The sequence below is a fragment of the Zea mays genome, chromosome 6, assembly GCF_902167145.1.
Source record: "Zea mays cultivar B73 chromosome 6, Zm-B73-REFERENCE-NAM-5.0, whole genome shotgun sequence".
NCBI classification, from domain to species: Eukaryota; Viridiplantae; Streptophyta; class Magnoliopsida; order Poales; family Poaceae; genus Zea; species Zea mays.
In genome coordinates, this window is record NC_050101.1 from 138,023,947 (window position 1) to 138,084,894 (window position 60,948).

Sequence of the window (60,948 nt, forward strand, 5' to 3'; positions counted from 1 at the left end):
CCATTATTTATACGAGTAAAATGAAATAGAAATAAATCAATAATAATGTTTAAAATAATTATGTTATTCTCTCTATTTCATGCATAAATCTTTTCTTGTCTCTTATTATGATTATGAAGGTATGACCTTCATAACCTTCGTCCAAAATTCATTATACCCAAGGGGAAATAATGTTTCGAAGGACGAAGGGCTTTGATATTTAATATTCTATGTTGCCTTGTTCTTAATTCATAGCATTTGAGAACAAGTCTCCAACAGCGGTAGAAAGGAATACTGCTGGCAAAGTCGAAGAAAATCAAAAATTATTAGAGACTCTGAACCAACTTCAGGGTAATTGCTTCAATCTTGCTTGGCGATGTTGTGTTATTGTAACACCTCAGGTGTTAGCTTTAGGGCTTGTTTGGGATCAAAGGTAATGAAGTGGATTGAGGGGGTTAGAATCCCTCACTACTCAAATTTGAATAGTTGAGAGCACCTAGAGGGGGGGTGAATAGGTGATCCTGCAAAATCAAACACTAAATAGCCACAAACTTGATTATATAAAAGTTAATGCGAGTTATTCAAGTTGTTATGAAGCGATCTCTTGCGAACAAAACAATCATAGAAGAGCAACACAAGAGACACGCAGTTTTTATCCCGTGGTTCAGCCAAGTATCACTTGCCTACTTCCACGTTGTGGCGTCCCAATTGGACGAGGGTTGCACTCAACCCCTTTCAAGTGATCCAATGATCAACTTGAATACCATGATCTTTTCTCTTTTGAGTATTCTTCCCGTTTGCGAGGAATCTCCACAAGTTGGAGCCTTTCGCCCTTACAATATAGATCACAAAGAAGGCACAAGAGTAAGGATGGGAGAGCAACACACGTAAGACCCAAATCCGCAGCACACCCACGCACACAAGCCAAGACTTGAGCTCGAAACACAACACAGAGAATTTGCAATTCAAACGGAGCTCAAATCACTAACACAATCGATCAAATGCGTGGAGGCGGAGTCTGGGAGTCTTAGAATGCTTAAAGAAGGCTTGGTTATTTGCTCCATGCGCCTAGGGGGTCCCTTTTATAGCCCTAAGGCAGCTAGGAGCCGTTGGAGACCAACTTGGAAGGCAATTCCTGCCTTCTATCGAGTGGTGCACCGGACAGTCCGATGCACCACCGGACAACTACTGTAGCAGTCCGGTGCGCGATTTCTTTCCTTTCCTGGCGCATCCGACCGTTGAGTCGGCGGTCCCGTTGGCGCACCGGACACTGTCTGGTGCACACCGGACAGTCCGGTGTGCCCAACCGACCGTTGGCTCGGGCCACGTGTCGCCCGCTGATTTCGCTGCCACTCGTTGGCTCGGGCGGCTCTGACTCACCGGACAACCCGGTGAATTATAGCCGCGGCATCTTCGGTGAATTCCTGAGAGCGACGAATTTGTCGCCGAAGATCTCGGACGCGGGTGCTAAAGACTCATCGGACAGTCCAGTGCACCACCGGACAGTCCGGTGAATTTTAGCCATGTCGCCCGACTGATTCCCGAGAGCAGCCAGTTCACCGTTGAGCAGCCTGGGGCACCGTACACTGTCTGGTGCACCATCGGATAGTCCGATGTGCCAGGCTCGAGCTGGTTTTGGCTGTACAGAGCCAACTCTTCTCCATCTCCTTTCTTCTTTTCTTGGCACTGTTTCTAGCACTTAGGTAAACATGTTAGTATTCAAAAAACAATTTACTAAGTCTAGAAACATACCTTGTTCTTTGATTTGCACTTCTCACACATTTAGCACATAAGAACTCAAACAGTATGTGTTGGGCATCTAATCACCAAAACACTTATAGAAATGGCCAAGGCCACATTTCCCTTCCAATCTCCCCCTTTTTGGTGATTTATGCCAACACATTAAAAAGCAACAAAAGAAGTGCAACGTCAATGCAAATGAAGACCAAATTCTTATTACTTAGGATTTAGCATATTTGGATCACTCTTTGCCACCACTTGGTTTGTTTTTGCAAATCAAATTCTTTTCCCTATCTCTAAGTTAAACACGCTTGTTTGTGCAAATAGAGAGACATTCCAAGAGTGAAATTTGTCAAGTGCCAAAAACTCCCCCTTTTGCCGTAATCAAAATTATCCCCCATAAGAGGCCAATTTTTGCAATAAGAGTATTTTGGACAAATCACAAATTCTACTATTTTCAAAATTCTCAAGTGGTTGGCTGATCCATTTGCTTTGGCCTTAATTTCTCCCCCTTTGGCATGAAGCACCAAATCGGGATCATTTTTTGCCCTTTAACCCCATTGCCTCACCAAAACGTCAAATAAGAGCATAAAGGCAACGAGAGCATTAGTATGAACTTGGAATTAAATACACTAATACCGGAGTGCAGTGGAAGTCTTTTCATCGTTCAAGTTCATTTTCCCTTTCAATGGTCCTTCGAGACTACTTCAAGTGTACTCAAGCAAACAAGTTAGTCTCAAAGGAGTCAAGTTGTAGCACATCTCCCCTTAAACATGTGCATCATTTTCATACGGACTTGTGAGGTCCGAGGATGACTTGTACAACTTGAGCACCATAAACAAACAATAATTGATTTAAATGCTCAAAGTAACATGATCAAAGGCATAGAACACATGTATGTTATAGATCAATCCAAGTGACGCGAATCTAAGACATTTAGCTCACCACGCAACCTGCAAAACCTTTTCTCATCTAAAGGCTTAGTGAAGATATCGACTAGCTGGTTCTCGGTGCTAATGTGGTACACATCGATATCCCCCTTTTGCTGGTGGTCTCTCAGGAAGTGATGCGGGATGTCTATGTGCTTAGTGTGGCTGTGTTCAACAAGATTATCCGCCAAACAGATTGTACTCTCATTGTCACATAGGAGTGGGACTTTGCTCAGATTGTAGCCAAAGTCCTGGAGGGTTTGCCTCATCCAAAGCAGTTGCGCGCAACACTGTCATGCGACAACGTACTCGGCCTCAGCGGTGGATAGGGCAATGGATGTTTGTTTCTTGGAACTCCAAGACACCCGGGACCTTCCTAGAAATTGGCACGTCCCTGATGTGCTCTTCCTATCAACCTTGCACCCGACAGAGTCGGAGTCTGAGTATCCAATCAAGTCAAAGGTAGACCCCTTTGGATACCAGATCCCGAAGCAAGGCATAGAAACTAAATACCTAAGAATTTGCTTAACGGCCACGAGGTACCATTCCTTAGGGTCGGATTGAAATCTAGCACACATGCATACACTAAGCATAATGTCCGGTCTACTAGCACAAAGATAAAGTAATGAACCTATCATTGATCGGTATGCCTTTTGATCAACGGGCTTACCTCCTTTGTTGAGGTCGAGATGACCGTCAGTTCCCATCGGTGTCTTCACGGGCTTAGCGTCCTTCATCCCAAACCTCTTGAGAAGATCTTGAGTGTACTTCGTTTGGGCGATGAAGGTGCCATCCTTGAGTTGCTTCACTTGGAATCCAAGGAAGTAGGTCAACTCGCCCATCATTGACATCTCGAACTTTTGCATCATCACCCTGCTAAACTCCTCACAAGACTTTTGGTTAGTAAAACCAAATATTATGTGAAGCGTCCCCAATCCTCTGGGACTCAAATGTGATACAATTACTAGTCCCAGGAGGCTAGTAAACACATTTATACATCAGATGATTACAGAACTGCTTAAACGAGACAAACCTATAAAGGTGGCGATCAACTTTAAGAGTTGGTCCACAACTCGGGACATATCATCAGAGTGGGGCTGAAGCAGCCCGATATACGCAGCAAAGCAAATCAGCGGTCCAACAGCCACAGGCAAGGTTGGGAACAGTCGTAACTCTTACCCGATCTCCTTTTTCTGAAAAACAACAAATAAGCAAGGGTGAGTACAAACATACTCAGCAGCCCACCTTCAGCCGCGGAATGGGGAAATCAGATATAATGCATGAAATATGTGGAGCTCAGGATATTTTGCAGAAACAACAATATTTTATGCAGGGTTGTTTTGTAAAACATTTTGTATTTTTCAAAGCGCATCCTCTCCCAAAGGAACGGGAAGTTTTTCAATATAGAGCAAAATCCCTTGGACTAAACCATCTAGGTATCTCAGCAGTTTCCCACTGGTTTTCATTTTCAAAAACAGCTACTGGACTTCCCGTCCACCATAGCTCACGGCTCAACCGTCGGGCCTTTTTAAAAACCACTTTTCTCAAACGCACCTCTTTTTTTGAAAACAAAACACTAATTGCCATACCACACCAGACTCGTCCATTCCTGTGGACACAGACTATTCGAATAGGTTTGAACTCTGCGCAGAGGGGTACACTTTACCCACTAGTCCGGCTCTGCGATCTCATGATCAATGAGATCCGAATCCCTTTCCTTCCTCGCACGTCATAACCTTAACGGTTATACCGAAAGGAGTCAGGCCACCGCCATGTCCAAACCGGACAAAACATTCCCCCTCCTTATCCTCCCGGTGCTCCCCAGCCTTCATAACCCTGGGGTTGGACCGTACGAGTTTAGATTGAGTGACTGCCCACACAGTCTCGAGTGGTTGTACTTATCATGAGTACAGGTAGTGAAATATGACAAACCGATCCTTATATGAGGGGACAATTCTTCTGCTCACACCTAAACCAGCTGAGCCTTCACCTTAGGCCCTCCCCTAAACCAGGGAGTCCCTGATCATCCCTACTCAAAGGTGATAAGGGTGAAAACCCTTCATCATACACATTTTGAAAAGCATTTTCTTTTGAAAAACTCACACCTTTTCTCAAATCATTTGGAACAAATATATCAAGGATTGATTGCGGCAAGCGGCTGGGTGGCCATAATAACTTGTCTCAAAATCATATCATGTATAAAATAACAGGCTGAGGGTTGTGGTTGAAAAATCATAGGTAATTTATGCATCAAAGGGATCCAGTGAGCTTGTCGTGCTTATCCGGCGAAGGGGGAAGGAGAGCTCGTGGAACTAGCTTCTGGCTCCATCGCCTGGCGTAGACTTGCAGATCTGGCCTCCACGAGACGGCACGAACGCTCCGATAACTATGCAACATGAACAAACAAACATACAAACCAGCAAGTATACCAACAAATATTTAGTATAGTGGTCAGAATAGCGATATATGGATGGGTAGAGTCTTGAGTAGAATCTGTGTCATATGGTGTTGTGATATTACTAGTGGTGGAGCGGAGGTACTTACCAGGAGGGTGGACTGGAGGCGAAGCGACACTATGCGTGTAGCCGGCAGAGCGGAGTAACTGAGTGGGTGGGGTGTTTGCCTTGGCTGAGGGTCTTGAGTGTGTGTGGAGAGGGAGAGGGTAGCTAGGTGTATTTATAGCTGAGTGTATGTGGTGTAGCACAGTGAAGTTCACTATTGGTGAGAATAGTGACGAATGAATCGTCTGACTTAGTATGAACAGGAGAGTTATAGGCAGAATATGAGACAAGAGTATTTTGGGAGTTTTCTGGAATATGGACCATGCTTAAGGGATGACATGGTTGGATAGGGAATAGTTTGATAAGAATTTAGAAACGAGAATTATTGGAATCTGAGTTTGGAAGCCTGGTTCGAAGGAATCTCAAAGTTAAGCATGCTCAACTTGGAGAAACCTGGGACGGGTGACCAGATGGGAAGTTCCCACCGGAAGGAAAATCACAGTCACCGGAGTTCGTATGACTGAAATATTGGTCTGGCTAGTCTTAGGTGGACTGGACAGCATGATGGATGAGTAGTTGAAATTTGGGGCGATCGGATGATCGATGAATAGCGACGACGAAAAGATATTATAGATATCATCGATGAATAGTAACGATGAATAGTAATGATGAATAGTAATGTTGAATAGTCTGTATGAACGAACGATGAACGATGAATAGTGATGATGAACGAACGATGAACGATGAATAGGAACTATGAACGAACGGACGAACGATCGAATGATCGGACAAACGAACGATCAGAATTTCGGCAGCATAACGGCAGTACAAAGATTATCTGGAAGAACGATGAATAGGGACTATGAACGAACGATGAACGATGAATAGGAACTATGAACGAACGATCGAATGATCGAACGAACGAACGATCAGAATTTCGGCAGCATAACAACAGGGAAAATATTATTTGGATGAACGAACGGACGAACGATCGAACGATCGGACGAATGAACCATGAACGATCGGACGAACAAACGAACAAACTAAGAATAGGGGGACGAACGATCGAAGAATGACCGAACGATCCTTGTGCTAGTGTGTGCTTGTGTGGAACATGGAGTGGGTGTGTGTGGGGGGAAAGAGAGTTGTCATGAAATGGCTTGGGGTGGGATGAGAGGAGGCCCTTGCCCCTCTATTTATAGCCATGGTGGGGGGATTAGGGGGAGGGATGAGAGGATTAGTGGGAGGATGAGAGGATTAGTGGGAGATTAGCATGTATATGTCTTGTATAAGTGAGAATAGCTTGTAGAGCTCACCGTATGACACTGGAGGCATACATATACATATGAGCATGAGGAAAGTTATGAAGAAAATATTTATAGGGACTTGAAAAATGATTCTGAAGGTATTTCTCAAGAGGAAAATACTTGGAGATATATTGGTGGAATATTTGGGCAATATTTCTGGAAAGAACTTGAAGGGATCACTGGGGAAATATTCGTGGGATATTTGAGGAGGATTTTGGAGAGAATATAGACCACTATAATTTATTTGCTGATATCAACTTGCAAACAAACATTTTGAAATGAAATTTGAAATTCATTTTGAATTTAGAGCAAGTTTGAGAAAATTTCAAGATTTGAATTTTTAGGATGCTACATTATGTCATCGAGTAATGCTCGTCTTGCTTGTTGTGGAACACCCACTTGGTTCCCACAACGTTTGCTTTGGACGCGGCACCAGGCTCCAGACTTCATTCCTTTTGAAGTTGTTGAGCTCTTCCTGCATGGCCAACACCCAGTCTGGATCCTGCAAGGCCTCTTCTACCCTGAAAGGCTCAATAGAAGAGACAAACGAGTAATGCTCACAAAAATTAGCTAATCGTGAGCGAGTAGTTACTCCCTTGCTGATGTCACCCAGAATCTGATCGACGGGGTGATGTCTTTGGATTGTCGCTCGGACTTGAGTTGGAGGGACCTGTGGTGCTTCTTTCTCCATAACATGTTCTTCTTGTGCTCCCCCTTGATCCTGCCCTTCTTCTTGAGGTACCTGTTTATCGTCTTGAGTTGGGGGATGCACCATTGTCGAGGAAGATGGTTGATCTTGTTCCGGTAGTTCCTGTGGTCGCACATCACCTATCGCCATCGTGCGCATTGCGGCCGTCGGAACTTCTTCTTCATCTATATCATCAAGATCAACTTGCTCTCTTGGAGAGCTATTAGTCTCATCAAATACAATGTCGCTAGAGACTTCAACTAATCCCGATGATTTGTTGAAGAGGTATACGCCTTTGTATTTGAGTCATTGAAAGGGAAATGTGCCCTTGGGCCATTTCTATAATGTTTTGGTGATTAAGTGTCCAACACATAGTGAGTAAGTTACTATATGCTAAACAAGCAAGAAGTGCAAATCATATAACAAGGTATGTTTCTAGACTTAGTAATTGGTTTTTGTATACTAATGTATTTGTCTAAGTGTTAGAAACAGAGCAGAGAAGAAAAGAAACAAATTGGAAAAGACTTGGCTGTGTGCAGCCAAACAGCAACTCTGGTCAGGTGCACCAGACATTGTCCGGTGCGCCAGGCTGGTCTCTGGTGAAAAGGCCGCTCTCGGGAAAAGATCAACGACGTATGGCTAAAATTCACCGGACTGTCCGGTGGTGCACCAGACTGTCCTGTGAGCCAACGGCCGCTAGCGCCAACGGTCGGCCGCGCAATCTTCGCGCGACACGTGGTCGCGCCAACGGTCGGTTGGGCACACCGGACTGTCCGGTGTGCACCGGACAGTGTCCGGTGCGCCAACCGATCCCGAGGACCAACGGTCGACTACTGTTCATATGGGAAAAATCGAGCACCGGACATGTACAGTGACTGTCCGGTGGTGCACCGGACTGTCCGGTGCACCACCCGACAGAAGGCAAGATTGGCCTTCCAAGTTGGCCTCCAATGGCTCCTAGCTACCTTGGGGCTATAAAAGGGACCCCTAGGCGCATGGAGGAGTCACCCAAGCATTCACTAAGCATCCTAAGATTCCAAGACTCCAACTTCACGCATTCGATTCTTTGTGATAGTGATTTGAGCTCCATTTGAGTTGTGAACTCCGTGTGTTGTGTTTCGAGCTCAAGTCGTGACTTGTGTGCGTGGTTGTGGTGCTTATTTGAGTCTTGTGTGTGTTGCTCTTCCCAACCTTACTCTTGAGTGTTCTTTGTGATCAATATTGTAAGGGCGAGAGGCTCCAACTTGTGGAGATTCCTCGCAAACGGGAAAAAGACTAAGGAAGAAAGTCGTGGTATTCAAGTTGATCATTGGATCACTTGAAAGGGGTTGAGTGCAACCCTCGTCCATTGGGACGCCACAACGTGGAAGTAGGCAAGTATTACTTGGCCAAACCACGGGATAAAAATCGTGTGTCTCTTGTGACTGCTTTCTTTGTGATTGTCTTGTCCACAAGAACTCGTCTCTCAACCACTTAGCCGTACTAACACTTTAAATTAAGTTTTTGTGGCTATTAGTGTTTGATTTTACAGGATCACCTATTCATCCCCCCCTCTAGGTGCTCTCAATTAGTATCGGAGCCATACTCTTCATCTAAGGGACTAACCGCCCGAAGAGATGGATCCTAAGGGAAAGGGGATGGTGGTCAATGACAAGTAAAAGGAGTCCTTCCTCAATGAGCCTAGAGATGACAAGCCAACCGGCTCAGGCTCGAGTCACAAGAAAAGAGACGGGAAGAAGATGAGGCGCATCAAGAAGATCATCTACTACGATAGTGATGCCTCGTCTTCTTCACCACACGACGACGACGACTCCTCTTCAAAAAAGAAAACGGTTAATCAAAACTATTCATTTGATTATTCTCGTATTCCATTTAATTTGAATGCTCATTTGCTATCAATTCCACTTGGGAAACCTCCACACTTTGATGGAGAAGACTACTCTTTCTAGAGTCATAAAATGCGTAGCCATTTATTTTCTCTTCATCCTAGTATCTGGGAGATTGTTGAAAACGGAATGCATTTTGATAATACTAACAATCCCGTTTTCATAAATGAGCAAATTCATAAGAATGCCCAAGCTACTATTGTGCTGATATCATCTCTTTGCAGGGATGAGTACAATAAGATGAGTGGCTTGGACAATGCCAAGCAAATCTGGGACACCCTCAAGATATCTCATGAGGGAAACGACGCCACCATGATCACCAAAATGGAGTTGGTGGAAGGCGAGCTAGGAAGATTAGCGATGATCAGGGGAGAGGAGCCAACACAAACCTGCAACAAGCTCAAGACCCTCATCAACAAGATCCGAATCTATGGAAGCACAAGATGGACAGACCATGACGTCGTCTGACTCATGCTAAGGTCATTTACTGTAATTGACCCCCATCTTGTAAATCTTATTCGTGAAAATCCTAGGTACACCAAAATGACGCCCGAGGAGATCCTTGGAAAGTTTGTGAGCGGGCGTATGATGGTGAAGGAGGCACGATACGTGGATGACGCTTTGAACGGTCCACTACCCATCTACGAGCCTCAACTTGTTGCTCTTAAGGCAACCAGTAGCAGGGAAGCGATTTCTAGCAAGGTGGCACAAGTGGAGGTTGCTGGCCTCAACGAAGATGAGATGGCGCTTATCATCAAGCGCTTCAAGACTGCACTTAAAGGACGAAAGGAGTACCCCAACAAGAACAAAATAAGGGGAAAGCGCTCCTGCTTCAAATGCGGTAAGACTGGTCATTTTATTGCTCAATGTCCCGATAATGAAAATGACCAGGGACAAGAAAGACATGAGAAGAGGGAGAAGAAGAAGAAGGTCTACAACAAGGCGAGGTGCATCTTGGAAAGGAATGGGACTCGGATTGCTCTTCTTCCGACTCTGACGATGAAGGACTCGCTGCCTCAGCCTTCAACAAATCCTCACTCTTCCCCAACGAACGCCATACATGTCTTATGGCCAAGGAGAAAAAGGTACGTGTTCGGGACACACCCAAGTACACTTCATCTAGTGATGAAGAATCCTCCGATGATGAAGTAGATTACTCTAGTTTATTCAAAGGTTTAGATAGAGCCAAAGTAGAGAAAATCAATGAATTAATTGATGCTCTAAATGAAAAGGATAGATTGCTAGAGAAGCAAGAAGATATTTTGTATGAAGAGCATGACAAATTTATTAGTGTTCAAAAATCTCTTGCTCTAGAAATTAAGAGAAATGAAATGCTATCCTCTGGGTTGTCTGCTTGCCATGAATCTGTCTCTAGTTTAAAGAACTTAAATGATGATTTAAATGCTAAACTAGAGGAAGCTAGTAAAACAAGTTCATGTGTAGAGCATGTAAGCATTTGTAATAGATGTAAAGACCTTGATGTTGATGCATGTGATGAACACATTATTTCTATTGCTAAATTAACTGATGAGGTGGCAAGTCTTAATGCTCAACTTAAGACTTGCAAAATTGATTCTGATAAATTAAAATTTGCTAGGCATGCCTACACAATTGGTAGACACCCCTCGATTAAGGATGGACTTGGTTTTCGAAGGGAAAGCAAGAACTTAACAAGCCAAAAGGCTCCCGTTCTCAACAAGGAGAAAGGGAAGGCCCCTATGGCTAGTAGTTCTCAAAAGTATCATGCCTACATTTATGATAGAAAATTTTCTAGGAATGTTTATAATGATAGAGGCTATGATCATGCTATGATTGCTTCGAGTTCTACTTATGATTGTGGTAGAAATAAGCCTAGGCGCAACCATGTTGTATTTCATGCGCCTAGAAGAAATCATGTTGTGTCTCATGTTTCTAGAAAAGTGTGCAAAGAACCTTCAACTATTTATCATGCTTGCAATACTTCATTTGTACTTTCATGTAAAAATGCAAAAGTAGTTGCTAGAAAGTTGGGATCCAAATGCAAGGAAGACAAAACTTGTATTTGGGTTCCAAAAGAAATTGTGACTAACCTTGTAGGACCCAACAAGAGTTGGGTACCTAAAACCCAAGCTTAATTCCTTGCAGGTTTATGCATCCGGGGGCTCTAGCTGGATAATCGACAGCGGATGCACAAACCACATGACGGGGGAGAAGAAGATGTTCACCTCCTACGTCAAGAACAAGGATTCCCAGGATACGATCATCTTTGGAGATGAGAACCAAGGCAAGGTCAAAGGCTTGGGCAAGATAGCCATCACCAACGAGCACTCCATTTCCAATGTATTTCTAGTAGGGTTGCTTGGTTACAACCTTCTGTCTATAAGTCAATTGTGTCACATGGGTTACAATTGTCTTTTTACAAATGTTGATGTATCTGTCTTTAGAAGGAGTGATGGTTCATTAGACTTTAAGGGTGTATTAGACGGCAAACTCTACTTAGTTGATTTTTCGAAAGAGGAGGCCGATCTAGATGCATGCTTAATAGCTAAGACTAGTATGGGCTGGCTGTGGCATCACCGTCTAGCACATGTTGGGATGAAGAACCTTCATAAACTTCTAAAGGGAGAACATGTGTTAGGACTAACCAATGTTTGTTTCAAGAAAGATAGGCCTTGTGCAGCATGTCAAGCAGGGAAACAGGTGGGAAGCACTCATCACAGCAAGAATGTGATGACAACATCAAGACCTCTGGAGCTTCTTCACATGGACCTCTTCGGACCCATTGCCTACCTTAGCATCGGGGAAGTAAGTATGGTCTAGTAATTGTTGATGATTTTTCCCGATTCACTTGGGTGTTCTTTTTACAGGATAAATCAGAAACCCAAGGGACCCTAAAGCGCTTTCTAAGGAGGGCTCAAAACGAATTTGAGCTAAAGGTGAAAAGATAAGGAGCGACAACGAGTCCGAGTTCAAGAATCTACAAGTTGAGGAGTATCTTGAGGAGAAAGGCGTCAAGCACGAGTTCTCCGCTCCCTACACTCCACAGCAAAATGGTGTGGTAGAGAGGAAGAACAGGACGCTCATCGACATGGCGAGGATGATGCTTGGAGAGTTCAAGACGCCCGAGCAGTTTTGATCGGAAGCTGTGAACACAGCTTGCCACGCCATTAACCGGCTCTACCTACATCGCCTTCTCAAGAAGACCTCGTCTGAACTCCTTACCGGTAACAAACCCAACGTTTCTTACTTTCGTGTATTTGGGAGCAAATGTTACATTCTGGTGAAGAAAGGTAGACATTCTAAATTTGCTCCCAAAGCTGTAGAAGGGTTTTTACTAGGGTATGACTCAAATACAAAGGCATATAAAGTCTTCAACAAATCATCGGGTCTGGTTGAAGTCTCTAGCGATGTTGTATTTGATGAGACTAATGGCTCTCCAAGAGAGCAAGTTGATCTTGATGACATAGATGAAGATGATGTTCCAACGGCCACAATGCACACGATGGCAATTGGAGATGTGCGACCACAGGAACAACAAGAGCAAGATCAGCCTTCTTCCTCGACACTGGTGCATCCACCAACTCAATATGATGGACAGGTACCTCAAGAAGAGGAGTGTGATCAAGGGGGAGCATAAGAAGAACATGTTATGGAGGAAGAAGCACCACGGGTCCCTCCAACTCAAGTCCGGGTGACGATCCAAAGAAATCACTCCGTGGATCAAATTCTAGGTGATATCAACTAGAGAGTAACAACTCGCTCACGTTTAGCCAATTTTTGTGAGCATTACTCGTTTGTCTCTTCTATTGAGCCGTTCAGGGTAGAAGAAGCCTTGCAGGATCCGGACTGGGTGTTGGCCATGCAGGAAGAGCTCAACAACTTCAAGAGAAATGAAGTTTGGAGCCTGGTGCCACGTCCGAAGCAAAACGTTGTGGGAACCAAGTGGGTGTTCCGCAACAAGCAAGACGAGCATGGAGTGGTGATAAGAAATAAGGCTCGACTTGTGGCAAAAGGTTATGCCCAAGTCATAGGTTTGGATTTCGAGGAGACTTTTGCTCCTGTGGCTAGGCTAGAGTCAATTCGAATTTTATTAGCCTATGCCGCTCACCACTCTTTTAGGCTATTCCAAATGGATGTGAAGAGCGCTTTCCTCAATGAGCCAATAAAGGAGGAGGTATACGTGGAACAAACCCCTGGCTTTGAGGATGACAGGTACCCCGACCATGTGTTCAAGCTCTCTAAGGCGCTCTATGGACTTAAGCAAGCCCCAAGAGCATGATATGAATGCCTTAGAGATTTCTTAATTGCTAATGCTTTCAAGGTTGGGAAAGCCGATCCCACTCATTTCACTAAGACTTGTGACGGTGATCTTTTTGTGTGCCAAATTTATGTCGATGACATAATATTTGGTTCTACTAACCAAAAGTCTTATGAGGAGTTTAGCAAGGTGATGACTCAAAAGTTTCAGATGTCGATGATGGGTGAGTTGAACTACTTCCTTGGGTTCCAAGTGAAGCAACTCAAGGATGGCACCTTCCTCTCCCAAACGAAGTACACACAAGACCTTCTCAAGCGGTTTGGGATGAAGGACGCCAAGCCCGCGAAGACACCGATGGGAACCGACGGGCATGTCGACCTCAACAAAGGAGGTAAGTCCGTTGATCAAAAGGCTTACCGGTCTATGATAGGTTCCTTACTTTATTTGTGCGCTAGTAGACCGGACATTATGCTAAGTGTATGCATGTGTGCTAGATATCAATCCGACCCAAGGGAGTGTCACCTTGTGGTCGTTAAGCGAATTCTTAGATATTTAGTTTCTACGTCTTGCTTCGGGATCTGGTATCCAAAGGGGTCTACCTTTGACTTAATTGGATACTTAGACTCCGATTATGCTGGATGCAAGGTTGATAGGAAGAGTACATCAAGGATGTGCCAATTCCTAGGAAGGTCCCTGGTGTCGTGGAGTTCAAAAAAACAAACATTTGTTGCCCTATCCACCGCTGAGGCCAAGTATGTTGTCGCAGGACAGTGTTGCCCGCAACTACTTTGGATGAGGCAAACCCTCCGGGACTTTGGCTACAATCTGAGCAAAGTCCCACTCCTATGTGGCAATGAGAGTGCAATCCGCATGGCGGATAATCCTGTTGAACACAGCCGCACTAAGCACATAGACATCCGACATCACTTTCTAAGGGACCACCAGCAAAAGGGAGATATCAAAGTGTACCATGTTAGCACCGAGAACCAGCTAGCCGATATCTTTACCAAGTCGTTGGATGAGAAAACCTTTTGCAGGTTGTGTAGTGAGCTAAATGTTTTAGATTCACGTAACTTGGATTGATCTATAGCATACATGTGCTTTATGCCTTTGATCATGTTACTTCATGCATTCATATGATTTATTGCTTATTTATGGTGCTCAAGTTGTACAAGCCTCCCCGGACCTCACAAGTCAATATGCAAATGTGCACATATTTAGGGGGAGCTGTGCTACAACTTGATCCTTTTGAGACTAACCTGTTTTGTTGAGTATACTTGATGTAGTCTCAAAAGTGCATTGAAAGGGAAAGGTGAACTTGGACAATGCAAAGACTTCCACTGCACTCCGGTATTAGTGTACTCACCTCCAAGTTCATACTTATGCTCGCATTGCCTTTTTGCTCTTAATTGACATTTTTGGTGAGGCAACGGGGTTCAAGGGCCAATAATGATTCCGTTCTGGTGCTTAATGCCAAAGGGGGAGAAATTAAGGCCAAAGCAAATGGATCGGCTACCACTTGTGAATTTCAAAAATAATAGAGTTAGAACTTTTGATTTGTCTAAAATGCTCTTATTGCAAAACTTGGTCTCTTGTGGGGGAGAATTTTGATTATGGGAAAAAGGGGGAGTTTTTGGCACTTGATCAATTTTACTCTTGGAATAACTCTCTATGTGCCCAAACAAGTGTGTTTGACTTAGAGATAGGAAAATGAATTTGATTTGCAAAAACAAACCAAGTGGTGGCAAAGAGCGATCCAAATATGCCAAATTATAGTCAAAAACAATTTGGTCTTCAATTGCATTGATGTTTCACTTCTTTTGGTTGCTTTTGGTTGTGTTGGCATAAATCACCAAAAAGGGGGGGAGATTGAAAGGGAAATGTGCCCTTGGGCCATTTCTATAATGTTTTGGTGATTAAGTGTCCAACACATAGTGAGTAAGTTACTATATGCTAAACAAGCAAGAAGTGCAAATCATATAACAAGGTATGTTTCTAGACTTAGTAATTGGTTTTTGTATACTAATGTATTTGTCTAAGTGTTAGAAACAGAGCAGAGAAGAAAAGAAACAAATTGGAAAAGACTTGATTGTGTGCAGCCAAACAACAACTCTGGTCAGGTGCACCGGACTGTCCGGTGGTGCACCGGACAGAGTCCGGTGTGCCAGGCTGGTCTCTGGTGAAAAGGCCGCTCTCGGGAAAAGATCAGCGGCATACGACTAAAATTCATCGGACTGTTCGGTGAGCCAACGGCCGCCAGCGCCAACGGTCGGCTGCGCAATCTTCGCGCGACATGTGGTCGCGCCAACGGTCGGTTGGGCACACCGGACTGTCTGGTGCGCCAACCGATCCCGAGGACCAACGGTCGGCTGCTCTTCATATGGAAAGAAATCGAGCACCGGACATGAACAGTGACTGTCAGGTGGTGCACCGGACTGTCCGGTGCACCACCCGACAGAAGGCAAGATTGGCCTTCTAAGTTGGCCTCCAACAGCTCCTAGCTGCCTTGGGGCTATAAAAGGGACCCTAGGCGCATGGAGGAGTCACCCAAGCATTCACTAAGCATCCTAAGATTCTAAGACTCCAACTTCACGCATTCGATTCTTTGTGATAGTGATTTGAGCTCCATTTGAGTTGTGAACTCCGTGCGTTGTGTTTCGAGCTCAAGTCGTGACTTGTGTGCGTGGTTGTGCTGCTTATTTGAGTCTTGTGTGCGTTGCTCTTTCCAACCTTACTCTTGAGTGTTCTTTGTGATCAATATTGTAAGGGCGAGAGGCTCCAACTTGTGGAGATTCCTTGCAAACGGGAAAAAGACTAAGGAAGAAAGTCGTGGTATTCAAGTTGATCATTGGATCACTTGAAAGGGGTTGAGTGCAACCCTCGTCCATTGGGACGCCACAACATGAAAGTACGCAAGTATTACTTGGCCGAACCACGGGATAAAAATCGCGTGTCTCTTGTGATTGCTTTCTCTGTGATTGTCTTGTCCACAAGAACTCGTCTCTCAACCACTTAGTCGTACTAACACTTTAAATTAAGTTTTTGTGGCTATTAGTGTTTGATTTTACAGGATCACCTATTCACCCCCCTCCCTCTAGGTGCTCTCAGTCATATCCTAGTAAAAACCCTTCTACTGCTTTGGGAGCAAATTTCGAATGTCTACCTTTCTTCACCAGAATGTAGCATTTGCTCCCAAATACACGAAAATAAGACACATTGGGTTTGTTACCAGTAAGGAGTTCGTAGGAGGTCTTCTTGAGGAGACGGTGCAGATAGAGCCAATTTATGGCATGGCACGCTGTGTTCACAGCTTCCGACCAAAACCGCTCAGGCGTCTTGAACTCTCCAAGCATCATTCTCGCCATGTCGATTAGCGTCCTGTTCTTCCTCTCTATCACATCATTTTGCTATGGTGTGTAGGGAGCGGAGAACTCGTGCTTGATGCCTTCCTCCTCAAGAAACTCTTCAACTTGTAGATTTTTGAACTCGGACCCATTGTCGCTTCTTATCTTCTTCACTTTTAGCTCAAATTCATTTTGAGCTCTCCTTAAGAAGCGCTTTAGAATCCTTTGGGTTTCTGACTTATCCTGTAAAAAGAATATCCAAGTGAAGCGGGAAAAATCATCAACAATTACAAGACCATACTTACTTCCCCCCATGCTGAAGTAGGCAACGGGTCCAAAGAGATCCATGTGAAGAAGCTCCAGTGGTCTTGATGTCATCATCACATTCTTGCTGTGATGAGTGCTTCCCACCTGTTTACCTGCCTGACATGCTGCACAAGGTCTGCCTTTTTCAAAACAGACATCGGTTAGTCCTAACACGTGATCTCCCTTTAGAAGCTTATGAAGGTTCTTCATCCCAACATATGCTAGACGGCGATGCCACAGCCAGCCCATATTAGTCTTAGCGATTAAGCATGCATCTAGATCGCCGTTCTCTTTCGAAAAATCAACTAATTAGAGCTTGCCGTCTAATACACCCTTAAAAGCTAATGAACCATCACTTCTTCTAAAGACAGATACATCAACATTTGTAAACAAACAATTGTAACCCATGTGACACAATTGACTTACAAACAGAAGGTTGTACCCGAGCGACTCTACTAAAAATACATTTGATGTTGAGTGCTCGTTAGTGATGGCTATATTGCCCAAGCCTTTGACCTTGCCTTGGTTCCTATCTCCGAAAATGATCATATCCTGGGAATCCTTGTTCTTGACATAGGAGGTGAACATCTTCTTCTCCCCCGTCATGTGGTTCGTGCACCTGCTATCGATAATCCAGCTTGAGCCCTCGGATGCATAAACCTGCAATGAATTTAAGCTTGGGTTTTAGGTACCCAACTCTTGTTGGGTCCTACAAGGTTAGTCACAACAGTTTTTGGAAACCATATGCAAGTTTTGGCTCCCTTGCATTTGAGTCCCAACTTCCTAGCAACTACTTTTGCATTCTTACATAAAAGTACAAAGGAAGTATTGCAAGTATGGAAAACAGTAGTAGGACCATTGCAAGCTCTCCTAGGCGCATGAGACACAACATGATTACGCCTAGGCCTATTTCTACCATAAGCATAAGTAGAGCTAGAAGCAACCATAGCATGAGAAGTATGATAACCAGGTAAAACAGCATGATCATAGCATCTATCATTAAGAGCATGCCTAGTAAATTTCCTATCATACATATAGGCATGGTTCTTTTGAGAACTATTAGCCATAGGGGCCTTCCCTTTCTCCCTGTTGAGAACGAGAGTCTTTTGGCTTGTTAAGTTCTTGGTTTCCTTTCGAAAACCAAGTCCATCCTTAATTGAGGGGTGTCTACCAACAGTGTAGGCATCCCTAGCAAATTTTAGTTTATCATAATCAACTTTGCAAGTCTTAAGTTGAGCATTAAGACTTGCCAGCTCATTGTTTAATTTAGCAATGGAAGTAAGATGTTCATCACAGGCATCAACATCAAAGTCCTTACATCTATTACAAATGATGACATGCTCTACACATGAACTAGTTTCATTAACTTTCTCTAGCTTAGCATTTAACTCATCATTTTAATTCTTTAAGCTAGATATAGATTCATGACAGGAAGACACTTCAGAAGATAGCAGTTCATTCTTCTTAATTTCTAAAGCAAGAGATTTTTGAACACTAACAAATTTGTCATGTTCCTCATACAAAATGTCCTCTTGCTTTTCTAGAAGTCTATCCTTTTCATTAAGAGCATCAATTAGTTCATTTATTTTGTCTACTTTAGCTCTATCTAGTCATTTAAATAAATCAGTGTAATCTACTTCATCATCAGATGATTCCTCATCACTAGAAGAAGAGTACTTGGGGGTATCTCGAATGCGTACCTTCTTCTCTTTAGTCATAAGGCAAGTCTGTCGTTCGTTGGGGAAGAACGAAGATTTGTTGAAGGCCGAGGCAGCTAGTCCTTCATCGTCGGAGTCGGATGAAGAGCAGTAAGAAACCCATTCCTTTCCTAGGTGCGCCTCGCCCTTCACCTTCCTGTAGTTTTTCTTCTTCTCCCTCTTCTCGTGCTTTTCTTGTCCCTGGTCATTATCATTATCGGGGCATTGAGCTATGAAATGACCAGTCTTACCGTATTTGAAGCAGGAGCGCTTTCCCCTTGTTTTATTCTTATTGGAGTACTACTTGCATCCTTTTAGCGCGGTCTTGAAGCGCTTAATGATAAGCGCCATTTCATCTTCATTGAGCCCAGCAGCCTACACTTGTGCTACCTTGCTTGGTAGCGCCTCCTTGCTGCTAGTTGCTTTGAGAGCAACGGGCTATGGCTCGCAGATGGGCAGTGGACCATTTAGCGCATCGTCCATGTATCGCGCCTCCTTCACCATCATGCGCCCGCTCACAAATTTTCCGAGGATTTCCTCGGGCGTCATCTTGGTGTACCTGGGGTTTTCACGAATAAGGTTCACAAGATGAGGGTCAATTACTGTAAATGACCTGAGCATGAGTCCGACGACGTCATGATCCATCCATATTGTGCTTCCATAGCTTCAGATTTTGTTGACCAGGGTTTTGAGCCTGTTGTAGGTCTGTGTTGGCTCCTCTCCCCTGATCATCGCGAACCTCCCTAGCTCGCTTACCACTAGTTCCATCTTGGTGATCATGGTGGCGTTGTTACCCTCATGTGATATCTTGAGGGTATCCCAGATTTGCTTAGCATTGTCCAAGCCACTCACTTTATTGTACTCATCCCTGCAAAGTGACGCTAACAAGACAGTAGTAGCTTGGGCATTTTTATGAATTTGTTCATTTATAAAAACAGGATTATCCGTACTATCAAAATGCATCCCATTTTCCACAATTTTCCAAATGCTAGGATGGAGAGAAAATAAATGACTACGCATTTTATGGCTCCAAAATGAGTAATCCTCTCCATCAAAGTGTGGGGGATTTCCAAGAGGAATAGAAAGTAAATGGGCATTTGAGTTATACGGAATACGGGAATAATCAAAGGAGTAGTTTTGATTAACCGTCTTTTTCTTGGACGAGGAGTCATCGTCGTCGTCCCTTGGTGAAGAAGATGAGGCATCGCTGTCGTAGTAGATGATCTTCTTGATGCGCCTCTTCTTCTTCTCGTTCCTCTTCTTGTGACTCGAGTCTGAGTCAGTGGGCTTGTCGTCTCTTGGCTCGTCGAAGAGGGACTCCTTCTCCTTGTCGTTGACCACCATTCCCTTACCCTTAGGATCCATCTCTTTGGGCGGTTAGTCCCTTAAATGAAGAGTACGACTATGATACTAATTGAGAGCACCTAGAGGGGGGTGAATAGGTGATCCTGCAAAATCAAACACTAAATAGCCACAAACTTCTTTATATAAAAGTTAATGCAAGTTAATCAAGTTGCTATGAAGCGATCTCTTGCGAACAAAACAATCATAGAAGAGCAACACAAGAGACACACGGTTTTTATCCCATGGTTCGGCCAAGTATCACTTGCCTACTTCCACGTTGTGGAGTCCCAATTGGACGAGGGTTGCACTCAACCCCTTTCAAGTGATCCAATGATCAACTTGAATACCACGGTCTTTTCTCTTTTGAGTATTCTTCCCGTTTGCGAGGAATCTCCACAAGTTGGAGCCTCTCGCCCTTACAATATAGATCACAAAGAAGGCACAGGAGTAAGGATGGGAGAGCAACACACGTAAGACCCAAATCCGCAGCACACCCACACACATAAGCCAAGACTTGAGCTTGAAACACAGCACAGAGAATTTGCAACTCAAACGGAGCTCAAATCACTAACACAATCGATCAAATGCGTGGAGGCGGAGTCTGGGAGTCTTAGAATGCTTAAAGAAGGCTTGGTTATTTGCTCCATGTGCCTAGGGGTCCCTTTTATAGCCCAAGGCAGCTAGGAGTCGTTGGAGACCAACTTGGAAGGCAATTCCTGCCTTCTGTCGAGTGGTGCACTGGACAGTCCGATGCACCACCGGACAGCTATTGTAGCAGTCCGGTGCGCGATTTCTTTCCTTTCCTGGGGCATCCGACCGTTGAGCCGGCGGTCCCGTTGGCGCACCGGACACTGTCCGGTGCACACCGAACAGTCCGGTGTGCCCAACTGACCGTTGGCTCAGGCCACGTGTCGCCCGCTGATTTCGCTGCCGACCATTGGCTCGGGCGGCTCTGACTCACCGAACAGTCCGGTGCACCACCGGACAGCCCGGTGAATTATAGCCACGGCGTCCTCGGTGAATTCCCGAGAGCGACGAGTTCGTCACCGAAGACCTCGGGCGCGGGCGCTGAAGACTCACTGGACAGTCCGGTGCACCACCGTTCAGTTCGGTGAATTTTAGCCACGTCGCCTGGCTGATTCCCGAGAGCAGCCAGTTCACCGTTGAGCAGCCTGGGGCACCGAACACTGTCCGGTGCACCACCAGACAGTCCGGTGTGCCAGGCTCGAGCTGGTTTTGGCTGTACAGAGCCAACTCTTCTCCATCTCCTTTCTTCTTTTCTTAGCACTGTTTCTAGCACTTAGATAAACATGTTAGTATTCAAAAAACAATTTACTAAGTCTAGAAACATACCTTGTTCTTTTATTTGCACTTCTCACACATTTAGCACATAAGAACACAAACAGTATGTGTTGGGCATCTAATCACCAAAACACTTATAGAAATGGCCAAGGCCACATTTCCCTTTCAATAGTGAGGGATTCTAGTCCCCTCAATCCACTCCATTACCCTTTATCCCAAACAAGCCCTTAGGGTTTAACTCAACACACCCTATTAAACCTAGTATCATATGTGTCTTTCTTTGGACAAAAGTCAACCTATTCTTGAATTATAACCCTAACTAAGTGATAAGCACCATAGAAGGTCTACCTTAACCATCTTAGGTTAATCAAAGTAGAGGAAGTTACCAAAACCTATGAACCCCTACTTAAGATCGATAGGTGCATCAAAAACAAATGGATAAGAAAACCATTTGGATCACATTTTCATGATTTGGGCCATTAATAAAGGTTGTAGCTCATTAAATATCTAATAAAAGTTAGTAAGAGTGATACCCAAAAAGGGCTGGCAAAATCTCCAAATATGTCAAAACAAAGTGAGAAACAAAAGAAAAATTAGGATTTTTACCCAATTGAAATTCAGCCCCTCCAATAAACTCCTACACGTTCATATAGTTGTAGAGCTCAAAACCATGTGTCCCAATTGACAAAGTGGCGCAAAAATATCCAAGGCACGCCCTAGAAAATTTTGAACCCAAGACAAGATCATTTGACATGATTTGGCATAGGTTTTATATTGGAATCGACACTGCAAACAGTGCCAACTTGACACTCCAAGATCTTTTGATACTGGCCATATCTACACTCGGGACTCACACAAACCAGGAGGCCTTGGCACAGTGAAGAGACCATACACATGATTCTTGCCAAGATATGCACGCTAGGGCTGCCAAACGGGTGTCTGGACGAGGGCAGATGCAAATGGCCACGTGTTGGACCATGGCTGGCAAAGCCAGTGCGCAGCCAAACCCGTGCCCATAATGTTGTTCAACATTTGTTTTTTCAGGTCTATCTATTGTGCACAAATGTTGTATTTGCCTTCCTGCTGGATTTTATCCTGGGACGTGCTTGTACGTTTTTGGGACTAATATATTGTTGGGGGTCTTCTCCTTCCGAAGGTCCTAAAAAACACAACTAACTATTTGTTTCCAGCACAAGTTATTACAGGAATCTTCGTCTGAAAGATACAAGCTTCTTCCTTATGACGAAGGGACGCAAGATGAATATAGATCCAAAGAGGATAAAAGTAAATGCCGAAGCTATCACGAGATGAACAGCTTTGGCTCGCAATGAAGATGATCGAAAGAGGAAAAACTGCTTAGTCCTTAATAACATGTATTACGATCATGTGTAAATGATGAGGACATAAATGTACTTTTACTTGGGCTGCGTCCCGTGCCTATAAATAGATGAACAGTATCATCGTACTGTGCACGCTGGATTGAATTTACTATCTCGCATCCTCGCCTTCAAGCAAGCCGAATGTATCAATGTAATATTAACATTGTCGATATTCATATAGGTTTTATGGAATACAAGAATAAATGAATTATTAAAATACAGTTATCATATTCATCTCCTCGCATTCCTGTTCATGTATTGAATGATGAAGGTATATCCTTCTTGACCTTCGTCTGATAAGCATTATAGCCATCGGAGATAATGCTTCGGAAGACGAAAATCCGTAACAATTAACAATTGTGTTGATTTGTTCTTGATTCACAACATTTGAGAACAAGTGAACAACATATACCATCTCAATTGCATGTCATATAGTGCTCGGTGTATAGCAAGAATAAAGGCATAACAATTTCCCGGTTTGAGGAATCAAGGCAGTGGGTACCAAACTATAGGCTCTGCCTCCCTCTTCTCCAGTTCTCTTTGGGCCTGTTTGGTTCAGCTTTTTTCTGACCAGCTTTTCTGAAAATCTGGTTGTCGGAAGAATCTGGTTGTGGGGAGAATCTGAGTATCATTACGATTACGTGTGGAGAAAGATAAAGTTGTTCATAGGGCTCAGGATCTAGAAAGGGACGGATTCCTACTATTACAACGACTCAACCGATTATGTGTTTATGTTGATTTTGAATGGTTTTTGCCCCAACGAATTTTATAGAAGATGGCTAAAAAGCTGAGCGTTTGGCAGTCCGCAGCAGCTTTTGGTGGCCAGAAGCTGACAGAAGCCGAAACAAACAGACCCTTTGTATCCTTTAGAACAATATAATAGATTATTATGCCTTTTCTACAATACTTTTTTATCTTTTTTATAAAATTTATATCTTATAACAATTATTTTTAATGTTGATAAGGTTTTCTGTAAAAGTATAGAATGATAATTAGTCTTTCAATGTCTCAGTGTATCTTAATATAATCGTAGCCACGGGGTAGTACACGATGCGCTGCCCGTAGCCGCGTAACGGGCTCAGCCGCTCAGCTGCGGTGAGAAGCGCCAGCGAGAAGAGACCAGGGAACGGGGTGCTGAGGCCCATTGTCTATCGAAGGCCCAAATAGGACAAACCAAGGCCCAAGCTCTACTCAAGGATAGTAGAAAAAACAAAGCAAAGCCCATCGCGACAACGAGCAGAGAGGAAGCGAGAGGCGAGGAGAGAGAAAGTTCTCGAGCTAGACGAGCGCCGTGCGAGGAGAGAAGCGAGATGAGCGGTGAGGCGGCGGCCGTGGGCGGAGGCGAAGGAGAGGCGAATGGCATCCCGCCGAACGTCACCATCTATATCAACAACCTCAACGAGAAGATCAAGCTCGAAGGTCTCCTACTCCCCCGCTCCGCTCCTTCGCTAAACCCTAGGGATTTATGTCGATTTGTCTTTAGTTTTTGCGGCTCCGTCGGGGGATTTGCATCTTAGAATGTCGATGTGGGCGCCGTGCCCTAGTAGTTGGGCAATGGAAATCTCTGGCGTTTTTCCATGGGTTTGGGGTGGGCTGGTGTTAGTCCATGGAATGTACGCGTGAGTATATTGTGCCCGACTAGTCTGTGCATGTGATGGTCATAGAGTGCTTCAGGTAGCGGTTGCTGTTGCTGCCTTTGGGGTGCGGATTGTGTGGGTGTTTTTGTACTATCGAAATTGTGTTAGATATTAAGTGAGGTTGTTTGCTGCTGAAATTTTGGGCCTAGGCAGCTATATCATGCACTCTTGTTGTGGCAATATTCTTTTTTACATATACTTGCTGCAGCAATTGAAAACCTATTCGCACTCATGTTTGTGTTTATGTTCATTCGTAATTTTATCCTATTGTTATAGCTGATAGTAATTTGCTTAAATCTTTGCAGAACTTAAGAAGTCCCTAACAGCCGTTTTTTCCCAGTTTGGGAAAATTCTTGATGTGCTTGCTTTCAAGACTTTGAAGCATAAAGGTCAAGCTTGGGTTGTCTTCGAAGATGTCGCATCAGCTACTGAGGCTCTGAAGAGGATGCAGGGCTTTCCCTTCTATGACAAAACTATGGTGAGTTTTATAGCTCAATACAACTGAGCTGCAATATGTTGCTGTCTTTGGCTCAATGGGCTGGTTTATTGGGTTTTGTGATATACATGTTCAGAAAGAACATCTTTTGTTGTCCTTCCTTTCTGTCATTCTTTTATGGCTCAGGAAACCAGCAAAAGCTTATTGGCATTCGGAAGGTCACCTTTATGTTGTATTTACCCATGCAAATTTTAAGACCTCTAACTAATAAATTAGTTTGTTAGGGTTACATGCTGTAGGTACATTAACACTTATCTTGAGATGATTCTAAACTAAATCAAACTATGCCATGTTGTCAAGCATTCAACTCATTATGGTATGGAAGTGTATTTTTGTCTGTGTAGCTGCATTGCATTTAGGCTCCACGAAACTGTGTCACTGACTCACGTTATATTTTTTTATTGCTTTGCTCCTGAAACCTTTATTGTTTCAATCCAGAGAATTCAATATGCCAAGACCAAATCAGATATTATAGCAAAGGCTGATGGCACCTTTGTACCTCGAGAAAGAAGAAAGAGGACTGATGAAAAATGTAAGATGCTGGCTAAAACACCCTTCTTCTACATTTCTTGTTTAATAACTGATTTAACGATGTATCCTTATGTGCCAATGTTGTAGCTCTTCTAGACTAAATAGCTTGATGTTGACCACTTACTTTTACTTGGAGACATTATAATTTAGGTTAATTTAATCTATTGCATATTAACACTTCAATACTTCCATGTGTACTTTATAATAACTATTGGCATGTCTTTTGAAAGTGGACTAAATGCAAGTCACAAGAATTCTAATGTCCCTTCATGGTTTCTCTTTGTTGCTGGAGAAATGCTATGTCACATAGTGTTACAGTACTTGGAATTAATCAGTAAGTAGGGTATCAACATGTTCTTGTGGTCCACCCATTGAATATGAAGTTCTGTTCAGTATATAATGGTAACTAGCAACGTTCTCAAACTTCGTAACAGGAAACTATTTTGAATGCATATTTTTAAACCAATATCACAATTTTCCTACTGCTAGAAATACAATTTTGGAATATGGGTTGACTATTTTTCTTTGTGACAAATGCATTTTGTGTGGTACAACATACGCTTTTGTTTCATGTGGGAGTTTCCGGTACTGGGTGTATCCTTTTTTATTAGGATGTGAATACTAAATTGAATAGAACTTAAACTTATAGAAGCATTTGTGTCAATGAGGAGCCTCTCTCCCAACCAGAAAATTAGTAATCTGTTCTGCAGTGCACGCTACACAAACTCTGAAGAAAGAGTTGTGACTTGTTAGGAACAACTCACGCTAGTTAAAGCTTTTTCCTTTTTGGAGCTCAAGCATCATTAATTTGCCTATTCTTGAATATTGGCAGCTGAAAAGAAGCAGAAGCGCGAGCATCACCATGATGCTGGTGCTAGTCAAATTGGCATGGGTGTAACTGCTTACCCTGGTGTTTATGGGGCTCCACAGGTGAGTTATATTTGTGCTTCATCGCTTTTTTTTCTTTTTCATGCTAAATGTTGTGCATGTGGCATGTAAGAGTGTAGCCCATTTGTCTTTCTCTTTAGGAGGTGAAGGCTTGTGTTCTTAGCTCTGGGCCTCTGGCCCTCAATTGCATATTGCTTGAGCACGGGCACGGGGCACCAAGATCCACTCATCTTAGTTTCTCATAATTTTATAATTCTTTATGGCAAGTAAATTTCCCATGGCTGTTCAAGCTCCAATTTCTGATTGCATAATCATGTTAGTGGAAGACTTGATGTGAAGTATTGAACATTGATCTGGCAGAAATATAGCTTGGTTTTAGTGCTATGATTATGTGAAAGCTCTGTAGTTGCTGAGTTGCTGCTATCTGCTTTCACATTTGACTCTTCATCTCTTGATATGATGCCCTCGACTTACATTATATGGCTTGTTTTTCTGTACCAGCTCACCCAGATACCTATAGCAGGAGGACAAAGGGTCATGATGCCAGAGATTATCGTACCAAACAACATCTTGTTTGTCCAAAACTTGCCACACGAGACGACGCCCATGATGCTCCAGATGCTCTTCTGCCAGTACCCTGGCTTCAAGGAGGTTCGGATGATCGAGGCGAAGCCTGGGATTGCTTTCGTGGAGTATGGAGACGAGACCCAGGCCACTGCTGCCATGAACAACCTTCAAAGCTTCAAAATTACAAAAGAAAACCAGATGGTCATCACATATGCGAAGAAGTAATGAGCTCCCGAGCAATGTTTACCTGATGTGTGAGATGTTGTATTCCGAGTTTTACACAACTGGTAAATTTCCTTCATGTGTTAGGTAGACAGCATCCTGAACAACCTGTTAATTGTACCCACTGGGCTGCAGCTATGTGCACTTCAGGAACGGAGATGAAATGCAAACTGTTATTATTTGGTCTGCTCTTGTATTCACACGTAGCAAGTAGCAACTGCTTCGCTTAATTGGGCATTTGTTTGCAGAACGTTCTGTTCGACCTGATCTAGGCACATGATACAATACAAAAATGGAGTAAGGATAAAGGAACTTGCGAACATGGCGATCATACAGAGTAGGCACATGAACCCGTTCACATTCTGTCGTTGTACAACGGCAGGAACTGATTTTGCGACAAAAGGCGATTGCCAACCATGGCGTGTCACATCCTAAAAACATGTACATAGTTTTATAGGGCATAAGATAACATTTGGTTGGTCACTTAGCATGTGTTTGATTTCGAAATGACGTGGGTTGAATCGGAGTCGACCCATTTTTCTGGGTTAGATCGGATCTGTTTTTTGTTTGGTTTCAGTGACAGGTTGAACCTAGTTTCTTATTTGATTACATGGTTAAAGTGGGTTAAAGCTGCACCATCTCTTATTTATTTCGTGATGAGTGATGATTGAGGCATGACTGAATATGGTCAGTTTCCTGGTTATATTACCACACTCAGGATGTTATCTTCAATTCAATAAGATGACAACATTCAAAATAAATGAAACCGACACTATTTTAATATTTGAGAAATCCATAAGCACAAGATATATATAAATTAAAGTCATTATTAACCAAATCATAATTTTTTAGTGATGAGATCTCACTACATTTCAGTCATAATTAAAGAAACATCCCAACAATATCAAGATGCATTTCAGTGAATTCGTAACTTTTGCCATGACTAGCAGGTTTGTCTATACGATGACGAGCATTGATCTTTAACTGTACGACGACAATACTAGCAAAGCTCGTGGGTTGTGCCTACTAGAGAATACGTCGGGATCAGAGGGCAGGCCGGTGGGAGGCGCTGCAAGCCCGTGGGGGAGTCTGACAGCGCTTATGGAGGCCAACACGCTGGATGGTTAGGGGACTAACGACGGGAGGCAGATGGGGGATTTACGTCGAAGGGTAGTGTCGGGTACCATAATTAGGGGTACCCCCAACAGTCCTAAACACGGCTGGTAACCACCATCAGCACAAGCTGCAGAGACTGATGGGCACGATTCAGGTCAAGGCTTCGTCTACTTAAGGGACGCGATCTCGCCTCGCCCGAGCCCAGCCTCGGGCGGGAACAGTAGTCCCAGACGGATTCTCGCCTCGCCCGAGGGCCTCCTCAAGCAACGGGCGCACCCTCGACTCGCCCGAAGCCCAGCTCGGGCAGGCTTCGTAGTAAAGCAACCTTGGCCAAATCGCCTCACCAACCGACCGTATCGCAGGCGCATTTAATGCGAGGATCACCTGACACCTTATCCTGACACGCGTGCCTCAGTCGGCAAGGTCGAAGTGACCGCAGTCACTTCGCCCTTCCACTTACCGACCTGACAGGAAAACAACGTCGCTCGCCCCGCTCCGACTGATGTGCCACCCGCCAGGGCGAAGCTGACAACAGTCAAGTTCAGCCTCAGGCGCAACAGGAATCTCCGCCTCACCCGACCTTGGGCCTCGGCCTCAGGAGGAGGTCTCCGCCTCGCCCGACCCCAGGGCTCGGCCCCCGCCTCGGCCTCGGAAGGTGGTCTCCGCCTCGCCCGACCCCAGGGCTCGGTCTCAACCTCGACCTCGGGAGGAATCACGTCCTCGCCCGACCCCGGCCTCAACCTTGGGAGGAATCGCGTCCTCGCCCGACCCCAGCCTCGGCCTCAGGAGGAGGCTCCGCCTCGCCCAACCTTGGGCTTGGACCGACCGCGCCACAGAGGATGCATCATTACCCTACCCCTAGCTAGCTCAGGCTACGGGGGAACGAGACCAGCGTCCCATCCAGGCTCGCCCCGGTAACAAGTAATGATGGCTCCCCACGTGCGTCCATGACGACGGTGGTTCTCAGCCCCCCTACAGAAGCAAGGAGACGTCAGCAAGGTCCCAGCAGCCCCGACAGTTGTGCTTCTACAGGGCTCAAGCGCTCCTCCGACGGCCACGACACCGCGTACACAGGGCTTTAGCACCTCTTCGACAGCCACGTTGGCATGTACATAGGGCTCAGGCACCTCTCTGCCGGACACGTTAGCGCATAGCTACACCCCCATTGTACACCTGGACCCTCTCCTTGCGTTTATAAAAGGGAGGTCCAGGGCCTTCATGCGGAAGGTCGCGCGGGAGAAGGAGCTGACGAACGGGCTCGCTCTCTCTCTCTCTCTCGCGAACGCTTGTAACCCCTACTACGAGCGCATCCCCCTGGCGCAGGATTGAAAGGGAAATGTGCCCTTGGGCCATTTCTAAGTATTTTGGTGATTGAGTGCCAACACAAGTGCTTAAATGTGAATCTATGTCCATAGATGAACAAAGTGCAAATCAAGAGCAAAGGTATGTTTCTAAGTCTTAGTACATTGGTTTTGTGTACTAATATACTTGTCTAAGTATCAGAAACAGAAAGAAGAAGAAAAGAGAAGAGTTGACTGTGTACAGCCAAGAGGCTGTTTCGGTCTGGGGCACCGGACTGTCCGGTGGTGCACCGGACAGTGTCCGGTGCGCCAGACTGGCTCGAGCGAAGTGGTCGCTCTCGGGAATTCGCCGACGACGTACGGCTAAAATTCACCGGACTGTCCGGTGTGCACCGGACTGTCCGGTGAGCCAACGGTCGGCCGCGCGATCTGCGCGGGACACGTGGCCGAGCCAACGGTCGGAAGGGGGCACCGGACTGTCCGGTGTGCACCGGACATGTCCGGTGCGCCAACAGCTCCAAGTCTGCCAACGGTCGGCTTCGCCATTTAAGGAAAGAAATCGGGCACCGGACTGTCCGGTGCGCTCGACGACAGAAGGCAAGGATGGCCTTCCAGATTTGTTCTCAACGGCTCCTAGCTGCCTTGGGGCTATAAAAGGGACCCCTAGGCGCATGGAGGAGAATACCAAGCAACCTTAGAGCATTCTTGATCATCCACACTCAGTCTTTGCGCATTCGTTTGTCATTCTAAGTGATTCGAGCTCCGTTCTAGTGAGAACTTTGAGATAGTCTTTGAGCTCGATTCTTGGCCGTGTGTGCGCGCATTTTGCTGTGGATTTGTGTGTGTTGCTTCCCTTCCTTACTCCGTGATTCTTTGTGAACATCAAAAGTGTAAGGGCGAGAGGCTCCAAGTTGTGGAGATTCCTTGCGAACGGGATAAGAAAAGAAAAGCATAACACTGTGGTATTCAAGTTGATCATTGGATCACTTGAGAGGAGTTGAGTGCAACTCTCGTCCGTTGGGACGCCACAACGTGGAGTAGGCAAGTTTTGTACTTGGCCGAACCACGGGATAAATCACTGTGTCTTCTCTGTGTTGAATTCTTTGTGATTATCGTATTGTGCAAGACCTTCTCTCTAGCCACTTGGCGATTATTGTGCTAACACTTAACAAGTTTTTGTGGCTATAAGTTTAAGTTTCACAGGATCACCTATTCACCCCCCCTATAGGTGCTCTCAATTGGTATCAGAGCCGTTCTCTTCACAAAGGGACTAACCGCCCGAAGAGATGGATCCTAAAGGGAAGGGAATCGTGATCAACGACAAGGAGAAGGAGTCCTTCGTCAACGAGCCAAGGGATGACAAGTCCAACGACTCGGGCTCGGGCCACAAACGCAAAGATGGGAAGAAGAAGAAGACAAGACGCATCAAGGAGATCGTCTACTACGACAGCGATGAGTCTACTTCCTCCCAAAAAGACGATGACCACAACGAATACGAGAGAAAGAAACCGGTCAATTCGAACTTTTCTTTTGATTACTCTCGTATTCCTCAAAGTACTAATGCTCATTTATTATCTATTCCACTTGGTAAACCTCCTCATTTTGATGGAGAGGACTACGGATTTTGGAGTCACAAAATGCGTAGTCACTTGTTCTCTCTCCATCCTAGCATATGGGAGATTGTAGAAAGTGGAATGCACTTTGATAGTACGGATAATCCCATGTTTATTAATGAACAGATTCATAAAAATGCACAAGCTACTACTGTGTTGCTAGCCTCCTTGTGCAGGGACGAGTACCATAAGGTGAGCGGCTTGGACAATGCCAAGCAGATCTGGGACACTCTCAAGATCTCTCATGAGGGGAACGATGTCACCTTACTCACCAAGATGGAGTTGGTGGAGGGCGAGCTTGGACGGTTCGCAATGATAAGGGGCGAGGAGCCAACTCAAACATACAACCGGCTCAAGACCCTTATCAACAAAATAAGGAGCTACGGAAGCACGCGATGGACGGATCACGACGTCGTCCGCCTAATGCTAAGGTCTTTTACCGTTCTTGATCCTCATTTGGTGAACAATATACGTGAAAATCCCAGGTACACCAAGATGTCGCCCGAAGAAGTTCTTGGGAAATTCGTTAGTGGGCGAATGATGATCAAAGAGGCAAGATATGTGGACGACGCCTTGAACGGTCCTATTCATGAGCCTCAACCCATTGCTCTCAAGGCAACAAGGAGCAAGGAGGCGCTACCGAGCAAGGTGGCGCAAGTTGAGGCGGCCGGGCTAAATAATGAGGAGATGGCCCTCATCATTAAGCGCTTCAAGACGGCGCTTAAAGGTCGCAAGGGACAGCCAAGCAAGACCAAGACAAAGGAGAAGCGCTCGTGCTTCAAATGTGGTAAGATTGGTCATTTCATTGCTAACTGTCCCGATAATGAAAGTGACCAGGAAAAGGGGAACAAAAGGGAGAAGAAGAAGCATTACAAGAAGGCCAAGAGCGAGGCACATATCGGAAAGGAGTGGGATTCGGATTGCTCCTCCTCCGACTCCGACAATGAAGGACTCGCCGCCACCGCCTTCAACAAGTCATCCCTCTTCCCCAACGAGCGTCACACATGCCTTATGGCAAGGGAGAAGAAGGTAAGTAATCAAAACAATGTCACTTATGATTCTTCTAGTGATGATGAGTCTAGTGATGAAGAAATAGATTACTCTAGTTTGTTCAAGGGATTGTATAGAACTAAAGTAGATAAGATTAATGAATTGATTGATGCCTTGAATGAAAAGGATAGACTCTTAGAAAAACAAGAGGATCTTTTATATGAAGAACATGACAAATTTGTAGAGGCACAAAAATCTTATGCTTTAGAAGTTAAAAGAAATGAAGTGCTTTCTAGTGAACTATCTTCTTGTCATGAAACTATTGCTAAGTTAAAGAGTTTTAATGATGATTTAAATGCTAGACTAGAAGTAGCTAGTAAATCTAATTCTTGTGTAGAAATTGTTGAAACTTGTAATAAGTGTAAAGATTTTGACATTGATGCTTGTAGTGAACACCTAGTTTCAATTTCCAAACTTAATGATGAATTGGCTAGTCTTAATGCTCAGCTTAAGACTAGCAAGAGTAATTTTGATAAGCTAAAATTTGCAAGGGATGCCTACACAATTGGTAGACACCCCTCAATTAAGGATGGACTTGGTTTCAAGAGGGAAGCCAAGAACTTAACAAGCCATAAGGCTCCCATTCTCGCCAAGGAGAAAGGGAAGGCCCCTATGGCTGGTAGTGCTAAAAAGAACCATGCCTTTATGTATCATGATAGGAGACATACTAGAAATGCAAATAGAAGTTATAATGTTTTTGATTCATATGTTTATGATTCTCATGACATGTTTGCTTCTAGTTCTTTCTATGTGCATGATAGGAATGTTGGTAGGAGAAATGTTGTTCATAATATGCCTAGGAGAAATGTTGTTAATATTCCTAGAAAAGTTAATGAGCCTTCTACAATATATCATGCTTTGAATGCTTCCTTTGCAATTTGTAGAAAGGATAGAAAGGTGATTGCTAGAAAGTTAGGGGCAAAATGCAAGGGTGATAAAACTTGCATTTGGATCCCTAAGGAAATTGTGACTAACCTTGTAGGACCCAACAAGAGTTGGGTACCTAAGTCCCAAGCCTAAATTTGCCTTGCAGGTTTATGCATCCGGGGGTTCAAGCTGGATTATTGACAGCGGATGCACAAACCATATGACGGGGGAGAAGAAGATGTTCACCTCCTACGTCAAGAATAAGGATTCCCAAGATTCAATAATCTTCGGTGATGGGAATCAAGGCAAGGTAAAAGGGTTAGGTAAAATTGCAATCTCAAATGAGCACTCTATCTCTAATGTGTTTTTAGTAGAGTCTCTTGGATATAATTTGCTATCTGTTAGTCAATTATGCAATATGGGATATAACTGTTTGTTTACAAATGTAGATGTGTCTGTCTTTAGAAGATGTGATGGTTCACTAGCTTTTAAGGGTATTCTAGATGGCAAGCTTTACTTAGTGGATTTTGCAAAAGAAGAGGCCGGTCTAGATGCATGCTTAATGGCTAAGACTTGCATGGGCTGGCTGTGGCATCGCCGCTTAGCACATGTGGGGATGAAGAACCTCCACAAGCTTCTAAAGGGAGAACACGTGATAGGTCTAACCAATGTTCATTTCGAAAAAGATAGACCTTGTGCAGCTTGTCAAGCAGGGAAACAGGTGGGAGGCTCTCATCACACCAAAAATGTGATGACAACATCAAGACCCCTGGAGCTGCTACATATGGACCTCTTCGGACCCGTCGCCTATCTGAGTATAGGAGGAAGTAAGTATGGTCTAGTTATCGTTGATGACTTTTCCCGCTTCACTTGGGTGTTCTTTTTGCAGGATAAGTCTGAAACCCAAGGGACCCTCAAGCGCTTCCTCAGGAGAGCTCAAAATGAGTTTGAGCTCAAGGTGAAGAAGATAAGGAGCGACAACGGGTCCGAGTTCAAGAACCTTCAAGTGGAGGAGTTCCTTGAGGAGGAAGGGATCAAGCACGAGTTCTCCGCTCCCTACACACCACAGCAAAATAGTGTGGTAGAAAGGAAGAACAGGACGCTAATCGATATAGCGAGGACGATGCTTGGAGAATTCAAGACCCCCGAGTGTTTCTGGTCGGAAGCCGTGAACACGGCTTGCCACGCCATCAACAGGGTCTACCTTCATCGCCTCCTCAAGAAGACTTCGTATGAGCTACTAACCGGTAACAAACCCAATGTATCTTACTTTCGTGTATTTGGGAGCAAGTGCTACATTCTAGTAAAGAAGGGTAGAAATTCTAAGTTTGCTCCCAAAGCTGTAGAAGGGTTTTTGTTAGGTTATGACTCAAATACAAAGGCGTATAGAGTCTTCAACAAATCATCGGGTTTGGTTGAAGTCTCTAGCGACGTTGTATTTGATGAGACTAATGGCTCTCCAAGAGAGCAAGTTGTTGATTGTGATGATGTAGATGAAGAAGATGTTCCGACAGCCGCTATACGAACCATGGCAATTGGAGAAGTGCGGCCACAGGAACAAGATAAACGAGATCAACCTTCTTCCTCAACAATGGTGCAACCCCCAACTCAAAACGATGAACAGGTTCATAAAGAGGAGTGTGATCAAGGGGGAGCACAAGATGATCATGTGATGGAGGAAGAAGCGCAACCGGCACCTCCAACCCAAGTTCGAGCAGTGATTCAAAGGGATCATCCCGTCGACCAAATTTTGGGTGACATTAGCAAGGGAGTAACTACTCGATCTCGATTAGTCAATTTTTGTGAGCACTACTCCTTTGTCTCTTCTATTGAGCCTTTCAGGGTAGAGGAGGCCTTGCTAGATCCGGATTGGGTATTGGCCATGCAGGAGGAACTCAACAACTTCAAGCGCAATGAAGTTTGGACACTGGTGCCTCGTCCAAAGCAAAATGTTGTGGGAACCAAGTGGGTGTTCCGCAACAAACAGGACGAGCACGGGGTGGTGACAAGGAACAAGGCTCGACTTGTGGCAAAAGGTTATGCCCAAGTCGCAGGTTTGGACTTTGAGGAGACGTTTGCTCCTGTGGCTAGGCTAGAATCAATTCGTATCTTGCTAGCATATGCCGCTCACCATTCTTTCAGGTTGTTCCAAATGGATGTGAAGAGCGCTTTCCTCAACGGGCCAATCAAGGAGGAGGTGTACGTGGAGCAACCCCCTGGCTTCGAGGATGAACGGTACCCCGACCACGTGTGTAAGCTCTCTAAGGCGCTCTATGGACTTAAGCAAGCCCCAAGAGCATGGTATGAATGCCTTAGAGACTTTCTAATTGTTAATGCTTTCAAGGTTGGGAAAGCCGATCCAACTCTTTTTACTAAGACATGTGATGGTGATTTGTTTGTGTGCCAAATTTATGTCGATGACATAATATTTGGTTCTACTAACCAAAAGTCTTGTGAAGAGTTTAGCAGGGTGATGACGCAGAAATTCGAGATGTCAATGATGGGCGAGTTGAACTACTTCCTTGGGTTCCAAGTGAAGCAACTCAAAGATGGCACCTTCCTCTCCCAAACGAAGTACACGCAAGATCTGCTAAAGCGGTTTGGGATGAAGGACGCCAAGCCCGCAAAGACTCCGATGGGGACCGACGGACACACCGACCTCAACAAAGGAGGTAAGTCCGTTGATCAAAAAGCATACCGGTCAATGATAGGGTCTTTACTTTATTTATGTGCTAGTAGACCGGATATTATGCTTAGCGTATGCATGTGTGCTAGATTTCAATCCGATCCTAAGGAGTGTCACTTAGTGGCGGTAAAGCGAATTCTTCGATATTTGGTTGCTACGCCTTGCTTTGGGCTCTGGTATCCCAAGGGGTCTACCTTTGACTTGGTTGGATACTCAGACTCCGACTATGCTGGATGTAAGGTCGATAGGAAGAGTACATCGGGGACGTGCCAATTCTTAGGAAGCTCCCTGGTGTCATGGAACTCTAAGAAACAAACCTCCGTTGCCCTATCCACCGCTGAGGCCGAGTATGTTGCCGCAGGACAGTGTTGCGCGCAACTGCTTTGGATGACACAAACCCTCCGGGACTTTGGCTACAATCTGAGCAAAGTCCCACTCCTATGTGACAATGAGAGTGCTATCCGCTTGGCGGAAAATCCTGTTAAACACAGCCGCACAAAGCACATAGACATCCAGCATCACTTTTTGAGAGACCACCAGCAAAAGGGAGATATCGAAGTGTTTCATGTTAGCACTGAGAACCAGCTAGCTGATATCTTTACCAAGCCTCTAGATGAGAAGACCTTTTGCAGGCTGCGTAGTGAGCTCAATATCTTAGATTCGCGGAACTTGGATTGAAATGTAGCATACATATGTTTATGCTTTTGATCATGTTCATTCTGCATTTTGTTGTTTATTGTGGTGCTCAAGTTGTACAAACACTCCCTGGACCTCACAAGTCCGTTGCAAAGTGATGCACATGTTTAGGGGGAGATGTGTTACAACTTGACCCTTTGAAGACTAACCATGTGCTTGAGTTTGATGATTTAGTCTCGAAGATGGATTGAAAGGGAAAAAGGTGGATGTCACACCCGGTCTTGGAAGGCAAACCGAATGCGAACTATGTACGTGCCAGGATCAGAACTCACGTACACAGCGATTACATAAATGAACATCATCACACAATGCTCGAGTAATAACATAAAAGAGTACTTATTACATCATAGAGTCATAGACATCCACATAGTCATTGTCTTAACAAGTAAATCAAAGTGCTAGCGAAACACAGTAAAGATAAGGCCTTCACAGGCAGCTGACTGGGGGTTGCCGCCAACCCACACCTAGAATTCATCGTAATCTTGGAACTCCTGGAAGTCTCCTTCCACGGCTTCGCCTTCTCCTGAGAAGTGGTTACAATGCGGACAACCTGGTGTTTTGTGGTAAAGCAAGGATGAGTACACATCAACGTACTCAGCAAATGTCCCGTTTGGCTGAAGTGGACTAGCTTTATGTGGGGTTAGGCTCAAGCAGTTGCTTTTAGTTGGTCAAGTATTTATCATTAGTAGAAGCCAGATTTTAGCATTAACCAACCCGTGAACCATTTCCTCATTGAGGAACAACACCATCATAGTCGAACCAAAACCACAACATAATCCTTGTATCTCGAACCATCTGTATCTCTAATCAAAGAGGATCCCAAGGCTGCTCTTAACCATGAGCACGGCTGATATATCAGTTTCACTACCCTCTGCAGAGGTTGCACACTTTACCCATGAGTCATGATTCCCTTTCTACCCGGGGAGAGCTTGTGGCAGAACCTCCCAAGTTATTGGGCCCACATGCACCTGTCCTTGTCTCAAAGACCTCAGACAGCTATGCATGTGCACTAAATAACTTAACAGGATCCGTCCGATTGACCCAAGGACATCGGATAAACCACTTACAACCAGAACCGCGGGATTAAGTAAACACAAATCACACACATCAATATCTTTGCAGCGGAAATCTTATTACCAAATTTTACAAGTTACAAAATTTTACTTTGTATGATCGGAGTGATTACAAAGGTGATTCAAAGAAATAACTTTAAACTGTTATAAATTATTTATAAGTTTGAAATATATGCTAACTCAAGTGACCATCCTCAATAAGAAGGTAAAGACGGGGTATACTTATATAAGAAGGCCGAGCCCACCGGCACTTAACACCATCAACAGCAGCACAAAAACTATAACCTGAAAAACAACAGGGAATAAAACCCTCAGTATGGAATTACTCAGCAAGACTTACCCGACTAAGGAAAAGACTCTCAAGGGTATGCTGGATAAATAGGAGTCAAGGAGAGGCTTTAGCAAGAATCAACTTAGATACTTTTGCAGAAATAGCTTACTAAAGTGAGTCCTTACTTTCAATCTTTTAACGCCATATTAAGTATTAATAGACTCTATTTGCATCTAGTCTAATTTCACATCACATCAAGACAACATTATTTTTATCCATCGTGTTCACATCCTGACTTAGGTTGTAGGTCGGAGCTCAAGTCTCCACTGTCCGGGGATATAACGGCGATCCGAATCGATTTACTCAGCTGAGGATTTCTAACCACACGACATATGTTTCTCGTAAACCTTGATGTCTACTATTCCCACGGATCCTCCACTGCATGAACAGGTCCGCACCACCCGAGAGTACACCACCCCTTTTAGGCGATCCGTTGCCAGGAGGGTACGTGCCACTCTCGCCATCTCTCCACGCCCAGTGCGCGATTGTCTTTTCATGTATGGAATAGCCGGGTTCAAGCTTACCCTGTCCCATTCTCAGGGCATGTGGCTAGATAAGATAGTCCTTGATCAACAGGCCTACATACGCATCCAATCCTTAATTGACCCGGGCGGAGCATCACCTGTTCCTAGCCCAAGTCTCGATTTAAGTATTTCCATCCTTAGGATTGTGTCTGTTCCTTAGGATGAAAGAGCATCACAGGGAACTTTGCAGTAAGATCCCACTATTGCTCCAAATGAAAATATTCTTGCAGGTAGAAGCCATCCTTTCTCGAGTTAAATTAAGGACAACCTCTATCCACAAGATCTAAGCAAGGCTAAGCATTTTTGTAAATCATATTTTGATACTTCACAGAAGTATCTATAAAGGTATGGATATCAAGGAAAGTAATGCATCAAAGGGTTTCAAGTAACTCCTATGAACCTAATGCACATTTCACTAGACTTAAGTGTGCGAAAAGTATTTAAAACACAAGGAAAGGGGTTGCATGCACCGGGGCTTGCCTGGAATAAACACTATGTTAGTGTTTGTTAGATGACATCCGCTTGACGAGTATCCCTCAACCGAACATTCGCTTGATTTAACCATCTTCAGGTTGGTCCATCAGCTTCACCATGCGGAGTAGTCCACGCTTGGGGTCGACTTGACTCAACTCTCCGCATCTCGTGGTTAATCAACGTACCTAAATGATTTGCATAATGCACATGAATGCATATAAACAAGAATATCACAAACCTAAATAAGGCTACACGACGGTGAATTAAACACCTACCGGTGAGGCGTTGTACTATTTCCTACAGAAAACACTAGTTATCAACGTACGACTAAGAGCAATAATCACGGTTTTTTTTCTAGATTAAACGAACCTAACGCAAACATCATGAACAACACATTGAACATAATCAGCCTAAACACAACTCATTAGCTAATTGGTTAAATGCTAAATTCATCTCTCGTTTTATAAATTGTACTACATCTTTATAAGTGATTAAAATATTTCATCAACACACATGCCTACTAAGATTCTACTCGGTACACTAATTCAACTAATTGACCGGAATAGTGAAATAACTCGTTATAACTGAACCTGGCTCAATAATCGCAAGAACTGCGAAGTCGACGAGAGTTTCGTGACTTACGCAATTTATTGAGCACCTTAATGAGCCTCGCACTAGCACATTAATTTATTCAACGATCGAACTATTTTGAATAATTTATCAGCTTACCGTTTCCACAGCTAACACGAATCTCCGAGATCGGTAGCGATTTTCCGATTCAGTCAATTTTGTCGAGCGCTTGGGGAATATCGTGTTGTTAGCTTCGTCTTCACCCGACTCTTGGAATTTCTTGCTGACGCGTGGAACGATGACGACACAGGGGGTGACGTATATAGAGCTGCACCCGCGACGCGACGTCGAACGACGCTAACCGGCGGAATCAACGACGCGATTGGGAATTAAAGCCGAGCGAGCCGAGAGGGCACGCTGGCGAGCAGGAAACAGGACGCGCGGCGAAATTCCGGGTGCGACGCGGGGACGACGGTGTTGTGTTGAATAGGAAACCAATGACCGGCAAAAAAAAAGCACGACGCCGGACATAGCGAAACGACGGCGATGCACTGGAGCTTCAACCCTTTGTTAGATATTTCGTCGAGAAGCCTCCAACAGCAGCAACAAAGCTTTTGTGCACGCCGTTGCTGTCCAAACGAAGGACGGTGCTTCCGATCCTAGCAACGTACAGCCCGGCGAGCGGAGGACAGCGCACAGGGCACGGCGGCCAGGGACTCGGCAACGCAGCAACTGCGAGCTAGAGCAGAGGCTGACCAGCCAAAGCATCATCGGCAAGCTCAACTCGACGCGCTAGGAACGAAAGGAGCAGAGAGGTGCTGGACAGTTCGGCGCGGCGAGCTGAGCAGGGAGATGAACGCCGCGAGCAGAGCGCGACACTGGAGCACACGCGGCCCTGGCGAGCTGGGCACCGGAGCTGGAGAGCTGAGCACCGCGGAGCGCGCAGGGACGCTGGCTGAGCGCGCAGGGAGGAAGACACACCAGGGAGCTACGCAGGTCTGGCGGAATCCGAACAGGGAGGGAGAGGATTTGGGCGCGGCCATGGCTAGGGAGGGAAATCGAGCTGGGGAGCTGCCATGGGAGGGGCAGGGACGCGCCATGAGCTGGAGCAGGGCGCAGCTGCCGGGCGCTGGGACAAGACAAGGAACGCGCGCGCCAGGAGATATACGACGGATGAGAAATATCAGATGGAGGGCGGCGGCTGGAGATTTTTCAGAGGAATGACTAGTGGAGAGGAATCATATGGAAGCTAGAAGATGACGTGATAGAGCCTCCAGGATGTTGTGCATGTTCAGGGATATGAACAGCTGGGCATGTGCACCGAGAAATATCCCAAGGAGCCGTATGTGAGAAGAATGCGTGAGTGACATTTCAATTGCTGATTTCTGGATGAGGAGGAAATCATACGAGAGGATAAGAATGGTGACAATGACTCAAGATAAGAATATGAGCGCTAGCGTTGTTTGCTGAAAAAAAATCCCAAGCGATGGCAAGGATAAGGTTGTAGAAGACTTTCCTTTGTTCTGAAACAAACGAGTACAGAAATATCTGATGCTCTAAAATTTGGGTCTGATATAGATGCAAACAAATCAAACAAAACAATATCAACTTTAATATTTTTGGACTGCGCTTACTATGGTGGATATTCTCGGGATCAGATAAACTCATCTGCTTTCGACCCGAATATTTGATTTATCCGTCTTGGTCAATTTGTTAGAGAAACAATTCAATTAATTTTAATTTGCATTCGTTTCCGTTATATTTAGACGAATTTTGCCCGCTATCCGAATATTCGACTAGAGAATAATTCGACAATGAGCTGGCGCATCGTTTTTCTCGAACGGCACGTAAACAGGCAGATTCAATATTTAAGACAACACTGGTTTGGTCGAAATCAGATAAAAAAATGTATCCATCACCAAAACACAGTTAATTTGATTATTCTACAGTGTGGGCTAAAGAACAAATTAGATCATAACCTCTCGCACGATTTCGCGCGATTCGAATTATTTTACCCCGAGTATCTTAGTCGTCGAGTTCAAAATAAATTTGTTTGAGATGAAATCGGAGGACCGTACTGAATTTCCTAAATTCGTATTTGCGCGAGCGATGAATTTTAAATAATCACCGGACGCACCGATTTTCGGAACAACGATGTTCCGAACATCACGAAAATTTAGGAAGAGCCCGGATAAATAAAATAAAAAGAATGTCGCACTCGCGACAAATAAAACAGATGCGATATTAAAATCGCGATAGACGAAGCTAATTGAAATTTAGCATCTGTTTTATCCACTGATATTACGTGCTTAAACTCATACTCTTTGTCGAGCGGAATATAAACACCTGGGGTGTTACAGCCCTCCCCCCTTAAAAGAATCTCGTCCCGAGATTCAGAGCGAAAGACTTCTAAGGGTAGAGAAGTATGTAACCCATATCCATATCAGCGATAACCCTAAGATAGTCCAAGTAAAGGTGAGTGCCTCAGGATGTAGTTTCTCTAGTGGGCATATCATATATCGCCTTAAGCTAATTTAGAGATGTCCCATAGTAGAGACGCTACCTGCCACAAGAACACATAAGGTTTCATGTGTGCAGTTTGCTTTTTCTGATGACATTGTACTATCCGAGTCTATTGGGTGAGCGGTAAATACGTGATTTTCCCCAAACAGAATCACATGCACCGTCTTGGGTAAAACACAGAAAGAAGTTTACCAACAAGTGGTTACAGGAAATTGATAGCACAGGAGACGGGTGTGGATGTCGAATACTGTCGCGGTTAACATGTGGCTTACCCGAGAATTCAAGTCCACGAAAGATGGTATAGATTCTAGAGAATCACCAGTGAAGAGATCTGTAGATACGGACTTTACGACCAGTCCATTTTATCAAGCACTAGGCATGGCTCGACTTGATCGCATATGCTGGGAAAACACACGTGAGGCGATCGAGGCATAACTAGAGAGATAATTAGATGGTTACTGGTCGACTTAATTTGATTTTGTTAAGTACTTTCTTTAGGGTGTGTTGAACCAAAGTGAGTTTAGACAACTCGATAAAATGATCTCTAAACTCAGCCTTCGTTCATTGAGCAGTTACAAGTTAGTCAAAACCAACTTGTTGAACTACTTTTGACATTAAGAAAATCCTCTCAGTACCATTGGTAAGCCAAGGGTTGAGAGTTCACTCATACTAACAGTTGATCATGCACTTGGGCAGAAATCCATTTGGTCAGGTTGTTCATCCGTTTCTTCATGTGAGATGAATTATCCACTTGGTTAGGGAATACTTGGATTAAATAAGAGAGCGAATGAACAAACTCCTGCATCACAACAGCAGGGAAAAATCAATCTTCATTTTGAGAGCTAATCAGTTGTCTCTCGACACTAAAAAGCTCCAAGGCTTCACCTTTACACAAAGGATGTAAAGGGAACTTGTATGAGTAGTCACCATCAAAGTAAAGGGACAAGAGACCACACATTAAAGGGGTATGCCCTTTTGATCCAACAGAGATGATAGATGTTGCTTGATCACTTGACAAACAACATAGAAATTGTTTCAAGGAAGTAGTTTACGGAAGATAACACATCAGTGTAGTTCCACAATGGATCATGACCAGAGACCTTGATACTAGCATCCGACGAGTAGCACAGTCCTGTGTGCGCATTCACAGGAGGCTCTCAGTTTCGCCGCGGCACCATAAGTCATTAACCATGACACCAATGCATTAGGCAAGGGTGACAATATACAAAGAGATACTCCACATGTAAGAATGATTACAAGTAGAGATCCAAATAGATCATGGCCCGATGAACTGAACAAGTGAAAGGGAATTAGGCTTACACCTAGTTCCTAAATAATTTTGGTGGTTGAATTGCCCAACACAAATATTGGACTGACTAGTTTGCTCTAGTGTATAAGTTATACAGGTGCAAAAGGTTCACATCTAGCCAATAAAAAGATCAAGTGTTGGATTCAATAAAGGAGCAAAGGGGCAACCGAGGGCACCCCTGGTCTGGCGCACCGGACTGTCCGGTGTGCCACCGGACAGTGAACAGTACCTGTCCGGTGCACCAGGGAACTCAGACTCAAACTCTTCACCCTCGGGATTTCTCGGAAGACGGCGCGCTATAATTCACCGGACTGTCCGGTGTGCACCGGACATGTCCGGTGCTCCAAGGAAGCTCGGCCTCCTGAACTCGCCAGCCTCGGGTTCGCGCGGCAGCCGCTCCGCTATAATTCACCGGACTGTCCGGTGTACACCGGACTGTCCGGTGTGCCAGCGGAGCAACGGCTCCCTGCGGCGCCAACGGCTCCCTGCGGTGCATTAAATGCGCGCGCAGCGCGCGCAGAAGTCAGAATCGCCCATGCCGGTGCACCGGACATCAAACAGTACATGTCCGGTGTGCACCGGACACCCAGGCGGGCCCACAAGTCAGAAGCTCCAACGGCTAGAATCCAACGGCAGTGATGACGTGGCAGGGGCACCGGACTGTCCGGTGCGCCATCGAGCAGACGCCTCCAGCCAACGGTCACTTTTGGTGGTTGGGGCTATAAATACCCCAACCACCCCACATTCATTGCCATCCAAGTTTTCCAACTTCTAACCACTTACAAGAGCTAGGCATTCAATTCTAGACACATACAAAGAGATCAAATCCTCTCCAATTCCACTCAAGCCTTTAGTGACTAGCGAGAGAGATTTGCCGTGTTCTTTTGAGCTCTTGCGCTTGGATCGCATTCTTTCTTTCTCTTTTGCTCTTGTGATCAACACTCAATTGTAACCGAGGCAAGAGGCACCGATTGTGTGGTGGCCCTTGCGGGGAAGTTTTGTTCCCGGTTGATTGAGAAGAAGGAAAGCTCACTCGGTCCGAGGGACCGTTTGAGAGAGGGAAGGGTTGAAAGAGACCCGGCCTTTGTGGCCTCCTCAACGGGGAGTAGGTTTGCGAGAACCGAACCTCGGTAAAACAAATCCGCGTGTCACTCTCCTTATTTGCTTGCGATTTGTTTTGCGCCCTCTCTCGCGGACTCGTTGATATTTCTAACGCTAACCCGGCTTGTAGTTGTGATTATTTTTGTAAATTTCAGTTTCGCCCTATTCACCCCCCCTCTAGGCGACTATCAATTGGTATCAGAGCCCGGTGCTTCATTAGAGCCTAACCGCTCGAAGTGATGTCGGGAGATCACGCCAAGAAGGAGATGGAGACCGGCGACAAGCCCACTACAAGCCAAGGGAGCACCTCATCGGAAGAGTCCCGCACCAAGAAAAGGGAGAAGAAGAAGAACTCCTCCAAACGGAAGGAGAAAAGATCTTCCTCTTCTCACCACAAGGAGAAGAAGGAAAAATCTTCTTCTCACAAGCCGCATCGGAGTGGGGACAAGCACAAGAGGATGAGGAAGGTGGTCTACTACGAGACCGACACTTCATCGACATCTACCTCCGGCTCCGACGCGGCGTCCGTCACTTCTAAACGCCAAGAGCGTAAGAAGTATAGTAAGATTCCCCTACGCTATCCTCGTGTTCCTAAACATACACCTCTACTTTCCGTCCCATTAGGTAAACCACCAACTTTTAATGGTGAAGATTATGCTATGTGGAGTAATTTAATGCGATTTCATCTAACCTCTCTCCACAAGAGTATATGGGATGTTGTTGAGTATGGTGTACAGGTACCATCTATAGGGGATGAGGACTATGACACGGACGAAGTGGCCCAAATCGAGCACTTCAACTCCCAAGCCGCAACCATCCTCCTTGCCTCCCTAAGCAAGGAGGAATACAACAAAGTACAAGGATTGAAGAACGCCAAGGAGATTTGGGACCTACTCAAGACGGCGCACGAGGGTGATGAACTCACCAAGATCACCAAGCGGGAAACGATCGAGGGAGAGCTCGGTCGCTTCCGTCTTCGCCAAGGGGAGGAGCCACAAGACATGTACAACCGGCTCAAGACCTTGGTGAACCAAGTGCGCAACCTCGGGAGCACAAAATGGGATGACCACGAAGTGGTTAAGGTTATTCTAAGAGCTCTTATTTTCCTTAACCCCACTCAAGTACAATTAATTCGTGGGAATCCTAGATATCCACTAATGACCCCCGAGGAAGTTATCGGGAATTTTGTGAGTTTTGAATGCATGATTAAGGGCTCCAAGAAGATCAACGAGCTTGACGAGCCTTCCACCTCCGAGGCGCAACCAGTGGCCTTTAAGGCAACGGAGGAGAAGAAGGAGGAGTCTACACCAAGTAGACAACCAATTGACGCCTCCAAGCTCGACAATGAGGAGATGGCCCTAATCATCAAAAGCTTTAGGCAAATCCTCAAGCAACGGAAGGGGAAGGACTACAAACCTCGTTCCAAGAAGGTTTGCTACAAGTGTGGTAAGCCCGGTCACTTCATTGCAAAATGTCCTATGTCTAGTGACAGTGACAGGGGCGACGACAAGAAGGGAAGAAGGAAGGAGAAGAAGAAATACTACAAGAAGAAGGGCGGCGATGCCCATGTTTGTCGGGAGTGGGACTCCGACGAAAGCTCAAGCGACTCCTCCGACGACGAGGACGCCGCCAACATCGCCGTCACCAAGGGCCTTCTCTTCCCCAACGTCGGCCACAAGTGTCTCATGGCCAAGGACGGCAAAAAGAAGGTAAAATCAAGGTCCTCCACCAAATATGAAACATCTAGTGATGAGGATGATGATAAAAATGAGGAGGATAACTTGCGCATTCTTTTTGCTAACCTTAACATGGAACAAAAGGAAAAATTAAATGAACTAATTAGTGCCATCCATGAAAAGGATGATCTCTTGGACTCCCAAGAGGACTTCCTAATCAAGGAGAATAAGAAACATGTTAAGGTTAAAAATGCTTATGCTCTAGAAGTAGAAAAATGTAACAAATTATCTAGTGAGCTAAGCATGTGCCATGACACTATTGCCAACCTTAGAAGTGAAAATGCTAAATTAATTGCTAAGGTAGATTCTCATGTTTGCATTGATCCTAGAAATGATAATGTTGATTTACTTGCTAGGATTGATGAGTTAAATGTTTCCATTGCTAGCCTTAGAAATGAGAATGAGAAACTAATTGCTAAGGCTAAGGATTTTGATGTTTGCAATGATACTATTTCCGACCTTAGAACTAAAAATGATATGTTGCATGCTAAGGTTGTTGAACTAAAATCTTGCAAACCCTCTACATCTAATGTTGAGCATATTTCCATTTGTACTAGATGTAGAGATATTAATGTTGATGCTATCCATGATCACCTAGCCTTAATTAAAAAACAAAATGATCACATAGCTCAACTAAATGCTAAGATTAGAGAGCATGACTTAGAAAATGAAAAATTTAAATTGGCTAGAAGCATGCTCTATAATGGGAGACGTCCTGGCATCAAGGATGGCATTGGCTTCCAAAGGGGAGACAATGTCAAACTTAATGCCCCACCTAAAAATTTGTCTAACTTTGTTAAGGGCAAGGCTCCCATGCCTCAGGATAACGAGGGTTACATTTTGTACCCTGCCGGTTATCCCGAGAGCAAAATTAGGAGAATTCACTCTAGGAAGTCTCACTCTGGCCCTAACCATGCTTTTATGTATAAGGGTGAGACATCTAGCTCTAGGCAACCAACCCGTGCCAAGTTGCCTAGAAAGAAAACTTCTAATGCATCAAATGATCATGCCATTTCATTTACAACTTTTGATGCATCTTATGTGCTTACTAGCAAATCCGGCAAGGTAGTTGCCAAATTTGTTGGGGGCAAGCACAAGGGTTCCAAGACTTGTGTTTGGGTACCCAAAGTTCTCATTTCTAATGCCAAAGGACCCAAAACCGTTTGGGTACCTAAAACAAAGAACTAAACTTGTTTTGTAGGTTTATGCATCCGGGGGCTCAAGTTGGATACTCGACAGTGGGTGCACAAACCATATGACAGGGGAGAAAAAGATGTTCTCCTCATATGAGAAAAACCAAGATCCCCAACGAGCTATCACATTCGGGGATGGAAATCAAGGTTTGGTCAAAGGTTTGGGTAAAATTGCTATATCACCTGACCATACTATTTCCAATGTTTTTCTTGTAGATTCTTTAGATTACAATTTGCTTTCCGTATCCCAATTATGTAAAATGGGCTACAACTGTCTTTTTACTGATACTGGTGTTACTGTCTTTAGAAGAAGTGACGATTCAATAGCTTTTAAGGGAGTGCTAGAGGGTCAGCTATACTTGGTAGATTTTGAAAGAGCTGAACTCGACACTTGCTTAGTTGCTAAGACTAACTTGGGTTGGCTTTGGCACCGCCGACTAGCCCATGTTGGAATGAAGAATCTTCACAAGCTTCTAAAGGGAGAACACATTTTGGGACTAACCAATATTCATTTTGAGAAAGACAGGATTTGTAGCGCATGCCAAGCTGGGAAGCAAGTTGGCATCCATCATCCACACAAAAATGTCATGACTACCGACAGGCCGCTGGAGCTACTACACATGGACTTATTCGGCCCGATCGCTTACATAAGCATCGGCGGTAGTAAGTATTGCCTTGTAATTGTGGATGATTATTCTCGCTTCACTTGGGTATTCTTTTTACAGGAAAAATCTCAAACCCAAGAGACCTTAAAGGGATTCTTGAGACGAGCTCAAAATGAGTTCGGCTTAAGGATCAAGAAGATAAGAAGCGACAACGGGACGGAGTTCAAGAACTCTCAAATTGAAGGCTTCCTTGAGGAGGAGGGCATCAAGCATGAGTTCTCCTCTCCCTACACGCCCCAACAAAATGGTGTAGTAGAGAGGAAGAATCGAACTCTATTGGACATGGCAAGAACCATGCTTGATGAGTACAAGACACCGGACCGGTTTTGGGCCGAAGCCGTCAACACCGCCTGCTACGCCATCAACCGGTTATATCTTCACCGAATCCTTAAGAAGACATCATATGAACTCCTAACCGGTAAAAAGCCCAACATTTCATATTTTAGAGTTTTTGGTAGCAAATGCTTCATTCTTATTAAAAGAGGTAGAAAATCTAAATTTGCTCCTAAAACTGTAGAAGGCTTTTTACTTGGTTATGACTCAAACACAAGGGCATATAGGGTCTTTAACAAGTCCACTGGACTAGTTGAAGTCTCTTGTGACGTTGTGTTTGATGAAACTAACGGCTCTCAAGTAGAGCAAGTTGATCTTGATGAGATAGGTGAAGAACAGGCTCCATGCATCGCGCTAAGGAACATGTCCATCGGGGATGTGTGTCCTAAGGAATCCGAAGAGCCTCCAAGTACACAAGATCAACCATCCTCCTCCATGCAAGCATCTCCACCAACTCAAAATGAGGATGAGGCTCAAAATGATGAAGAGCAAAATCAAGAAGACGAGCCACCTCAAGATAATAGCAATGATCAAGGGGGAGATACAAATGATCAAGAAAAGGAGGATGAGGAAGAACCAAGACCGCCACACCCAAGAGTCCACCAAGCAATCCAACGAGATCACCCCGTCGACACCATCCTCGGCGACATTCATAAGGGGGTAACTACTCGATCTCGGGTTGCTCATTTTTGTGAACATTACTCTTTTGTTTCCTCTATTGAGCCACACAGGGTAGAGGAAGCTCTCCAAGATTCGGATTGGGTGGTGGCGATGCAAGAGGAGCTCAACAATTTCACGAGGAACGAGGTATGGCATTTAGTTCCACGTCCTAACCAAAATGTTGTAGGAACCAAATGGGTCTTCCGCAACAAGCAAGATGAGCATGGTGTGGTGACAAGGAACAAAGCTCGACTCGTGGCCAAAGGGTATTCACAAGTCGAAGGTTTGGATTTTGGTGAAACCTATGCACCCGTAGCTAGGCTTGAGTCAATTCGCATATTATTGGCCTATGCTACTTACCATGGCTTTAAGCTCTATCAAATGGACGTGAAAAGTGCCTTCCTCAACGGACCAATCAAGGAAGAGGTCTATGTTGAGCAACCTCCCGGCTTTGAAGACAGTGAGTACCCTAACCATGTCTATAGGCTCTCTAAGGCGCTTTATGGGCTCAAGCAAGCCCCAAGAGCATGGTATGAATGCCTAAGAGATTTCCTTATTGCTAATGGCTTCAAAGTTGGCAAGGCCGATCCTACACTCTTTACTAAAACTCTTGAAAATGACTTGTTTGTATGCCAAATTTACGTTGATGATATTATATTTGGGTCTACTAACAAGTCTACATGTGAAGAGTTTAGTAGGATCATGACACAGAAATTCGAGATGTCGATGATGGGGGAGTTGAAGTATTTTCTAGGATTCCAAGTCAAGCAACTCCAAGAGGGCACCTTCATTAGCCAAACGAAGTACACTCAAGACATTCTAACCAAGTTTAGGATGAAGGATGCCAAACCCATCAAGACACCCATGGGAACTAATGGGCATCTCGACCTCGACACGGGAGGTAAGTCCGTGGATCAAAAGGTATACCGGTCAATGATTGGTTCATTGCTTTATTTATGTGCATCTCGACCGGACATTATGCTTTCCGTTTGCATGTGTGCAAGATTCCAATCCAACCCTAAGGAATCACACCTTACGGCCGTAAAACGAATCTTGAGATATTTGGCTTATACTCCTAAGTTTGGGCTTTGGTACCCTCGGGGATCCACATTTGATTTAATTGGTTATTCGGATGCCGATTGGGCGGGGTGCAAAATTAATAGGAAGAGCACATCAGGGACTTGCCAGTTCTTGGGAAGATCCTTGGTGTCTTGGGCTTCAAAGAAGCAAAATTCGGTCGCTCTTTCCACCGCCGAAGCCGAGTACATTGCCGCAGGACATTGTTGCGCGCAATTGCTTTGGATGAGGCAAACCCTGCGGGACTACGGTTACAAATTAACCAAAGTCCCTTTGCTATGTGATAATGAGAGTGCAATTAAAATGGCCGACAATCCCGTCGAGCATAGCCGCACTAAGCACATAGCCATTCGGTATCATTTTCTTAGGGATCACCAACAAAAGGGGGATATCGAGATTTCTTACATTAATACTAAAGATCAATTAGCCGATATCTTTACCAAGCCACTTGATGAACAATCTTTTACCAGACTTAGGCATGAGCTCAATATTCTTGATTCTAGAAATTTCTTTTGCTAAGCTTGCACACATAGCTCTTTTGAATACCTTTGATCATATCTCTTTTATATGCTATGACTAATGTGTTTTCAAGTTTATTTCAAACCAAGTCATAGGTATATTGAAAGGGAATTGGAGTCTTCGGCGAAGACAAAGGCTTCCACTCCGTAACTCATACTTCGCCACCACTCCGAGCAACTCTCTCTTCTTTGGGGGAGAAATGAGCATCAAGGAAAAGGACTTCATCCTTGGGGGAGAGAGTAAAAGCTCAAACGCAAAAGGACTTCGTCTTTGGTATAATCTTAACTCACTTATTTATGACCAAAGGGGAAGATTGCACTTCGAGGGCTCTAATGATTCCGTTTTTGGCGATTCATGCCAAAAAGGGGGAGAAATGAGCCCAAAGCAAAAGGACCGCACCACCACCACCAAATTCAAAAACTTAGTGCTTTCTAAAAGTCTTTATCATTTGGTATCCTATTGTGTTCAAAAGGGGGAGAAAGTAGTATTTCAAAAATGGTATATCAAAACCCTCTTGAACACTAAGAGGTGGATCTCTTTTAGGGGGAGTTTTGTTTAGTCAAAGGAAAAGCATTTGAAATAGGGGGAGACAATTTCAAATCTTGAAAATGCTTTGCAAACTCTTATTCATGTACCTTTGACTATTTGCAAAAGATCTTTGAAATGGATTTACAAAAAGAATTTGCAAAAACAAAACATGTGGTGCAAACGTGGTCCAAAATGTTATATAAGAAAGAAACATTCCTTGCATATCTTGTAAGTAGTTATATTGGCTCAATTCCAAGTAACCTTTTCACTTACATTATGCAAACTAGTTCAATTATGCACTTCTATATTTGCTTTGGTTTGTGTTGGCATCAATCACCAAAAAGGGGGAGATTGAAAGGGAATTAGGCTTACACCTAGTTCCTAAATAATTTTGGTGGTTGAATTGCCCAACACAAATATTGGACTGACTAGTTTGCTCTAGTGTATAAGTTATACAGGTGCAAAAGGTTCACATCTAGCCAATAAAAAGATCAAGTGTTGGATTCAATAAAGGAGCAAAGGGGCAACCGAGGGCACCCCTGGTCTGGCGCACCGGACTGTCCGGTGTGCCACCGGACAGTGAACAGTACCTGTCCGGTGCACCAGGGAACTCAGACTCAAACTCTTCACCCTCGGGATTTCTCGGAAGACGGCGCGCTATAATTCACCGGACTGTCCGGTGTGCACCGGACATGTCCGGTGCTCCAAGGAAGCTCGGCCTCCTGAACTCGCTAGCCTCGGGTTCGCGCGGCAGCCGCTCCGCTATAATTCACCGGACTGTCCGGTGTACACCGGACTGTCCGGTGTGCCAGCGGAGCAACGGCTCCCTGCGGCGCCAACGGCTCCCTGCGGTGCATTAAATGCGCGCGCAGCGCGCGCAGAAGTCAGAATCGCCCATGCCGGTGCACCGGACATCAAACAGTACATGTCCGGTGTGCACCGGACACCCAGGCGGGCCCACAAGTCAGAAGCTCCAACGGCTAGAATCCAACGGCAGTGATGACGTGGCAGGGGCACCGGACTGTCCGGTGTGCACCGGACTGTCCGGTGCGCCATCGAGCAGACGCCTCCAGCCAACGGTCACTTTTGGTGGTTGGGGCTATAAATACCCCAACCACCCCACATTCATTGCCATCCAAGTTTTCCAACTTCTAACCACTTACAAGAGCTAGGCATTCAATTCTAGACACATACAAAGAGATCAAATCCTCTCCAATTCCACTCAAGCCTTTAGTGACTAGCGAGAGAGATTTGCCGTGTTCTTTTGAGCTCTTGCGCTTGGATCGCATTCTTTCTTTCTCTTTTGCTCTTGTGATCAACACTCAATTGTAACCGAGGCAAGAGGCACCGATTGTGTGGTGGCCCTTGCGGGGAAGTTTTGTTCCCGGTTGATTGAGAAGAAGGAAAGCTCACTCGGTCCGAGGGACCGTTTGAGAGAGGGAAGGGTTGAAAGAGACCCGGCCTTTGTGGCCTCCTCAACGGGGAGTAGGTTTGCGAGAACCGAACCTCGGTAAAACAAATCCGCGTGTCACTCTCCTTATTTGCTTGCGATTTGTTTTGCGCCCTCTCTCGCGGACTCGTTGATATTTCTAACGCTAACCCGGCTTGTAGTTGTGATTATTTTTGTAAATTTCAGTTTCGCCCTATTCACCCCCCCTCTAGGCGACTATCAACAAGGCATGGTCATAACCTAAACTTGATGAAAGGAGTACGATGGGAGACTGTTAATTCAGCCCCAAGCATATTTCTATGCCCATCGCAGAGATTACAAGGTCAAGGATTAGTATCCGATTAGATACAGAGGAAAACAATCACAAGATGAAGTTGGTATGCCTTCAATAGATATGAAGAAATCAACGACACCAAATTAAGGAAAATGATCAGGCATGACTTTCCCAGGTTGGGTTGATAAAGCAACAATGCAATCCGCAAGGAGAGGCCAAATACAATAGAGACCTCAACCTGCATCAACTGAACAAGGGAATGGTTCTAGAAGGAGACATGGTTTGAGATTCTTGGTTTAAGCTTGGGTACATTTTATGTCCAACAAAGAAATTATCTAAACATTCATTTACATGAGTTTAGTCGTAGAGGGATAATGGTAAATTCAAATTTGGGGCATGGTTCACTAAATAAGAACATGGCCTAATTTTCGGTTTAAACAAACAGGTCACAACCTTCTATTGGCACATCCAGTACAAGGGCAAACACATATGACACCTAAATAGATTATCTAAAGAACGGAGGACAGCTATTTCATCGAAGTCCATAATACAACATTACACCACATAATCTACAATCAATGGTTGCTGAATAAAGATGAGAGAAGCATTTTGGGTGTATAGGTGACAAACATGATGCAACAATTAGGATGCATGCTCGTCCTACACGTCCTCACTGATTTTTGCCAACATAATGTGGCAATAACGTTCTATACCGGTGGCATACCTACGATTCTCACGGTATTTTATTAGTCGTCAGCTACACATACGTTTTCGAGGTTAGTGTACCTGCAGAAAAATCCATCACAACCCAATTTCCCAATGATGCAATTCACACATGACAGTTTATCACAGTTTATACTCCATATATTGCTATATGGAGGCCAACTCATCATTAAGCGCCGAGCCACGCATAGGTGCCGTTGCCACACTTTAACCATAGGGCAACTCATTATGGTAACTCACCTTCTTACCTGAGCGTAGGTGCGTCGTTACAAGTACATTACACTTCTCAGTAGTCCCATGTCTGTATACCCATACACATCCATGGGGTACTGAATTCCCAAAAAAAGTAAATACTCCACATCGCAGCCTTCATATATACATATGTGGAACATGTATATAATCAAGCGCTACAATTAAGCACTTCCCTAGACCGACGGTTGTTCGGTCATGCTCTCACATCTCACCTTACCTTGGGCGTCGATCCATTCAAAACTGAATGGCCTTAAAAATAACAATACACATGTATGCAATACCCACCCGGTTATGGGTTATGGTTTTTACATAAGCCACCTAATAGTCCTTAATTTAGGGCTTAACAGAGGATGTCGCTAGCATTATAGTTTTTCAAAACTGTTTTTCAAAGCCAAACAATGTGTTTAGTTGAAAATAGGTTTTCCAAAACCAAAACTTTTGTTTTGAAAATATGTATGTGACCGTATATACTTAATCCTGCTCCGATACCAGCTGTGGCAGAACCTCCCAAGTTATTGGGCCCACATGCACCTGTCCTTGTCTCAAAGACCTCAGACAGCTATGCATGTGCACTAAATAACTTAACAGGATCCGTCCGATTGACCCAAGGACATCGGATAAACCACTTACAACCAGAACCGCGGGATTAAGTAAACACAAATCACACACATCAATATCTTTGCAGCGGAAATCTTATTACCAAATTTTACAAGTTACAAAATTTTACTTTGTATGATCGGAGTGATTACAAAGGTGATTCAAAGAAATAACTTTAAACTGTTATAAATTATTTATAAGTTTGAAATATATGCTAGCTCAAGTGACCATCCTCAATAAGAAGGTAAAGACGGGGTATACTTATATAAGAAGGCCGAGCCCACCGGCACTTAACACCATCAACAGCAGCACAAAAACTATAACCTGAAAAACAACAGGGAATAAAACCCTCAGTATGGAATTACTCAGCAAGACTTACCCGACTAAGGAAAAGACTCTCAAGGGTATGCTGGATAAATAGGAGTCAAGGAGAGGCTTTAGCAAGAATCAACTTAGATACTTTTGCAGAAATAGCTTACTAAAGTGAGTCTTTACTTTCAATCTTTTAACGCCATATTAAGTATTAATAGACTCTATTTGCATCTAGTCTAATTTCACATCACATCAAGACAACATTATTTTTATCCATCGTGTTCACATCCTGACTTAGGTTGTAGGTCGGAGCTCAAGTCTCCACTGTCCGGGGATATAACGGCGATCCGAATCGATTTACTCAGCTGAGGATTTCTAACCACACGACATATGTTTCTCGTAAACCTTGATGTCTACTATTCCCACGGATCCTCCACTGCATGAACAGGTCCGCGCCACCCGAGAGTACACCACCCCTTTTAGGCGATCCGTTGCCAGGAGGGTACGTGCCACTCTCGCCATCTCTCCACGCCCAGTGCGCGATTGTCTTTTCATGTATGGAATAGCCGGGTTCAAGCTTACCCTGTCCCATTCTCAGGGCATGTGGCTAGATAAGATAGTCCTTGATCAACAGGCCTACATACGCATCCAATCCTTAATTGACCCGGGCGGAGCATCACCTGTTCCTAGCCCAAGTCTCGATTTAAGTATTTCCATCCTTAGGATTGTGTCTGTTCCTTAGGATGAAAGAGCATCACAGGGAACTTTGCAGTAAGATCCCACTATTGCTCCAAATGAAAATATTCTTGCAGGTAGAAGCCATCCTTTCTCGAGTTAAATTAAGGACAACCTCTATCCACAAGATCTAAGCAAGGCTAAGCATTTTTGTAAATCATATTTTGATACTTCACAGAAGTATCTATAAAGGTATGGATATCAAGGAAAGTAATGCATCAAAGGGTTTCAAGTAACTCCTATGAACCTAATGCACATTTCACTAGACTTAAGTGTGCGAAAAGTATTTAAAACACAAGGAAAGGAGTTGCATGCACCGGGGCTTGCCTGGAATAAACACTATGTTAGTGTTTGTTAGATGACGTCCGCTTGACGAGTATCCCTCAACCGAACATTCGCTTGATTTAACCATCTTCAGGTTGGTCCATCAGCTTCACCATGCGGAGTAGTCCACGCTTGGGGTCGACTTGACTCAACTCTCCGCATCTCGTGGTTAATCAACGTACCTAAATGATTTGCATAATGCACATGAATGCATATAAACAAGAATATCACAAACCTAAATAAGGCTACACGACGGTGAATTAAACACCTACCGGTGAGGCGTTGTACTATTTCCTACAGAAAACACTAGTTATCAACGTACGACTAAGCGCAATAATCACGGTTTTTTTTCTAGATTAAACGAACCTAACGCAAACATCATGAACAACACATTAAACATAATCAGCCTAAACACAACTCATTAGCTAATTGGTTAAATGCTAAATTCATCTCTCGTTTTATAAATTGTACTACATCTTTATAAGTGATTAAAATATTTCATCAACACACATGCCTACTAAGATTCTACTCGGTACACTAATTCAACTAATTGACCGGAATAGTGAAATAACTCGTTATAACTGAACCTGGCTCAATAATCGCAAGAACTGCGAAGTCGACGAGAGTTTCGTGACTTACGCAATTTATTGAGCACCTTAATGAGCCTCGCACTAGCACATTAATTTATTCAACGATCGAACTATTTTGAATAATTTATCAGCTTACCGTTTCCACAGCTAACACGAATCTCCGAGATCGGTAGCGATTTTCCGATTCAGGCAATTTTGTCGAGCGCTTGGGGAATATCGTGTTGTTAGCTTCGTCTTCACCCGACTCTTGGAATTTCTTGCTGACGCGTGGAACGATGACGACACAGGGGGTGACGTATATAGAGCTGCACCCGCGACGCGACGTCGAACGACGCTAACCGGCGGAATCAACGACGCGATTGGGAATTAAAGCCGAGCGAGCCGAGAGGGCACGCTGGCGAGCAGGAAACAGGACGCGCGGCGAAATTCCGGGTGCGACGCGGGGACGACGGTGTTGTGTTGAATAGGAAACCAATGACCGGCAAAAAAAAAGCACGACGCCGGACATAGCGAAACGACGGCGATGCACTGGAGCTTCAACCCTTTGTTAGATATTTCGTCGAGAAGCCTCCAACAGCAGCAACAAAGCTTTTGTGCACGCCGTTGCTGTCCAAACGAAGGACGGTGCTTCCGATCCTAGCAACGTACAGCCCGGCGAGCGGAGGACAGCGCACAGGGCACGGCGGCCAGGGACTCGGCAACGCAGCAACTGCGAGCTAGAGCAGAGGCTGACCAGCCAAAGCATCATCGGCAAGCTCAACTCGACGCGCTAGGAACGAAAGGAGCAGAGAGGTGCTGGACAGTTCGGCGCGGCGAGCTGAGCAGGGAGATGAACGCCGCGAAGGAACTCCGCGAGCAGAGCGCGACACTGGAGCACACGCGGCCCTGGCGAGCTGGGCACCGGAGCTGGAGAGCTGAGCACCGCGGAGCGCGCAGGGACGCTGGCTGAGCGCGCAGGGAGGAAGACACACCAGGGAGCTACGCAGGTCTGGCGGAATCCGAACAGGGAGGGAGAGGATTTGGGCGCGGCCATGGCTAGGGAGGGAAATCGAGCTGGGGAGCTGCCATGGGAGGGGCAGGGACGCGCCATGAGCTGGAGCAGGGCGCAGCTGCCGGGCGCTGGGACAAGACAAGGAACGCGCGCGCCAGGAGATATACGACGGATGAGAAATATCAGATGGAGGGCGGCGGCTGGAGATTTTTCAGAGGAATGACTAGTGGAGAGGAATCATATGGAAGCTAGAAGATGACGTGATAGAGCCTCCAGGATGTTGTGCATGTTCAGGGATATGAACAGCTGGGCATGTGCACCGAGAAATATCCCAAGGAGCCGTATGTGAGAAGAATGCGTGAGTGACATTTCAATTGCTGATTTCTGGATGAGGAGGAAATCATACGAGAGGATAAGAATGGTGACAATGACTCAAGATAAGAATATGAGCGCTAGCGTTGTTTGCTGAAAAAAAATCCCAAGCGATGGCAAGGATAAGGTTGTAGAAGACTTTCCTTTGTTCTGAAACAAACGAGTACAGAAATATCTGATGCTCTAAAATTTGGGTCTGATATAGATGCAAACAAATCAAACAAAACAATATCAACTTTAATATTTTTGGACTGCGCTTACTATGGTGGATATTCTCGGGATCAGATAAACTCATCTGCTTTCGACCCGAATATTTGATTTATCCGTCTTGGTCAATTTGTTAGAGAAACAATTCAATTAATTTTAATTTGCATTCGTTTTCGTTATATTTAGACGAATTTTGCCCGCTATCCGAATATTCGACTAGAGAATAATTCGACAATGAGCTGGCGCATCGTTTTTCTCGAACGGTACGTAAACAGGCAGATTCAATATTTAAGACAACACTGGTTTGGTCGAAATCAGATAAAAAAATGTATCCATCACCAAAACACAGTTGATTTGATTATTCTACAGTGTGGGCTAAAGAACAAATTAGATCATAACCTCTCGCACGATTTCGCGCGATTCGAATTATTTTACCCCGAGTATCTTAGTCGTCGAGTTCAAAATAAATTTGTTTGAGATGAAATCGGAGGACCGTACTGAATTTCCTAAATTCGTATTTGCGCGAGCGATGAATTTTAAATAATCACCGGACGCACCGATTTTCGGAACAACGATGTTCCGAACATCACGAAAATTTAGGAAGAGCCCGGATAAATAAAATAAAAAGAATGTCGCACTCGCGACAAATAAAACAGATGCGATATTAAAATCGCGATAGACGAAGCTAATTGAAATTTAGCATCCGTTTTATCCACTGATATTACGTGCTTAAATTCATACTCTTTGTCGAGCGGAATATAAACACCTGGGGTGTTACAGAGCTAATCCCCATTGACCACTACCTAGGTGGTCCGGCAGGGCATCACTACGTAGCTTTTACAAAGATTCCCTAGAGATCATAGCTGCCCGTTAGGTTTCTCCAGTTTGATAAACACAGTACCCCTCCCCGCAGGAGAGTGACTAACAAAGAGCAAAACGAAAGAATCTCGGCACTCAGCCTCGGCAGAGCAAGCACTGTGCCTGGACCCCATTGACGGCACGACGGCTAAGCAACTACACCTCTAGTTCATCTAATTAATCAGCTAAGGGCATCCCATTTCACCCTCATGGTTGCACTGTTATCCCGGGTGGTCTCTCAACGAACCAGTCCTTACGGAGAGGTACTCAGGAAACAGCCTGAGCCCCCTAGAGTATCACAAGATCATCAACATCATCAGGATAACAGTATCATAAATAGTCACATCATGTTCATTGATTATGTTAAAGCAATAGCAAAGTGCTAACTATAATAGCCCATAAGGTCATCAAGGATAAAGTAAAATGTAAAGCTAGTCAATCCTTAGGTTTCAAGTAAGTAGTGCGGGGTAGTAAGTTATAAATGAATAGGACATAATGGGACAGAGGACACTTGCCTTCACCAAACTGCTGATCCGGGACTTCCTCTGCAACCTCCTCGGGAAACACAGACTGCTCGTTGTCTACGTAAAGTAATCATTCACACTATGCACTTGGGAAGATAACAAACAAAAAGCAACATGCCAAACATATGCAGCAGAGAGATCACAAGTTCATAGTTTGAAAAGGGGTAGGCACTCTGGTGTTCCCTAGGTCTGGGGTAGAGGACTATACAAAGTGATTCACTATCCACTAATCAGGTTTAAGTCAATGGTGGGATTAAATTACTACATGGTTTTAAGTTACTAAACTTAAGTGCTTAAGTCCATAAACTTAAGTAATCCAACTTTTATTAAAGTCTACCAATTTCTAATTATCTCAAATAGGGTTCCAATAGCCTTAATCCTATCATGGTGATTAACTATTAATTGGTACATGGAAACAGCAGAGAAACATTGTTTGAATAGATAGACAAAAACATCATGAGCATTTTGCAATTTGAAGCACCTCATTTGGAATTCATATGACAAAGTTATGAATTTTACAAGTTTGGGGATTAAAATTATACCCTAAATACCTATTTTGAATTAAATAAAAGGTCCAGGGACTTATCTGCGAGAAACCAGGGACGGCGGGTTCAAATTCCAGAAAACCGGGGGGTCTCTTTAAGAAAACGCGCGGGCGAAGGGGTATCGGGCTACTACGGCCGTCAGATCTAAAGCGAACGGCCAGGATTAGATCCTGCGGGCGGGCGCGCGAGCGCGCGGCGGCCTGGGCGACTGACAGGCGGGACCGGGCGGGCAGAGCGCGCGCGGGCGGGCTGACAGGCGGGGCCGGCGGGCAGAGCGCGCGCGCGGGCGGGCTGACAGGCGGGGCCCAAACGGCAGGGAGACGGGGTGCGGGGAAAGTGGGCCTGGGCCGCTGGATCTCCGGCGGACGGCCAGGATTGGGTTTGGCCTGATTAAAACGGGGCCGCCCGATCTGGGACGGACGGTGGGGATCAAGTGGCCGGCCTGGGCTTATCCTACGGCTAGCTGGGGCGGCGGCGCTCGTCCCCGCGGCGGAGAACTCGCCGGAGACGAGGGGCGCAGGCGTTTGGCGGGGCTCCGAGGCGACCTGAGCGGCCGGGAAGGTTGGGGAGGGCACGGGGAGTCCTCTGGTGGGGTCTGGGTCGGGGCAGGGGCACCGGAGGGGGGCGGTTCACGGCGGAGCGGCTCGGCGGCGGGATTACTCTACTCCGGCGAGGAATTACACGCGGCAGAGAGCAAAACAAAGGTCGATAGGGGCGGGAGAGGTTCCTTACCTCAAGGCGGGCTCCGGGGACTCCTCGGCGGCGGGAATGGCGCGACGGTGGCCCGGGGCGACGGTGGCGGACCTCCGCGGCTGCACGGGGAACGGCGGGTGAGCGCGGGCAGAGAGAAATAGGGAGGGGGAGGGGGAACTTGGGCGTGTCCCGGGTTGCGGACGCCGGGGCGAAGCTCACCGTGGCAACGGACACGGCGGAGCTCCAACGGCGGCCGAGAAACGAGCTCGAGACGGCGGGGATTCGTGGCGGCGACGCTCTGGCGTGCGCGCAGCGAGGGAGAGGTGGAAGAGGGGTCCGCTAGAGCGCAAATGGGGGAGGGGCGAGGGCGAGTGGGGCTCGGGGCTCAAGTGGCCAGGGGCGGGTCAGTTGCGAGCTCCACGCGCGACGTGGGCGCGGAGAAGGCGGGCGCGCGCAGCTCGGCGGCGGTTACGCGGGGACGACGGGGCTAACAGCCCGGGCCCGCGAGCAGAGAGAGAGGGGGGAGCGGAGGCGAGCGCGCGAGAGGCGGCTGCGCTGACGGGCGGGACCGGCAGG

At 45.1% G+C, this 60,948-nt stretch overlaps 1 protein-coding gene, 1 long non-coding RNA gene and 1 pseudogene across 2 annotated transcripts; 1 reads left to right on the forward strand and 2 right to left on the reverse strand.

Annotated features, from left to right (window-relative positions):
• Positions 1 to 23,898: 23,898 nt before the first annotated feature.
• Positions 23,899 to 27,180, forward strand: LOC100277950 (uncharacterized). The gene is given in 5 exon segments (NM_001151388.1): positions 23,899 to 24,058; positions 24,582 to 24,754; positions 25,211 to 25,304; positions 26,136 to 26,233; positions 26,693 to 27,180. Coding segments are annotated over 5 exon segments (765 nt in total). The 5' UTR covers positions 23,899 to 23,949; the 3' UTR covers positions 26,984 to 27,180.
• Positions 27,181 to 38,724: 11,544 nt separating this feature from the next.
• On the reverse strand, positions 38,725 to 40,542 carry LOC100278555 (uncharacterized). The gene is made up of 2 exons (NR_159986.1): positions 39,441 to 40,542; positions 38,725 to 38,896 (listed from the first exon to the last, which is right to left on the reverse strand). It is a non-coding gene; the product is annotated as an uncharacterized lncRNA (long non-coding RNA).
• Positions 40,543 to 55,556: 15,014 nt separating this feature from the next.
• Positions 55,557 to 58,336, reverse strand: LOC103630064 (uncharacterized; annotated as a pseudogene).
• Positions 58,337 to 60,948: the final 2,612 nt, after the last annotated feature.